Source organism: Callithrix jacchus, chromosome 11 (genome assembly GCF_049354715.1).
Source record: "Callithrix jacchus isolate 240 chromosome 11, calJac240_pri, whole genome shotgun sequence".
NCBI classification, from domain to species: Eukaryota; Metazoa; Chordata; class Mammalia; order Primates; family Cebidae; genus Callithrix; species Callithrix jacchus.
Genome location: NC_133512.1, coordinates 55,592,161 through 55,664,249, shown reverse-complemented (window position 1 = coordinate 55,664,249; position 72,089 = coordinate 55,592,161). Strand labels below are relative to the sequence as shown.

At 36.2% G+C, this 72,089-nt stretch overlaps 1 protein-coding gene across 5 annotated transcripts; it reads right to left on the bottom strand.

Annotated features, from left to right (window-relative positions):
- Positions 1-12,681: 12,681 nt before the first annotated feature.
- Positions 12,682-49,488, bottom strand: BET1 (Bet1 golgi vesicular membrane trafficking protein). Of its 5 annotated transcripts, XM_078342084.1 has the most exons (6): positions 49,276-49,456; positions 44,291-44,415; positions 41,752-41,808; positions 39,837-39,870; positions 34,033-34,045; positions 12,682-12,760 (listed from the first exon to the last, which is right to left on the bottom strand). In XM_078342084.1, exons 1-6 carry the CDS (start codon positions 49,292-49,294, stop codon positions 12,682-12,684), a joined length of 327 nt encoding a protein of 108 aa, XP_078198210.1. In that variant the 5' UTR covers positions 49,295-49,456. The 5 variants fall into 5 exon arrangements, with proteins under 5 accessions (XP_078198210.1, XP_035109752.2, XP_017830847.1 ...); XM_035253861.3 differs by lacking the exons at positions 12,682-12,760; positions 34,033-34,045 and adding an exon at positions 38,735-39,401 and having other exon boundaries at positions 49,383-49,488; XM_017975358.4 differs by lacking the exons at positions 12,682-12,760; positions 34,033-34,045 and adding an exon at positions 38,735-39,401.
- Positions 49,489-72,089: the final 22,601 nt, after the last annotated feature.

Genomic DNA, 72,089 nt, shown 5'->3' with positions numbered 1-72,089 from the left:
TAAGTCTTTACTGAAGGAAGGCATTTAACTGCTATATCTACAGAATATAGAACAATGATGGATACATGGCAGCCACTTAATAAATTTTTATTAAATTAATAAATAAACCAATCTTTAAGTTGTCTTCAATTTATTAAAGATATTTTTGTTAAGTTCCCTTCTGAATGGACAAGAAAAGGCACCTGAGCCCGGTAAGTTTTAATAATGACAAATTTCCTTTGGGACTTCTACTGTATTTGTTCCTGTTGCTCTGTCAAGAATTAGACTTAAAAAAATAGAAAAAAAGTGTATATATATTTGTACTTTAGGTCCTGGGGTAAATGTGCAGATCATGCAGGATTGTTGCATAGGTACATACATGGCAATATGGTTTGCTGCCTCCATCCCTCCGTCATCTATATCTGGCATTTCTCCCCATGTTATCCCTCCCCAACCTCCCTACCCCCTGCTGTCCCTCCCCTAGCTCCCTCTCACAGACCCCCCCAGTGTGTGATGCTCCCTTCCCTGTGCCCATGTGTTCTCATTGTTCAGCACCCGCCTATGAGTTGAGAACATGAGGTGCTCGATTTTCTGTTCTTGCTTCAGTTTGCTGAGAATGATGGTTTCCAGATTCATCCATGTCCCTGCAAAGAACACAAATCCATCATTTTTTATGGCTGCATAGTATTCCATGGTGTATATGTGCCACAAACAAGGACAAAAAAAAGTTTATACCAAAACATACTTTTGAAAAACAATTTCAAACTCCTGATCTCAGGTGATCTGCTGGCCTTGGCCTCCAACCAACATAGCAAAACCCCTTCTCTACTAAAAATACAAAACTTAGCTGGATATGGTGGTGCATGCCTGTAGCCCCAGCTACTCAGGAGACTGAGGCAGGAGAACTGCTTAAACCCTGGGAGCAGAGGCTGCAGTGAGCCAAGATCGTGCTACTTCACTCCAGCTTGGGCAACAGAGCAAGATTCTATCTCAAAAAACAAGTAAGTATAAATAAAAACAAATAAATAATAAAAAACATTTCAACTTTTATTTTGCATACAAGGGTTACATGTGCAGACTTGTTACATGGGTACATTGTATGATGCTGAGGTTTGGGGTATGAATTTCATCACCCAAATAGTGAGCATAGTACTCAATTGGTAGTTTTTCAACCCACATCTTCCTTCCTCCCTTCCCCCTTCTACAGTGCCTGTTGTTCTAATGTTCATGTCTATGTGTACTCAATGTTTAACTCCCACTTATAAGAACATGCAGTATTTGGTTTTCTGTTTCTGCATTAATTCTATTAGAAGTATGACCTCCACTGTATCCATGTTGCTGCAAAGGACACGATTTCATTCTTTTTTTATGGCTATGTAATATTCCATGGCAAATATGTACCACATTTTCTTTATTCAGTCCACGGTTGAAGAGCACCTCAGTTGATTCCATGTCTTTGTTATTGTGAATAGCACTGGGATGAACATATGAGTGCATGTAACTTCCAGAATCTATAAGGAACTTAAAGAGATAAGCAAAAACAAATAACCCCATTAAAAGGTGGATAAAGGATGTGAACAGATACTTCTCCAAAGAAGCCATTCAAGTGGACAACAAACACAAAAAAAGTGCTCATCATCACTAATAACTAAGCAAATGCAGAGCAGAACCACTACGAGATACCATAAAATTGCACACCAGTCAAAATAGCTATTATTAAAAAGTCAAAAAATAACAGATGCTGGCAAGGTTGCAGAGAAAAGACAACACTTATATACTGTTGGTAGGAATGTAATTTAATTTAGTTTAGCCTCTGTGGAAAGCAGTTTGGATATTTCTCAAAGAATTTAAAACACAACTACCACTCAGCCCAGCAATCCCATTACTATCTATCCTAAGGAAAGTAAATCATTCTACCAAAGAAAGTGAGCTTTGTAAAGAGTTTCTCATCTCTCCATCCTATTGGAGATCCTGTTAACATCCAGTGAATATAATAACACATGCCTGGAGCCACGCATGTTGGCTGGTTGACTGTCAGTTATAGTCATTTTTGCACTGCCTCCACCATTCATTCATTCCTGGACTCCAGAAGCCTAAATGTCGATCCATGTACTTTGAGGAATTACAGATTTGAAGATAAACTTCTGTAGTTTGTGAAGCATAGAAAAAGTGTAGCGCTAATTATATAACTTATTCTGGACTAGTTTCTTTTAGTAATTGAGGATAAGAGTTAGTAGTCACCATTTTGTGAATGCTAGTTCCCAAAGATAAAGATTCAAGTGATTTTAACAGTGGCAAAATTGAACAAGGATCAAGTTCTATTTCTTCATTTTTATAATGACATATAATATCATATGTCAATATATAATCTATACAACTTTATATATTTCTTCATCCATAATAAGGAAATGTTTGTATTTATTAATATAATATCATTGACAGGAATATATAGAGATAGAAGGGTTGGAAATACAATTTGTACACAAAGCTAGCTTGAAAACTTTGGAAACACCACAAACTTGAATAGAGTGTGTGTCCTGGAGTCTGTGGAGTCTGGGACTGATTGTCCAACTGGAAGTTCTCTGCATTAACTTCTGTGTAAAATACAATGTTTATGGAAGTATAAGTAATAAAAATATGCTAACCCGAAGCTTCAAATATATTACTGAAACTCAGCAGTAATCAAAGCAATGTAGAAATAAAACCAATAAATAATTTTTTTCTAAGAGAAGTACTTTATTACCAACATTTAAAATATCGGTGGTGGATAATAAGAAAAAAAGATAGACCTTTACTTCGTTTTCTTATTGCTTTTAAATTTTTTATACAGTGCATACTCTTAAGTCTGCACCTGGAGTAGACTGCTCTCACCACTCACACTTCCTAAGCCACCACTGAATAAGTACTTACCTTATGATTAACAAAAATGAAGCCATTTAAAAAAGTGAACAGGGTCAAAATAGCCAACAGGAAAATATTAATGGTGGTCACTGAGCTTAAGAAGTCACTTAGGCTATCTGTAATCACTAAAATCACTGATACAATTCTAATATTTATAAAGAATCTACTTCTCTCATATGGAAAATTGATTGATTGTTCCCAAGTAAAAGAAGCAGAGAGAATAGGATGCTTCTCGACTCTTCATATCATCCCTCTTCTCTTCCAAGAAGTGGTTGCTTTGAGTTTTTATTTATATTTAAGATTTAAAACAATGAAAGAATATAAACTAAGAGATATCATGAGTTTTTCTGAAAATGAAACTTTTGGTTCATACATGAAATAGTTTCAATGAACTTGAACAATATTTAAATAGAATTAAAACCTAGTCTGTATATATTGTTTCTATCAAAGAACCTTCCTTTACTTGCAGGGGGCAAATCTTTATTCTTTTAAGAAAATTAAGGTCCTGCCATTTCCTTTTCTAGTGCTCGTTTTAGAAATAAGCACATAATGCAATTCTAGCCAATGTCACTTGAAAGTTTGATGAAGGTACCAGAAAAAAATTCCTTATTTTGGTGAGAGATAGGGGAATAAACTGTCTTCTAGTCATTTAGTTCCTTTTGGGAATGTCATAACTAGTTTGTGGAGACTTCTTGAGGGTATAGCAGTATGACAAGGTTATCTGTATATCAACCCAAAGGATTGTCAGTTTGGTAATACGAAAAGAAAAAAAAGAATCTTTAGTAGCATCCTTGAACCACTGAATCAACCTTCCCTGGGACTTTTCTAGCTCTGGACTTTGGGTTATATTTGGACCATCTGGAGTTAGTTCTTCTATTTTAGTCTAAAGCATCCTAAATGATATGTTTCTTATGCTTCTAAATATACTCTTTTTAACCGTGTTCCATTTTGGTTGGACATTGTACGGGTAATACATACAGACTTACAAAGAATGTGCCTATGAATTAGGAAGCTTTAAGCAATGCAAATTATTTTTTATTCACTGTCATTCCACTATGGTAGCAATTCCTCTTATGGCAATTGTGTTTGTTACTTCTTAGTAATAGGAAGAATCATTCATACGATTGTGTAAGATACTTTTAATGAATACATATCTGTATTCTGAAACCATACAGCAATTTCTGGAATGCTTTAGATTTCCATCCCATCCTCATAATCTTTTAGAGTCTCCTTCACCTTACTCACTCAATGTTACAGTGAGTATTCATAAACTGGGAACACTTTTCTTCTAATTGATCCAATGTGGTTTGGTGGTCACAGTTATTTGTAACAGTGGTAGTCCTCATACTGCAAAAGTATACTATATTATATTTAACTACCTCACTATTGAGAAACTCTTAATATCGTACCATCAGCTTTAGTTGTGAAATTCCTGCATCATATATTACTGGCATCAATTCTCATAGGAAAAGATCTAAGAATTAATAAGACTGAAAGGAAACGCTTAGAATGTATAAAAGACAAGTTTTTTGACTTCATAATTGTTAAGAAACTAAAACTAGATTTCATATCTGTTTTGAAAGGCTGAAATGAGTTTTATATTATGAAGTCTATTAATAATTCAAAGTGTCTATTTAAAAATCTTTAGCAATTTCTAAAAATGTATCTTGTACTAGAAGATAAAACTGGCTCTGTTATTTATAGATGATTAAGTGCTGCATTTCGTACTTCAGGAAGTTAATTCCATATAATTTATCACATATACCTTCAGAATAATAGAATCCAGTTCTCTTTGTGACATTTCTGCAGTTATCACAGTGTATTTTGAAAACCCAAAGTAATAATGGGCATTTTCGTTGAGTGTTTATTTGCCCATAGAGGAAATGACCAAATTTACTTCTGGCAGAAACTCATTTGACACATTCTGACCAGAATATATAAAACCAATTATTTGTTTCATGTGGGATGTTAAAATGACATCCCGTTTTATCCTTCCATTTTCTTAATAATGTATAAATTCAATTCATAAGCATTTCAATTTGGTTATGAGCTCACTTCCGCCATACTACTCCTATCACCTCCCCTTCAGATTTAGCATAATCTCTCTCTTGATGATTTGTGTAATGTATAAACATTAACAAACATAACTAACCAAATATAATTTATTAATAAGCCTTCAATCATTTGTAGAAAAAATTGCAAAAGTGTTGGCATTGTCTTACAGGAATACACTTAATTTTAAAAGCAGATTTTTTTTCTAATTTATCAGACAAGAGCATCCAAACATCAAAAAGTATAAATATTTCAAAACCATACATACAGAAGTAATATTTAATTTGCAGTAACGTATCAAGGCAGGGAAGTTGTAACTTAATGTTCATTAAGTCATTTGACATTTTTGACAATGTGCAGAAAGTCATGCTTTGTGTGGAATTCAAAATAGATAACAAATGCCTTCTGTGAGAAAAATATGAGCATCAATGTGTCTAAAGGGCTATTTAATACATATTTTGGAAGCATCATTATTTATAGGCTTTATAATAATCCTCAGAGTTATGCCCATTTTATAGATGAAGAGACTGAGCGTCAAATGTACCTTAGCCAAGGACACAAATCTGGTAAGTTACAGAACTGGTATGTGCATCCCATTCTCTAATAATCTAAAGCCCACATGCTTTAGTCATGCTACACAGTCTTTCTTTTGCAATTTATAATCTATTATAAAGGAAGAAAGAACTAATATACATATAAAGTTCAGAGAAGATATATATATATAGACACATATATACATGTTTATATATATATATAAAGCTAAAAGAAGGTAAAGTGAGTACGGCATAGACAAATGTAATTGAAGTTTTTGATTCTTATGATTATTACACATATTTTAGAGGGTCTGTGTTCTTTTCAATATCTATGATTTTGACCATCTTTTCTTCTCACATTCTTCCATTCACCAGTTACTTTACCCTTCTGTGAAGGATGAGATAGAAAGGGTTACTTTTCTCTAAGAGCATGATTTATCTAATTGCTGTGATAGCAAAAGAATGAAAACTATTGGCCTGCAATAGGCAGATTAAGATTTGGAATACCTGTGTCACTCGTTGCCCAGTGACTTTGCCCTTGACTGGGTGAAAAGTGAGGAGTGAGAGGAGGAAGAATGAGAGACGCGTTTTTGGTCTTGGGACCAAGGAAATGCTGTAATCCAGTTTTAATGAAATTTCAGTTTTATCACCATCTGACATTCAAGTTTGTTTATCAATTTGTTAGTAACACAGACAGGAGAAATATGTGATTCTTTTGTAACAAGGTACTCCAACAATGAACAGCTTTGGGAAGGATCTGACTTTCCTTGGGAAAGTGTTGCTTCCTTAAAGAATGCTCCCCATCTATTAAATAATTGTAACTTGGTAGTCACTCTAAAACTATCAATTTAATGAGTAAACTCATACATTTTTCTACTGTATGCTGGTGGATATGAATGACCACGAAGAAGACATAGATGCTGGATTTTTCCCCTAGGAAAGAAAGATTCATTTATGACCTGCTTTGTTTGGAAAAGCAGAAGAAACCCAAATTATAATCCATAAGGCATTCACCTGCGCACATGCTGACTTCATGTAGTATTTTTCTACTTATTTCAGTTTAAAGCAGAGTGCAATTTACATAGCATATATTTCTATATTATTTATTTATGGCTATTTGAATTAGTCATATGTTTAATTTTTAGTCTCTATGTACTTGATTCTTAAAGATTCTGGAAATGACAATTTGTTTTGTTCTCACCTGGTTTATGATGATTTCCAATGCCCTACTTTGTCTCATTGAGTTTAGCTATAAATTTCAAAATTGAATTGCAGAAAATAATGTATATTATTTGAAATCAATCTTGGATGAGTTATAATTACACAAATATTTATTAATTTGATAAATTTCTGTATGACATTTGTCTTCATAGAGTATCAACTGCTAAACGTTTTTAGTCAGTGGCTCTTTGTAAATGAAATATCTAAATTCACAATACCTCATACAAAATGTGTTACATGTGAGTATTTGCATTAAATATATTTTACTTTGAAATAAAATTTCGTACAATCTAACATTCATGAAAGAGATAAATAAGTGGATTTTGCAAAGAATATTCACCAAGACCTTTGTTTAATAGAGGGAAGAAAATGAAATAATTAAATACTACCAGAAAACAGGGTTGCCTCTTTGGGAAATGTATTCATTCAGGCAGCCCTTGGAACATTAGGTATCTCCTTTTGTCTGGATAGGTAGCAGTGTGTGGAGAAGCTAATGAATGCAGGGCCAAATTGCACCTCTCTGCTTGGAGATTTTTCTCCATCTCTATTAGCTCTTGAGAATAAAACGCTTTTTTTGACCTTTTAAGTAGCTAGACTTCAAAATAATTTTAGAATTTGCACATTTTACACATTTTTTCTGAACCCTGAGCACATATAATACAAATATATATTCATCATTCTTACTCTGTTACCTTGTTCTAGATAATGAAAGTATTATAGTCAACTCTTTAAGACTATGCACATCTTACATTGACACCCCAACACTGGGAATAGTGCTCAATAGTAAATAGTTTAAAAATATTATTTGGATTATAAAATGAATGAATTATACAAGGATAAAAATGTGTTTACAAATGTAATTGGGAATAAATGTGTTAAAAATTATATAGAATTTGGTTTTAATACAAAAACAACTCAAACTTATTAATTGGATTTTTATTTTAACTCAACCATTTAGTTTTTTTTTCCTTTAACTCTTTCAGAGTCTTAGTAATATGCTAGCTGGAAGACGTAGCTAGGTGGTGAATTGTCAGAATGAACATAGGAATGTTGGAAAAAACAGACATAGATGGAATAAATATACCTTGCCTGGTCCCTGAATAGGGGGACATGCTATTATCAAATATTTTAAGTAGCTGTGAATTACTAATAATAACAAGTACTGAGGATTGTAATTTATGTTATGTTATTAAGCAAATTGCCTGACAGAAAAATTGCAGAATATTAAAACGACTTCTACTGCACCTAACATAAATCCAATAGATTAAAAATATACTGTAAATAACACGTAAGCAGAAATACCAAAAGAATATAATATATAAATAGGCACCTTTATTTCCCTTCACACTTCATTTGAAAGCACAGACATCCCTTTTAACAACATAGCTTGCTAAAAGCAATATGCCCTTTTTGGTAAAAGAGGTAACATATAATGAAGTTCAAATCTAATAGTGAAAACTTGACTTACTGTTTGTTAATGCATTAGCAAGCAATAAATCCAAGTCCATGCCATCAATGCAGGAATTCTGCCTTAAAATTTGAGGACAATTTTAGTGTACAGAGTTTTTCTTGGAATAACAGTTAATACGAAAATGAAAATTGCATGCAAATCTCCCAATTTAGGAGGAAAAGTAATCACAATATGCTTCTGCTGAATCTAAGCAGCCCTGCTTCCTTTCACTGTACCTTCTCATCAGTCCTCTTAGATGTCAGTAGTAGGCCTAGTAATCATTTTTTGCCCAAGACTGTCCCTATGTGGCCCCACTTATGCTCCCATTATGGCCTCAGGATAATAATTAATAAAGCCCATTTTCACTCTCTAAAGTGTCTCAGTCTACATAATAAATTACATCGTTATTATAATATAGGTTAAGGTAATACTTATGAAATTATATTAATATGGATTAATTACTAATGAGATTTAACAAAGAAAGTTTAGATTATATGGTAACTTTCTATGAAGTAATCTGACTTTTAAAGGAGCAAATAATTGGTTTATTAAATGAAATGCTTTTTGATACTGTGCATTTCTTTCCAGAAGCTGCAAGTGTTTTTTTAGCCATTGGATATGAAAAAAGAAGCATTTTTGAGAAAAGTCCCTAAGGAGAATTTGTTTTTTCTTTAAAAAGGGCTTTATTTGAGGTGTCAAGCTAAGATTGTGCTCCTTCTCACCTGGAGAATAACATTTGACACCAAATATTTGGCCAGAATTTTGCTATAGCATTAGCAAGTCATTCCATTTGTTTGTGATTGTATATGAAGTGTTAGCTCTAGAGTGTGAGCTGCCATCCATCAGAGAAAATGTTTGCTTCTCCTGTGTAACAATGTCACAACATTGTAAGTTCAATAACATTGCCCAAGTAGCCAGGCAATGAAACCAATGTGCACGAAAATTAAAAATATACTGTAAATAACACGTAAGCAGAAATACCAGTTGTTGTTGTTGGCTTAAAGGCAAAATATGTTGAACCATAGCCATTTTTCTGATTCAATTAACATTTATAGAAAACCTATTATGTGCCACACCATCTTGACACAAAATTTTTATTTGTTCCTAATAACAACCTTTGAGGGATGGTTACTTTCCAGATGAGGAAATAGAGAGCCAGAGAGATTATGTGACTTTTTAAAAAGTCATTTAGCTGATAATTGATCGAAGATTGATTTGAATCAAGGCTGATTGATTCAACACCTGAGCTCTTTCTGCCCCATTTCTGCTTACATCTCTAGCTCCAGACCGTGACGTCAGCCAAAAAGAGAGTTTTCAGAGTGGTAGAAAACTATTTGCTACTAATCTAAAATAAAAATCCGAGCATGGAGATAAAATTGAATATTTTTCCCTATTATTTTTGATAGAAAGCCATTTCTTACTAATCTAAAATAAGAATCCCTGCATGGAGTTAAAATTGAACATTATTTTGTTCTTATTACTTTTGAAACATCTTCAACACTTTCCTTAGGGAAAAAAAAGTGGATAGACGGTATCATTCTTATCTTTTTTTTCTCCTGCCATCTGCTCTTAACAATTCTATGAAGGAAACTGTGCATTTCAGTGTGAAGATTCCATTATTACATTACCTCAGGACAACCTTATCTTCTGCATGTCATTTATTTTTGAAGCTGTAAACTGTCTGAATTCCTTAGTCTTTACAACGTTAAAACTAGTATCAGAAATCCAAAAGAGAACAGGAAAATCTGAGATTCCTTTAATTTAAGATCAATGACTTATTTGGTTATACAGATACTTGAAGTATAGTTAACGGATATCAGAAAGAAGTCCAGGGCTGCATTCAGTAATGGATGCCACAGATGCAAAAATCTCAAATGTGATATGGAGAATTGTCTGCAGTATGGAACAAGAGAGTTTAGAGTTCTTTAAGGATTCTGGAGTCTTACTACTGAGCAAAAGCCTGACATTTTACATCTCCTATAGCTGTTGAGCAGAATTAAAGAGTCATTCTTGGATCATATTTATTACAGTGCTATCTGATGACTAATGTAAAGGCTCAAAACTTCAGCTGCATCTAGGAAGGTTTTGGGATCCTTGGTTCCCTGAACTTTTTGAACTACAAAGTGTATATTATTCCCATCCACCAGAATTTAGCTCTGGGGAAACAAACTCTGGAGAAGGAGTTTTAATGAAATAGATTTTTTGTGTTAATTACTTGAACTGTTGTATAAAGAACTCAGAAAAAATAATTGTGTATGCGTACAAACCATATATTTTAAAGACCTAGTGACTACTAATCATGGAGCAAGAACACAGAAAGAGAGATAAGACAGATCTATAAGCTTCCTACACATACCTCAACACCTGGTCTCTGGGCTCTGTGATAAGAAGGCTGAAACACAAGGGAATCTGAACAGGGACACTACATAAAAAGAATGAATTATATGCTAAGTAAAGGTTTTTAATGCACCAGACCTGGGAAGAACCCCAAATAGAATAGAAACCATAGCAAAGGAATCTAACTGTATTACAAATAACAGAACACTACAGGAGATGTAAAAGAAGAACTCGCCTAAGTTACTTTGGAAAGCGGTATTTTGATTGAATAGTATGAGGCTAAAGACAAAAAGAACTGCACAAAAAATGTACTTAGCAAATTTGTTCCAAAATGGGCACAGATTCATATTTCAGAAGTTATTTTCTTTGTATACTAGGGTTGAAAAAATATATGCCTATATTGAAGACAAATGAGAACCAGTTTTCTCTTTGTCTATAACACAAATAAGTTATATATAAGAAAAGGGATAGCTAGAATAAACCCTATAGTATTGAATTGGAATTGTAGGTATCAGTATGAATTCATGGTTTTTAAAGATAAATACAGACAAAAATGTAGACATATGTGTATACATGAGCCAGTATAATATACATATTCCAAAGCGATGTTCACTGACAGGTACTAAAAATAGTGACACTGTGTTAGTAGTAAGCACACCTACCACCCAGATTTTTGTTTCTAATACCATTATCTAATAAAAGGAACCACAGCTCCTTGGAGATACACTTGATCCCAGGACTGGCACAGAAAATATACAAGATAAGGTTTTAGCCTCATGCAGTAGCAGGGAAATAGTGCTCAGAACAGGGGGCACAGGAGCCAAATGGAAAAGATTCCAATGCCCAAAGCTAGAAAAAAAATTATGGAAGAAAAAATATAATTTGGTTATAATCCATAGGATAAAATAAATATCTGTGGTGCCATGGCGATGAAGATAAGTATTTGAGTAGATACATAAATGCAGAAGAGACAGCTCTTCTTTAGAAAAAGATTCCAATTAATAAGTAAAAAAGGAATAAGGGAAACAGTAATCACCATTAAAACACCATTAACGAATACTCAAATTATTAGGTAAAAGTTTGAGGAGAAATAATATTTGCATTTGAACGTAACTCTTACAAAATATTTATTAATTAAAAAGAAACATAGGAACTTTAGAATAGAGAAATCTAGGAGACACCACTTTTACAAAGTGATCCAGGTCAACATAACCAAAAATTAGATATATTGAGATCATACATGAAATACATGTATTGATGTAATACACTGAGAAGGGCATGTCACTTCTGTAGTATTCTTGCCAAATATGCATTATTTCAATCTAATCACGAGAAACATCAAATAGAACAAAATTGATGGAAATTCTATAAAATAGCTGACCAGGACTCTTCAGAAGTGTCCATTGCATCTGATATCATGGATCAGAGGAGACCATAAAGACATGACAACTAAATGAGATGTGAGCTCCTGAGTAGGACCCTGGCACAGAAAAATAACGTAATAGAAAAATTGGCAAAATTTGAATAATGTCTATAATTTGATTAATAGTATTGTACCAATGTTAACATCTTGGTTTTGGCCATTAAAGCAACTGTATTTTTCTATTTTTATAAGGGCAGGTGACCTTTTTTCCTTGATTCTGTTTTCCAAAATCCCTACAATGAACATGTAATATTTAGAAAATGCATTACTATTTTCATTTTTGTCCAGGAAATTCCTTATATATGGCTTTAGTTGTACAAAATTAACAAACTGTGTTTTAATTTTAAAAGATAATACAAAAATGTTTGTATGACATATTAGAAAGTGCCTATAAGCTTTAACTGCAAAGGAGATTCTACACCAGTTAGTGCTGTTTTTTGCATAGATACTGAACTTGTCATTGTCACCCTTTATGTTTTAATTACAAGCATACTGCTTACCATTTTTGAAAGCTGAGATGATCCCAGATATAATGGGTTTAAGTGGAAAATGCTACTTTCTTTTGAGTAATTGAAGAATGTCATGATGTTTTCTTTTAATATCATGGTCAATCACACCTACAAGATATGATTTTTAATTTTCAAAATATTATGAGACTATGAAATGTACTTGTTAAAAACTTCTTTCTTGGAAGGTTTGGAAAGCTTCAGAGTTGTTATTTTGACATGTTATTATATAATTTTGCAGCTGTGATAGATTGGACTGAAAATAAGCCTGCTTCTTTTTCAGCTACTGGACAAATGCTGAGGAACAGTCAAAATGAGAAGAAGTAGGCTTTCACTGCTACTGATAAAATCCTGGAAACTGAAGGATTCACTGTAAAAACAGGTGAATATCTTAGTTTCTAAATAGTTTGGAAAAAATTATTTAAAGCTGAAGTAAATATACTCTCAGAAGAGTTGCAAAAAAGCTGAGCAGGTATTCAGAGAATTAATAGAAGCCTTATGTGATAGAAAACTTTCTAAGTCATTGTTTTATCCTTACTTTCCTCTAACCCTTCACAACCAGAACTACTTTTCACAGGATACATTTTAAAGATATCTACTTATAGCATATATGTGTGTGTGTGCATGCGTGTGGATGTGTAAACATTCAGAATCTGCAAAGCAGAATAAAGCAAAACACAATAAAATGAAGTATATTGTACTCACTTAAAGTGGCACAATAACATTTTAAACATGAGAATGTTTGATACTGTCAATTTTATTTAAACTAGTCAAGCTTGAATACTGGCAGGATTTCTGAACAGTAGTTTTCAGGTAAATAAAAAATTTAATTTTATTGTTCTTTAAAAATAGCAATGAACATAGCACTACAGTCTGCTTTTTTGCATCATATTTCATCGCACCTCAACCACTTGTTGTTAATAAAATAGTATTTTTTAATTGCAATAGTTTTTGGAGAATAGATGGTGTTTGGTTATATGAATAAGTTCTTTAGTGGTGATTTCTGGGATTTTGGTGCACCTAACACCTGAGCAGTGTACACTGTACCAGTGTGTATTGTGTTATCCCTCATCCCCACTCCCACCCTTTCCTGTGAGTCCCCAAAGTCCATTATATCATTATTATGCCTTTGCGTCCTCCTGGCTTCACTCCCACTTTTGAGAACAGACAATATTCTGCTTAACATTCCCAGGTTACTTCACTTCCAATAATGGTCTCCAACTCTATCCAGGTTGCTGTGAATGCCATTATTTTGTTCCTTTTTGTGGTTGAGCTCCATCTATCTATCTATCTATCTATCTATCTATCTATCTATCTATCTATCTATCTATATCTATGTTGCCCAGACTGGTGTGCAATGCCACAATCTTGGCTTGCTGCAACCTCTGTCTCCTGGGTTCAAGTGATTCTGCCACCTCAGCTCCCGAGTAGCTGGGACTAAAGGGGCCTGTCACCTCGCCGGGCTAATTTTTTTGTTTGTTTGTATTTTTAGTAGATACAGGGTTTTGCCCTGTTGGCCAGGCTGGTCTCAAACTCCTGGCCTCAAATTATCCACCCACCTCAGCCTCCCAAAGTGCTGGGATTACAGGCATGAGCCACTGAGCCTTGTGTTTTTTAAAAAATGAAACCTTGTATGTCAACTCTACATTAAGCAAATCTATCAGTACCATTTTTTCCAACAGCTTATGCTCACTTTGCCTCTCTGTGTCATGTTTTGGTAATTCTGACAATATTTCCAACTTTTTCATTTTTACTATATGATAATGGTTACTTACAATCAGTGATCTTTGACATTACTATGGTAATTGTTTTGGCACACCATAAAACACACCAATATAAGATGGTAAATTTGATCAATACCTGTTGCGTGTGTTCTGGCGGATCCACTGAGCAGCCATTTCCCTACCTCTTTCCCTTTCCTAGGGTTTTCCTATTCACTGAGATACAATATTGAAACTACACCAGTTAATAACCCTACAATTGTCTTAAGTGTTCAAGTGAAAAGAAAAGTTACACATCTCTCATTTTAAGTCAGAAGCTAAAAATGATTAAGCTTAGAGAGGAAGACATGTCAAAAGTTGAGATAAAACAAAAGCTAGGTAGGCCTCTTGTGCCAAACAATTAGCCATGTTGTTAATGCAAAGGAAAAGTTCTTGAAGGAAATTATAAGTGCTACTCTAGTGGACACAAGAATGATAGGAAGTGAAACGGGCTTATTGCCAATACAGAGAAAGTTTGAGTGGTCTGGATAGATTAGCCACAACATTGCTTTAAACCAAAGCCTATTCCAAAGCTAGGTCACAATTTTCTTGAAGTCCGTGAGGGCTGAGAAAAGTGAGGAAGCTGCAAAAGCAAAGTTTGAAGCTAGCAGAAATTGATTTGTGAGGTTTAAGGATAGAAGGCATCTCCATAGCACAAAAGTGCAAGGTGAAGTGGCAAGTGCTGACATAGAAGATGCAGCAAGTTATCCAGAAGATCTGGCTAAGATCATTGATGGAAGTGGCCACACAAAACAACAGGTTTTAGTGTACATGAAACAATCTTCTATTGGAAGGAGATTCCAACTAGGATTTTCATAGCTAGAGAAGAGAAGTCAATGGCTGTTTCCAAAGCTTTAAATGACAGGTTGACTCTCCTGTTAGGGACTAATGCAGCTGGTGACTTTAAGTTGAAGCCATTTTTCACTTCCTATTGTGAAAATCCTCAGGACAAAAAAAAAGAAAAAAAAAAGGAAATCCTAAGGATGTTAGGAATTATTCTACACTCTATAAGTGGAATTATTATTCTGTGCTCTGTTAGTGGAATAACAAACCCTGGACAACAGCATATCTCTTTACAGCATGGTTAGCTGAATATTTTAAGCCCACTATTGATAACTAACGTCTAGGGAAGAAAAGATTTCTTTTAAAATTTTACTGCTCATTGACAATGCATCTGGTCACCCAAGAGCTCTGGATGGAAATGTGCAAGAATATTAATGTTTTCATTGCCACTCACACAACATCCGTTCTGCAGTCCATGGATCAAGGAGTAATTTTGATGTTCAAGTCCTATTATTTAAGAAAGGCATTCCATAAGGCTATAGCTGCCTTAGATAGTGATTCCTCTGATGGATCTGGGTAAAATAACTTGAAAACCTTCTGCAAAGTATTCACCACTCTAGAGGTCCTTAAGAGCATTTGTCATTTATGGGAGGAAGTTAAAATGTCAACATTAACAGGAGTTTAGAAGAGGTTGTTTCCAGCCTTTATGGATGACTTTGGGGGGCTCAAGACATAGTACAGGAAGTAACTGCAGATGTGGCAGAAGTAGCAGAAGAACTAGACCAGATGTGGAACCTGAAGATTTGCCTGAAATGCTGCAATCTCATGATCAAACTTATATGGAGGAGGAGTTGCATCTTAACGAATGAGCAGAGAAAGTGGTTTCTTGAGATGGACTCTACTCCTAGTGAAGATGCTGTGACAATTGTTGAAATGACAACAAAGGATTTAGAATATTGTGTAAACCTAGTTAATAAGACAGCAACAGGGTTTGAGAGGATTGACTTCTATTTCAAAAGAAGTGTCACTGTGAGTATAAAACAGTACAGCATGCTACAGAGAAATCTTTCTTGAAAGGAAGAGTCAATTGAAATGGCAAACTTCATTTTTGTCTTATTTTAAGAAATTGCCACAACCACCCCATCTTCAGCAACCACCACTCTGATCTGTCAATAGCAGTCATCATTGAGGCAAGACTCTCCATTAGCAGAAAGATTATGACTTACTAAAAGCTCACATTAAGTATTATCATTTTATCAATAAGGTTTTTTAAATTTGGGTATGTACTTTTTTAGACATAATGTTATTGCACTTAATAGATTATATATAGTATGTTGTAAATATAACTTTTATATGCGCTGGGAATCCAAGAATTAGTGTGGCACATTTTACTGTGAGAGTCACTTTATTGCAGTGGTCTGAAATCAACCCTGCAATATCTCTGAGGTATTCCTGTATATTGAGTCAGGAGACTAGTACTTAATGGAGGAACTTGATTAAAGTTTCACATGGAGCTCAGTGGTAGAACTCTGCTATTGCATGTTTGCAAGATGATTTTATAATGAGGTATGTAAAATATACAACACCTCAAGGGGCATCAAGCTAAAAACTTTTGTAAGCAAAATATTTGTTCAGTTCACCTGAATAATTTAGCAACTTTGGCAAATACTCTCCGAGATCAAGTAACTGAACTTGTATATTATTTGGACTAAAAGGATATATTGTTAAATTATTTATTTTAATAAAAAGTTAATATATGTATTTAACCTACTAATTACATGGTAGAAATGCAAATATCAGACTCATTTTTATTTTAATGTTTACGAATTGATGATATATATCTCAAGGGCACACATTCCAAGATAATTGTAGTCAAGAATTTTTTTCTCCTCTTTTAAAATGTCTTAGGCAACTGGGCTAAAATGTTTATATTGACACATATAATAAAATTCGCCAAAGGTTCTTATTGGTTGTTATTTTACTCATCGGATTGTACACCAGTAAAACCCACTACAGTTGTTAGCACATGACCAGGGAAGTGTTTGTCTGCAGGGGTTCTGCTGAGCACAAGTGTGTGAGTAGGTGAGAGTGAGTCCGTGAATGCGCTGGAAGTTCTGCAGGTGCTGCTGATGTGCCATCTCATCAAGCTGGCCTTCACACCATCACATTCCCTATTTCCTCAGCCTAGCTCAACTGCCCTAAGCTTTTTGCTTGGCCGGCTCATCTCCATCATCACAACCTCAGTTCCTCAGAGAGGCCTCTGTCTGCCCTGTCTAAAAGGGCCTCCCCAGTAACTCTCACTTTCATTACCTTGCTTATTTGTGTCTTTATCCAAATATGGTTATTTTTAAGTCTATGAATTTAGCTTATCTCTTGCCTGTTTTACACAGGCAATGTGCATGGTGCATAGAGTGGCTTACTAAATATTTTGTTTCGCCGGGCGCGGTGCCTCACGCCTGTAATCCCAGCACTTTGGGAGGCTGAGGCGGGTGGATCACGAGGTCAAGAGATCAAGACTATCCTGGTCAACATGGTGAAACCCTGTCTCTACGAAAAATACAAAAAATTAGCTGGGCATGGTGGCGTGTGCCTGTAATCCCAGCTACTCAGGAGGCTGAGGCAGGAGAATTGCCTGTTCCCAGGAGGAGGAAGTTGCGGTGAGCCGAGATCGCCCCATTGCACTCCAGCCTGGGTAACAAGAGCGAAATTCTGTCTCAAAAAAAAAACAAAAAAAACAAAAAACAACTATATATATATATATATATATATATATATATATATATATATATATATAGTTTCAAGGATGAATAAATAGCCCTCTCAAAAGTTGTGTGATATAGACAAAAGTATTCTCAGTCAGAGAAAAGGAAGCAGGGCCAAGGAGGTTATATGACTTGCCATACAGCCAAAAGTGGAAAAGCTAATATTCACACCTAAGTGTTTCTAACTCAAACTTTCTCCTGGCCCACCAAAGCTCGGGCTAGTTGGCTTTTTAAGAACCTTGGATAAATTTCATTCTTAAAATTGTCATAATACCATCAGTTTTCATGGTGGCAATTGTTCTCATATACTTAACCTTGTATAGGCTGTGTAACACCTGGAACAAAATGATTGTTTAAGTGAGTTAACGTAGCACTTACATGCTAAGCAATAAAGTGCAATTCTATGCAATTTCTTTGGCTTCTAACTTTCTTCCTCCTAAAAACTTACAGTGTTGTTAGTGATAGTCTTTATATTCCCACTCAGATGTTTAGACCTTCTATACACCTAGAGTAGTTCATTCTTTCTCAAGTTACTTCTTGACTTATGTGGTGGTTTTGCAATAAAACAGAAAAAAATACCCGTAGCATCATTCTCTGCACGGACTTCATTAATAAATTGGGCAAAACTAAATTAAGAGGAAAAGTAGCATTAGCTAATAAATTACCAGTATGTCTTTGAAGAAACTGAATCTTAATATCATAACAAATTTTTAGAATATAAATTTAAGTTCTAGTTTTTTGCTTTATATGTTCTCCACTAATAAATTCATTTATAATATTTCATGAAGCAGATAGGTACAATCAGATATCAAATTTCATTAGTTTTCTGTTTCTGGTAGCATTTTGACAGATAAGTGAATATTCATTATTCAATGAATATATAATGCAGTGAATATTTTTTCAGCAAATCTCAAAGGAATAGCTGATATATATATGACTACATTATGACTACTATATATACATATATATTTATATGTATATATGTATTTATGACTACTATATATACATATATAGTACCATACATATATAGTACATACATAGTACTATATATACATAAATACATATATACACATATATATGTGTGTGTGTGTATATATAGTAGTCATAGTATATATATATTAGTCATAAATACTGGTCACCAAATATTCAAACATTTCTCTTTCCTTCTAGTCATATGGTAACATTATCCTTCCCGTACCTCTTGAAGTTTGGGTGGCCATGAAATGGACTTAATAGTGAAACGTGAACAGAATGTCACAGGTCACTTCTGAACAAAAGTATAAAGCACTATTTGTGACATTCTGTTTTTCCTTCCTTAGTTATTATGAAGCTCAGAGGTAGAACCTCCCTCAACATAGATATTTAGGATAACATGGATCAGAGTTCCCTGGCCAACATATGATGGGCATGTAGACTGAGTAAGAAATAGATGTTGGTATTTTAAACCACTGAGAATTTTGTATGTTTTGTTACAGTTGCATAATCAAGCATTTCTTGCCTGATGCATATATTATAGATCCTTTAAAAAAATCTTGTTGTTAATTGTACTTCCTTCAAGCAACATTCATGTGTTTGAGAAGCAAAAGTGATTGAGAAGCAATCACAGTTGAGCTGGAAGCTAGGTAGTGATGTAGATAACAGCACTAAACTATAAGTTAACCAGCCCTAGTTTCAACTTTGCCATAACCCACTTGTGTGATTGGTCAACTCAATTCATATAACCTTTTTGTTTTTATTATTTTAAAAATAATAGTTTGGATTGCATTGCTCCTAAAATCTCTTCCATAACTATTAACATTTATTATAATAATTATTATTGCTATTATTGTTTTGCTGCTTCTTGTATTATTTGAAGAAGGTAGATGTCAAAAATTATAATTTAAAATTAACCACTTGATTTAATTCTTATAGAATAAAAATGTATTTGAGTTTCACTTTTATTCATGACATCTTTTGTGAAGTTTATGTAGTCACAGGTTTAGGAATTTTTAAATGTTGATAGTTTATTAAACATCTATCCTATGAGTTAAGAACCTAATCTCACATATATTTTACATATATATTCAGTCTCACATATATTTTATAGTTCTCAACTTTTAAGAAGCAATTTATCCAGATAATGAACTGCACTGTATATTATTGAGTTTGAAAAGATTCATCTGGTCATTTAAAACTATTTGATAAAAGCTACATTTCTCCTCTCTCCAAAACAGATCTTTAATGGTTATTTTTGTGTCAATTCTTATTTACTTAACTTCCCATTTAAAAATAGTTACATGTAAGTGACAAAATTGTTTCAAATAAATATACAAAGACAGTTGCATGAATAGAAAGTGTGTGGTTATTCAATACCTCCTGAATGATAATTAAGGGTAAGTCAAAGAAGGAGCCCATTTGTTCTTTAGATCAAGTTTTGGCACCAATGAACAATTAATTCTTCTTTTATTAAGGAAATTACATTCCCTTATCTTTCAAAAACTATAATCACAAATTAATAGGAATAACTTGAGAATCCACCAATAATAAGGCTTTCTTTAAAAAAAAAACCGGAAGTAAATGTCATTGTGTTTTATTATCCAGACTTGTGAAAAAGACCGTTGAGGGATAGCGCTGTGTCCTAGTCCCACCCCTCAAAAATAAACCTAATTATTTGTGGATTGACAGCCTTTTATAGGTCAAAAATTTTATTGTGTTGCCAAATTTAAATAATGATCAATATTTTTACATTTAGGCTCTTTGGAAAATAATCATTTGCTCTATTTAATCTTCCACCCACTTAGGTCTGGGGATTTTTTTTTATTGGTTTCATTATTAAAGTTTAAATTTATTTTCATATGAAGATTTTCCTGAATTAATGAGCAAAAGAAAATTTAAGTGTGATTGTAGGTATGTGTAGAGTCAGAAGATTTTATTTGGTAGTATATAAATATACTACTATTTAATGGGTACTATGTATCCATTTGGAATAACATCCAGTTTTCTTCCTCTGGAGCTATGACAATAAAATGAAACCTTTTAAATTACTTCAGCTTACACAAATTAGTCTGTTTTATGTGTATGTAGGTTGCAGAAAGATGTTGAAATGATGAATTAGCATCAGCATTTCCCTAATCAGCTGCTACTTATGACCCACAAGGGAAGCAGCATCAGTGGATAGACTAACAACATCATCAATATCATACTCCCAAAAGGTGAGTTATCTAGTTAAAAAATGAAACACACTTCTCTGTAATAAGGACACATTATCTGAAAGACAAAGTATATAATGCAGTGCAGTCAGATTTTGTACAGAATATAGTCATCTGCAGCTGTTATGATCTGCAGTCCTGTCTGCACAGATAATCATTTACGTATTGTAAATGATTGATGTAAGCATCAAGACAAATTAGAAATACTCTTTAAAAAATAATTAACTACACCCACAATTCATGGGACCTTTTTCTTCTCCAAGTTAAAGTGGCAAATATGTATAAGTAATACATATGTACTTATCATTTAATTCATTTACCCTAAGCATAAGCAACATTGCCACATCAGAATTATATTTTTATGATTTCTAATGAGGATAACTAAACAAAAAGCCCATTTCTCAGGAAATATGTTAATTACTATTTAAGATGATCTAATGAGGCTCTGTTACATAGAATATTTATAAGATGAATTTGGGGAAAAATAGACTAAAATATTAAGTGTGATCCTGACTCCTGCTGTAATATTTTTGGTTATTGTTTTGTTTGTTTTTTGGTTTCATCACTTTAGCAGTCCAGTATTATAGTAAAACTAAATTGCGCCGTCTGTAGTAATGCGGACATAATATTTCATCATTGTATAGTGACACAAATTTACTTAATCAACTCATTGAATATTTAATTTTTCATGTCATAAGACTATATATTGCTACTGCATTTTACAGTGGTTAGAAAAACCTAACATTAACAATTATTCACATAAATATATTTTCTAGGGAACTGTGGTATTTTCTAATTGTTTTTAGATTTTTAGGTGAAAGAAGTGATAAGATTTTACTATTTGTGTTCAATAATGGCTCCAGAAATTTCTGTATGGAAGGAGCTAAGGGGAAACCATCTGACTGGAAAGAGGGCTTGGGTGAGAACCTGAAGCTACATTTGCATAGCATTTTAAATGGAACCAAAGAAACACCAAGTGCGAAATTTAAAAATTGGCCTCTGATATTTGGAAAGCTTCTATAACTTGTACGTGGCTAAATTGCTACCTGGGCTCCATCCTTATAACTGTAAAACTTATGAACTTAGGTTCCTAGTAGGATGTAAAGGGGCCGGAGGAACCCCTTTCCCATGGTGTGTCCATAGGAGGGCTCAAAGGAGAGCTTCTCAGAGTCTGTTTAGAGCTGTATCCCCTGAGGAAAGGCCCCATGCCTTGATCAGGGATAGAGTTTCTCTTTACAAATCCCACAGTGGTGCTGGCGCCTACTAGAGTTGTGCTGTGCAACTGTGCTGCCTGCATTTTTGCCTAAATTGTAACTCTAGGATACGTGCTGCTTCTCTCTCCTCTCTCTCATCTCTTTATTTTCATACTGAATTTGAAAGCATATAATTGCTGAGATTTTTGCCCGCAAGTCTAAGTCATTATTTGGTCTTCATTGGCTTTGTTACAGAATGCATTCTAATTAGATAAACCACAACAGATGTTACAAATCACGGGTAATGGCTCTGTGTAAGTGCAACTAATTTGAGAAAAAGTCAAAAATTGGTTTGTAAATGAATCTTCCTGTTTTAAATTATTTACTTAGTATGATTTAGGGATTAGAATAAAAATCCAATATTTTGGTCATTTACTCACTTCCGTCTGGCACAATATTCAGACCTCAGCTCTCCATTTCTCTCTTTCTAGCTCTTATTCTTGGCAATGGGATCAATCCTCACGGGGGCACTCTATGCAGAAGCTTCCTTCCTCAATTGGACCTCCAACTTTGACCTCCTTTCTTTGTAAACAGAGCTAAAACTGAAATCTGCATATTGTCCCCGAAGCCAGATGTCTGTATGAGTCTTCCATTCTTCCAACTTGAAAACATCTCTGAAACTTTCTTCTTTACTGACCACCCCCATCAAATTTATTGACCGGTACCTATGGAGTCTTTCTTTGTGATAGTTTCATTGACTCCTTTACATAATTATGCCCCTTGCCCACTTAGGAGCCTTTAATTATCCTATGTGTACAGGCTTAAATTTAAGTTCCTTACTAGTATCTAAGGCCATAATCAAATGTTTCTTTTACTTAAACTCTCTGTCCTAGACTGGTGTTATCATCTCAAAATGTGGCATCTGCATCTTCCTTCCTTCCTTCCTTCTTTCCTTCCTTCCTTCCTTCCTTCCTTTCTTTCTTTCTTTCTTTCTTTCTTTCTTTCTTTCTTTCTTTCTTTCTTTCCTTTCTTTCTTTCTTTTTCTTTTCTTTCCAAACAGGATGTCACTCTGTTGCCTAGGCTACAGTGCAGTGGCATGACTGGCTCACTGCAGCCTCAACCTCTGAGGCTCAAGTGATCCTCCCATCTCTCAGCCTCCCCAGTAGCTGGGGCTAAAGTCATATCCCATGATGCCTGGATAATATTGTAGTTTTTTGTTGAGAGGGGTTTTGCTATGTCACCCAGGCTGGTCTGGAGCTCCTGGGCTCAAGCAGTAGCCCACCTTGGCTTCCCAAAGTGCTGGGTTTACAGGCATGAGCCACTGTGCCTGGCCTGCAATCTCATTTCTAAGTCTTTTCTCAGACCAGCACTTCCACTTGAAAAGATCTCTCTGGTTCTCTTCATCTATCTAATTCCTACATTTCCTATATAATACTGCCCATGTTTCACTTCACCCTTGACGCATTTCTCATTATACTATCATACATTGTTAGATTTCCTGAACTCTCTAAGAATTTGCCTTTACTAGTCTGTTGGCTTGTTTGACTATTTTCGTATGCTTTCATTTTCTATTTAATATCTTGTTTAGATTTTCAGTTTATAAATAACTTAAAGTAAAAATTCATGTGCCCATTTCCTGAGTTTTAGTAATTTAAAAAATATTATAGTATGTGAACTTACATCATGAAAATTAAAGGATATCAGTCAGAGTTTGATGTTAGAAAAAATGGCTTTGACAAACTTTAATAGAAAATGAATCTGTCTGAAAGGAGTCTACATCATCTTTCTGGAAGTTTGGAGATCAAGAATAGAAAATGGATAGGGATGGCCAAGCGCAGTGGCTCACACCTGTAATCCCAGCACTTTGGGAGGCTGAGGCTGGCAAATCACCTGAAGTCAGGAGTTTGAGACTAGCCTGACCAACATAAAGAAACCCTGTCTCTACTAAAAATACAAAATTAGCTGGGCATGGTGGTGCATGCCTGTAATCCCAGCTACTTGGGAGGCTAAGGCAGGAGAATTGCTTGAATCCTGGAGGTAGAGGTTGTGGTGAGCCGAGTTCGCATCATTGCACTCCAGCTTGGACAACAAGAGCAAAACTCCCTCTCAAAAAAAAAAAAAAAAATGAAAAAAGAAAATGGATAGGGACAAATGAAGGTTGGCCAAGAATAAAAGGTATAGCTGGTAATGACTCATGACCATACAATCACTGGAGCTGCCATTGGTAGACACTCAGGCTACTGTCTTCTCATCTCTGCCAGACTGTTCAGCATTAAATGCTCAAGGCTTCTGCCACTGGACACCACATCTATCCCTATAAAATAATTGATGCTGCTGCTTCTGCCATTGATAGTTTTTCAGATTCCTGCATCTTTGGAAGTCCAGTTGGTGGTGTCCAACTGGACAAGTCTGGATTCTGAACCTACGCCTGGCTTTCAGGAATACAAGAAGGGTATATCTTCAATCCCTTTGGCTTCTGGAGTGGGAAGGGACACACACACAACTAGGGAATGTCTCATAATAGGAAGGATTGCCTGGATACTGGATACATAAAAATTACCAATGTCTACCATACAAGCCTAACTGTGCCACTATTAAGTGCAATGGCAGGGACTTACAACCAACTTTAAAATGCTTTATACATACTTTTGTATGAAAGTATGTTTTTTTGCCAGGCGCAGTGGCTCACACCTGGAGTCCCAGCACTTTGGGAGGCCGAGGCAGGCAGATCACCTGAGGTCTGGAGTTCCTGACCAACATGGAAAAACCCCACCTCTACTAAAAATACAAAATTAGCCAGGTGTGGTGGCACATGCCTCTATTCCCAGCTACACTCAGGTGGCTGAGGCAGGAGAATCACTTGAACCTGGGAGGCAGATGTTGCAGTGAGCTGAGATCACGCCATTACACTCTAGCCTAGGCAACAAGAGAGAAACTCAGTCCCATAAGTGTCATATCATAAATCAGTGAATTTTAATTTAACATTCTATCCTAATTTCATAACCTCATCCTCCTTTAAACATGACTACAAGATGGGAATGGTAATGTCAGCAAGAACCTTCCTTCCCCCCATGACACACCAATTTAGCAACCACATATGAGCTAATTCTTTTTGTGAGAACTTCAGAAACTAATTGAGGGGCTCCTGCACTCCTGGCAAGCATGAGATCAGCACATTAAAGCCAGTAAGAAAATTTGACTCTCCTTCTCACCATAATCCTTAACCCCAGCATACTGCCACATGATTGGGAGGGTAGTTCCATCTCCCAGCTTTTCCCTGGGGAGGTAAGGAAAGGACTGGACCATACAACAGAAGAATGTTCTAATTCTTTTGAGAGTTGCTCAAGGAAATGGCTTCCATCTCATTGGTCTTAAGGTTCTGACCAGACCCAAAAGTACTCCTGATGCCTGGGAGCCATTGAGAAAGAACAATGTCTGTGATTTAGTGTAGCACACATGAACTTGCCATAGTTCATCCACCTGGTTCAGTGCAGAGCAAATGGTCAAAAAGCCCCAGATTCCAGCTTCTCTCTGGTGAGGGAAAGAGTTGGACCATGTGAGCAACATTCCAAATTTTCCTACCTACAAGAAATAGATAAATTTCTAGAAATATACAACCTACCAAGACTGAATCATTAAGAAATGAAAAATCTGAACAGATATATAACTTGTAAGGAGATTGAATCAAGAATCAAAAACTTCCCAACAAAGGACCAGATGGCTTCACTGCTGAACTCTACTAACATTTAAAGAATTAATGTCAATCCTTCTCAAACTCCCTCAAAAAACTAAATAGGAGGGAAGAATTCCAAATTCCTTTTTCAGGACCAGCATTATCCTGACACCAGAGCCAAAGGCACTGTTTTTGTAAAAAACAACTATAGGCCAATAATTCTGATAAACATAGATGTAAAATTCCTCAACAAAAAAACTAGCAAATTAAATTCAATAGCAGATTAAAAGAATCACACACCAAGATCAAGTGAAAATTATCCTTGGGATACAAGGATGGTTCAACATATGAAATCAACATATGAAAATCAATTAACATGATACAGAACATTACCAGGATGAAGGATAAAAATCACATGAGAAAAGCATTTGATCAAATTTAACACACTTCCATAAAAAGTATCAAAGAACTAGCAGTAGAAAGAAATTACTTCGACTAAAGGCGATACATGAAAAGCCCACAGCCAAAATTATATTCAATGGGAAAAGTTGAAATCTTTTCCTTTAGGACCCAGAACAAGGTCAGGATACCCACCATGGTTACTTCTACTCAGCATAGTACTGGAAGTCCTAGCAAGGGTGATAAGGTAAGGAAAAACTTAAATGCATCCAAATCAGAAAGAAAGAAGTAAAACTGTCTGTGTTTGCTGATGGTATGATCTTATATATGCTGGAATTCTCTTTTTACCATTTTTAAAATTTGAAGTGAAAGGCAAAGAAGTTTTTATTGTAAAGTGAAATTGTAATCATGAGAGTCACCGTTTATGTATCTTAATATCACTTTTCGTTTTCTGTTTTTTGTCTCTGGGCTTTATTTTAGATAGTTTCTTCAACTCTGCCACCTGGAGATTTCCCCTTCTTTCATTCATTCATATATAATTTTTTGGTTAATATTTGTAGTATTTTATCTGCCATTTCTATGTATTTGCTGTTGGGTGTTTCCACACAAATTCAGCCTACCTTTGTAAATTTCTCCTAACTGCTTTTCATAGTGACCAACTTTTCCTGGTTTGCCCAGGAAGAGTTTAGCAGTGAAAGTCTCGTCCTAGGAAATCCCTCAGTCCTCTACAATCAGGGATGATTGGTCATTGAATTGCTTTTTATCATTCCATATTATGAGAGAAGCATAAGATCATTAATTGTTTATATTACTTCAGTAGTGAGTTGTCTATGAAATCTTATAAATAGCAAAAAGTTGTCATGTTCTCCCTAGTAAAATATTTTTCAAGTACTGTTTTGGCCTACATTTCCTGGTAAATAGAGCCTGATTCAAAAGCTTATTGGGAAATAAATTTGGGAAAAACAGCAGCAAGGCAGATAAGGGAACCAAAATGCGAAGAGAACATACTACTAAGCTGTCCGCAGCCTCAGAGGAAACACAGCAGGTTGCTGGTTCTCGTACAAATTCTCCAGAAGAACAATTCCTGGAATTCAAGTAATGTATCAACTGGCTGCTGCCTGTCTTTCATTGGTTAAAGTCCTCCCAGGAGTCATTCAATCCAGTGTACTTCCAGGTAGCATTCCCAGGCAGCCACTGGAGAAATCTCTTGGCCCCATCTGGTGATGGAGCAGGCATTGCAGTCAGTAGTGCCAATAGGAACTGGTCCAAGGGTGTGCATGGAAGTTTCAGAAGTCACAGCATTAAAGTATAAGAACAGTGGGCAGTGACAAGGGTCCTTCCAGAGGGGAAGCAAGGAAAATAGAGGATTGTGGGAAGAGTGGATAGGTGTAGCTGAGTGGCTCTGGTATGACACAGAGTTTGGATCTGGTACAGATATTAAACTAAAACTACTCCCTCTTAAGCCCACCACACACCTATACACACTGCTTTATTGCTTAATTGTAGTTACAAATGTAAACATCTTTAGCTATATCATAACCTGCTAAAGGCAAGATTTTATATGTATTTTTCTATGATATCTAGTAGACTATTGGCAGAAGCTTAATAAATATTCTATGAAATAATGGCATGGTGCTTGAAATATGACTCTGTATAAATCAGGCTATAATTATGAAGCTCATTGTAATATGTGACTTTTTAGCAAATAGAAGCATAGTATAAGATGATATTTCCAATGGTCTTGGAAGCTAGGAATTAATTTTCTCTAACTCTGGAATCCCCTTATAATTGATAACTCTTCAGTCATAAACCAGTTTACTTGTCTGGGTGTCTGGAACTCTGTAATTTGGTGATTCTGGTTCAGCTGCCCCTTGCTTTATTAATTTATTTCTTCATTCAGTCCATTAAGTTTCTACTGTGTGCCAGATACTATGTCGGTCTTGGATAATAAAGATTAAATGTGTATATTTCCTGTCCCTGCCCTCAAGAGACTGAAAGTATAGTTGGGAATTTATTCTCCACATGGAATTCTTCGTGTCTTTGTGCCCATCAAATGTCCTTCTTCTTGTAAGGACATTGGTCGTTGGATTAGGGCTCACCCTATTCTGGTGTGGCTTCATCTTAACTAGATTACATCCTCAAAGACACTATTTCCAAATAAGGTCACACGTTGAGGTTCTGGGTACACAAGAAATGAATAAATGATACAGATTTTTTTCCCTTATCTCCAAGAGAGGGAATAGTTTTGCTTGTTCAAATTGTGCTTAATACTATCAACATCTGTACACATTTCAATAAGAATAGTTATATTTATTACTTCTGCTTGAGAAAAGAGTATGTATATTTCTCATAATATGAAGGTTCTGATGTTCTTTAGTGCTGATGTAATTGAGCCTACACTAGGCAGGGCAGATAAGGCATTTTTCAGACAATTCCCTCTTCTAGATCCAAAGTTGGTCCTGATGCCAAAAATCAGTACCAAAAGACCAGAGGTGGCCCAGGCCAGGAATTAGGAGAGTCATGGGGGAGTCACTATTTAGCATTCACTCAATGATTATGGCATGACCCATGGTTTGGTGATTATTTTTGATCTGTCATTGTCTGTTTTCTTATCACTGACAAAAAAAGTTATTCGGTGTAACATTATTCTTCCCAATTCTAGTTGCAACATATCCTCCCTTTGACTTCTTCATGGAGAACATCTCAATTATTTCTTCATGCCATGACAAGATTAACTAGTCTTTAAAACATTATTGCATTGATGGTTCACCTCAAAATACTGAATTCTCTAAAAAGACATGAGCTGGTCTCTGAATCATGGGAAGAATCTCTGAAACTTGCAATATTTTAGGGGTCTAAAATGTATAATAGTTCCTCCATGCTTAAAGGTATGTAACTTGATTTCTGCATTATTGGTAAAGTTTGAGATACATTCATGGAGCTAAAAAAAATTTTAAGACCCAATCAAGATGAGCCATGACTCTGTACAAAATTGAGTGGGAAAAGTGCTTACAGAATTATACTATATCAACTGGAAAGAGTTAGTGTCCTCTCAATACATTAGTGGCTCCTCATTTTAGAATCTTGTCCTCAATTTCAGCTTCCTTTCAGGTACTTGTTTTTACTAATCTGGTGCATTATTTACCTAATTCAATTCTTCAGTCATGCATTTCAAAAAGAAAAAAAAGGAAAAGAAATAGTCTTTTGAGCAAATGTTCTTTAGAATTTCCACAATGCTGACTGCATTGGCTTTAGTTGTCACTTAGGAGAATGTAGTAGCCAGAGCCCTGTATTTTGCTCTCCAGATGGTCATCCCAGGTATTCCTACCCAACCCCTGATGCTGCACTGCAATGACTAATGTCTTAGTTTTCTAGGGACTGTAACAAAATGATAGCTTAAAACAACAGAAATTGATTAACCAACAATTCAGGAGGTTAGAATTTCAAAATCAAGGTGTCAATTAAAGGCCATGCTCTTTCTGAAGGCTCATGGGTAAGATCCTTTCTTGCCTCCTCCTAGCTTCAGGTGGTTGCTAGCAATCCCTGATGTTGCTTGGCTTGTAGGCATATTGCTCAATCTTTGCTTCTGTCTCCACATGGCATTCTCTGTATCTCTGTGCCCATCAAATGTCCTTCTTTTAAGGACATTAGTCATTGTATCAGGGCTCACCCTAATCCAGTGTGGTATCATCTTACCTAGATTGTATCTGCAAAAACACTACTTCAAAATAAGATCATAATTTGAAGTTCTGGGTGCACATCAATCTTTAGAAGCCATTATTTAACTCAGAACATCTGAGAAGAGTTTGTGGACAATTATGTCAAATCTTTGAGTGCTGTTAAAATGGCATTCTTCCGAATAGGTGAACATTAATTGTAACTTATTTGAGATGAAATTCCTTCTACTGGAGAAGGCCACTTGCTTTCTTGGAAACTGGATGAATCATAAACAAAGATAAATGTTGTGGGTTAAAAAAATGTAGTGAAAGTGGCAAAACAGCACTGATTAGATTGTCATTCTTTCCTTTTGTGATCATTCCTTCAATATGTCTATTTGTATAATGAACTACAGAATAGCCTCCAGATTGTGTCTGTAAATGCTTGATGGAAATTTAAATCAGAGCACTATAAAGCATTGCACAATTAAAAAAAATCTTCCAAGAAAATTCAGTTATGAATATGGCTAAATGAATAAGTATTTCTTCCTAGAAAACTTAGTCATGTGGTAGGCTATATCGCTTCACAGGACAAAAGAAAATGTCAGTATCATGGAGTTACACAGATTTCTTTATCTCTAATACAGTCTCTAGCCAAATTCAGCTGCTGATTTTTACAAATCAAATTCGGAGGCTAGGAGGTTAAAATTATTTGTTTTTTCAGAAGGTGTGAAGAATGTATATTCCCACTCTACCTTTTGAAAATTTGGAATTTTTAATCAGGCTCAATTCCTAGCAAATAGTCTTACTATCCCATTCTCTCACCTCCATATCTCTGCCCTCCCCTACACTGTCTCTGCCACCTTCTCCAACCGTGCTCTCAACTCCAGAAAGTTAGAAATATGGCTCCTGTTGCTGGTCCTCTTCCAACTTGATAATCTACCTTGAGTCTGGGAAGACTTTCTAGAAAGTCTCATGCTGAGCTAAAGCACTGCTGTGTGTGATTAAGAATTCAGGCTTTGGAGACAAACTGCCTGAGTTCCAAACTTTATGTGACTTTGGGTTGTTTAATGGCTCTGGGCCAGAATGTTATGTGTAAAATAAGGCTATTGCTAATACTCACCTTAAGGATATTATGCGGGTTAAATGAGCTAGGTTACATAAAGCGTTCAGAACTGTCTCTGACCCAGTAAATGGTTATTAATATTATTAACCTGTATGATGCTGGTATATAACAGAATAATTCAAGCTAAATAATGCATTCACACTAAACTGTATTCAAACTAAATAATGGAGAGTTTATATTCAAAGTAAACTGTATTGTAATGCATTCAAACTATATTGTAATATATTCAAACTGTATTGTAATATATTCAAACTAAACTGCATTTAAACTAAATAATGGAGATTTTTAAATAAAAAACATCACCTCATATATTTAATATAAATATACTTTTAACAGAGCAATGATCCAGCTCTTATGAATGGTAGGTTGAGCTCAATGGAATAGGACCCAATGAATATGGCCACTCCAACTAGATTTCAGGTTCAATATTGTCCCACAATAAGACACAATCATTCAAACAATATCCTCCAAGATGATAAGCAATTAAGGGATCAAGGCAGAGACACACAGCCAAGGACCTAGGGCATCTTAGAGTTAGTGACTGTAAAGTTAGCCGTGGACCACAGTGGTCCTCCTGTGATATTGAGATTTAAATGTTTTTACCATTTTTCCTGCTCCCCTCACCCCATTCTTCTTTCCTTACCATTTGTGTTATCTTCCCAGCTTAAGTTAATGGTTAGAAATAATGAGAGTTAATGGTAGCCAGACCAGAAAAACAAATCTGTTCGATTTTTGTTATTCTACCTATGTGCATCCTCTTGATTCAGTTAGTCCTCAATTGTCTGTCGATTTTACCTGTGAATATGTGCAGGCCAGAAACTTGAATTTATAAAATCATATGTTTGAATTAAATAGTGTCTCATTTGCAATTCAAAATTCTATAATACAGTGAATAGACTAGAAAGTTTTAGTTCTGAAAATCCATGGTAGACTTAAAGAGCTGAGTTTCTAAGTTGCTAGCATTTATCACTTGCCTTTCACAAATGAGAATGGATTGCCTGTTCTGAAAACTTAAAAATAAAACTTTTCTTTCTGATTCCCTTATATCAGCATAACAAATGTGAAGAAAGCTGATGACTGCATCATCAGTGGCAGCAAAATGTGGACTGCCCGTGGATGCTAAGCTAACTAGGTGGGCCTAATTGCCAGTACCGGGGGTATGCCCCACCAGTCACTTGAATACACTCTTATGTGCCACTAAAATTTCCTGGTAAGATGTCACCACTTACATTGAAGGCTAAATGGATTACACATCTTGCTGCAAGGCTTTGAGTGAAATGCAGACTTCTTGACTAAGGTCAACAATGAACCACATATATGATGGTGGTGCCATAAGATTATAGGAGCTGAAAAATTCCTATCCCCTAGTGATGCTATAGTCATTGTAACATTGCAAAAATTCCTATAATCTAGTGATGTAGGCATTGTAACATCACAGTGCAATGCATTACCTTTTCTATGATTAGATGTGTTCAGATACACAAATACTTCTCACTGTGTTACAATTGCCTACACTATTCAGTATAGTACATACTGTACAGGTTTGTAGCCTGGAAGCAATGGGGTACACCTCATAGCCTAGGTGTACAGTAGAACATACCATGTAGGTTTGTGTATGCATACTCTCTGATGTTCTCAAAAGGATGAAATCAATCACCTAACAATGCATTTCTCAGAATGTATTTCTGTGGTTAAGTGACGCATGACTGTACTTAGAAATAGAAAAACAATGTGTGTGTGTTTTTTTAAATCGAGACTTTCGGGAATGAAATGCCTGACTCATCTGATCAGCTTGGGTCAGAGATATTGATAAACCTCTATGCCTTGAAATTGTAACCGAATGCAAGTTCAGCCACTTGCTGCTTGAGAAGCTGAATACACAAGAGGTAAGGTATAGTGGAAGGAAAGCAGTTTCATTATCAAATGCCAGCAGTTGAGGAAATGGCCGAGTTTATGCCTCTACAAAATCATTTCACATTTCTGGGCTGACTGGGGGATTAAAAAGAGAAACTTACAGTTGTGCAACGTGCAGGTCTGCGTGTCTTGTTTCAACAGCTATCTTGAATTATTATCCACGTGGACAGAATCCAAGCTGGCATCATCTTAACCGTGGCCAGGCTGTAGACTATCCCCCCTGAGGTAATTTCTATGGGAGAATTCTACAGCTGGGTCTCTACGTCTGGTTTGCTTCAAGAATAGCCCCAGGAACTTCTAAACAAGCATATCATTAAATAAGCATGCATGGTGCTAGGGAGTGTCTGGTGGGAAAGGGAGAGAAACAGAGTTTTAAAGTGCATTTCAAGGCTATATTCTGAATTTAGAGAAAAAAAGTTTTTAAATGCATTTTAAAGCTAACATACTTGATTACAAAATGTGAATTTTGATGGAAGAGGAGGAAGAATATTAAAAAGCTTTCCTCAGTTGTTCTTCTACTTGTGCCTGAGTAAGTGGCATCCATACTTGACGCTGTAGATGTGGCATTCATTTTTAACCCATCTTCCCTCAGCTTTACAATAGGGAAAATCGTAAGAATAATTTTAATTTGGCACCATTTTTTGGTCCCCAATTAACCTAATGGCTACAATGTAACCTCTTCTACTCAAAGAAGCTCAGCTAGTAAGTAAACTTGGTAGGTTATTAATCAAGCCATACGTTTTTTGTTTGTTTGTTTGTTTTTTTGAGACGGAATTTCGCTCTTGTTACCTAGCCTAGAGTGCAATGGCGCAATCTCGGCTCACCGCAACCTCCGCTTCCTGGGTTCAGGCAATTCTCCTGCCTCAGCCTCCCGAGTAGCTGGGATTACAGGCACACGCCACCATGCCCAGCTAATTTTTTTTAATATTTTTAGTAGAGACGGGGTTTCACCATGTTGACCAGATGGTCTCGATCTGCTGACCTCGTGATCCACCCGCCTCGGCCTTCCAAAGTGCTGGGATTACAGGCTTGAGCCACCGCGCCCGGCCAAGCCATACGTTTTTATTAAGGGCCTTTTATGGTCTCAGCACTGGAATTTTAGTGAGAGGTGATTAAAAATATATGTTCCTTAGTAGAAAAGATAAAAACGAAAACATCAATTTATTCAGCAAACACTCGTTGGGATCAACTACTGTGCCAAGTGCTTAATGGTAAACATGGGTGTTTAACATAGGTCCTTTATGTTGGTACACACCAAATGTGTCTTTCCTGAATGAATTAAACACGTATATTTTATTTTTGATAATGAACATTTCCTTTTCTACATATAATTTTCATGTTCTTTATTATCAGGAATTCATATCTCTAAAAGTATTTAAAAACTGTTTATGTGCATATGTCATCGAACACCACAGAGATATCTTTTGAAGACATCAACAGTTTAAAATTCTTCACTGGTGAAGAAAAACATGTTTTACATAGCAGATGTTACAGTTTAAGTTGGATGTGTGTGTACAACCTCTCTAGGGAAGTACTAGAACAAAAATGTAATAGTCACGAGTAAATACGCATGCTTGCATAAAAATAACCCATCTCGAGTTTAGCTGGCATGGATTAGTATCAGCAGGACTTGTTTAATCAGTAATTAATTACATTTCCTGAAAACATACATCATTCCATACTAGAAACAAGAGTAAAACTGTATGTTGAATAAAGCAACACTCACACACTTAATTAAAAAGCAAATTACTTAACATACAATATTTTTATACTGCCCATCTTCCCTTAGAAGGCCTACATCCTCCAAAAAAAAAAAGCTGAATATAATTTAGGTCAAAGACTATATTAAATACAAAAATGGCTGACATTTAACTTTTTCCTGTTTGTTTCTCCTTCCTCTCTTTTCATTTTTGCCCACACACATTTCACTTATATTAAACCTTATTCCATTAGAACGTCCTTGTGATAAATTCTAAGATACACAATGGTAGAAAGAACTTAAGCAAGTATATTAAAATCACTCTTAAGTTCAAATATTAGAATGCTGTTTTTTTATAAAACAGATTTGTAGTTTCTATTTTTAAAATAAATTTAAATTTTTTAAAGTTTAGAGAGGGAATTCTGAAAAACTGCCCTAGGGTGGTTTGCTAGCCATGCCCAAAAGGTAGATTCAGAGACACTGTGTATAAAAGAGCAAGTGAACTAAACTGCAATTTGTCTTGTCCCATCTGTTACAAACTTCACAGTAGGGAGCCTGGCATTGTCAGGTGCCTTGTGACTGGTTGTGAATGCAAACAAACTTTGTGTAACTTTTCTAGTTTTTTGCTTGAGTCAAAAATATATCATATTCTTGGTGTTTGTGGCAATTTTGAAGACAAAACAGTGTAATCAGTAAAAAGAATGTTTCCTATATCACCAGTGATATGGTTTTAAAAGCTCTCTGTGTGAATCTGAAAACTATTTAAGAAATAGTTTTAAATTAAACTTAAATTATTTAGCCATGAGAAATAAATTCACACAAAGAGTTTAAGGAGCTGACTAGCACATACCATTCAGAAATTTGCTTGTCTTTCAGGCAGTAACCTAGAAGACAATCCATTAATTATGAAAGGAATTTTAATCATGTAGTATGGATATCTTTAATAGACATCATCATAACATATTTGGACTCCTTGAAATTGTCTTGTGTGTGAACAAAATCCAACTTACCTTATACAGATATTAAATAATGTTTAAATAAGTTAAATATATATTAATGTAAAATTCAAATGTTAGGACCTTTGAAGACACTATGCATTAAATGTGTCTATAATCAGATTAAAGCATTTTATTCCAGTAAGTTTTCTGAAATACAAATTACCTCACATAAAACTCATGTTCCAGTTTCCTTAAAAATAAGTTTATCTTATGTGCTTTAAAGTAAATGGATTATTAAATAATACAAAAGCTTAATAAATTACCAGCTGGTTGAACTATTTATTAATTAATGAGATAAACCTGAGGAGAAAGCAATGCTTATAAATATTATTTTAAAATGTAAATTAACGACCTGACAAGGGTTTTCATGATATATTAATATCTGTTGCATGTAGACATTTTTATGCTATGTTTCATCTTTTTTGCTCATTTCTAAATTAATTACAGGCATTAGAGAAGCCATAAATGCTAATAAAGTTAGATTCAGCTGTCGGCTGTCAAGCGAATCACACCACAATCACACCACAGTCTTGTTCACACACAAGACGGTGTCAAGGAGTCCAATCATAGATCATAGATCTTTGAGAAAGCATAGTAGGAATAATTCTTTATGTAATTGTATAATTGTAACCCATGTTGAATTTAGCAAAGTTAAGTAATCAAAAGAAAACATTAAACAGTTTTTCTTTTCTAAGTGTCATAAAGACTTTGTAGAATACTTATAATGTATAATGTGGTTATATTTTCCATTATACTTTAGCTACAAAAGTTGTAATTGATTAAGCTTGAAGGAATTGAGTCTCACATCTAGTATATGCTTGATTTTTTTGGTCAAAAACATTTTATGTTTATTTCTTTCTCTTCATTTTGAAGATTAAGGAAAGATTAAGACTTGAACTTGGCACTTTGCATATCTCTTCGGTTTAAGCAATAGTCCTTCGAAGGCTTGTGGAAAATTCTTCTAAAAGGACAGGGTGAACTACTTGGCTACAATATAGATGCCAGTATAAATACAAAGAGAGCAAAGCTGTATGAAAGAAACAGAAGGATCCCGCTCTCCTGCTTGAACATTTAACCGAAGGAAAAAGCATGGAGAAAGCCAGGGTAACAATAACCTCATATATAATTTTTATACAGAATTTCAACTACCAGAAGATGGAAGGTCAATAAATGTAGGAAAAATTTATCCATACAAGTTGAGAAAAAGTTAACATATGCAAAAGGAGTAAATGATCTTCTAAGTGTCTATTGCCTTTGAAAAGTATCCTCAAATAAATTCACCAGTTAATTTCATGTCACCTGAGGTTTCTCTGTTAAAATTTAAGAGATTCTCATTTGGGAAACAAATAACTTCTAAATCTTCCAAAGAACGTTCATAAACATAACCAGGGTGTGCTGAATTTAGCTTGTACCAACTTATGAGAGCCAATTGTGCATGTATTTTCACAACTCTTGCGTTCCAGTGCTGTCACAATAGTGCTTGGAGTCAAGTGTGGTGGGAGGTTTTACACCACAGAAGTAAAACGTTACTATTTTAAAGTTAATAATTCAATCATCCATACCAGCCTGAGTGTATTTTTATATCTTTATACAATTCTTACTCCTGTTTTATAAATAGGGTAACTGAGATGGAGAGGTCATCAGCCCAAAGTCATAATGTGAATGATGGAGCCAGGATTTATGCTGAGGCTATGTACCTTCATAGCCTTTGGTCTTAGCCATGATGCTAGTCTGCTTCTCAGTAAATATTTAGTCAGTTTATTCAACAGTATGGACTGATGACATTATTTACTGGCTGCATAAACCCAAATTATCAAGCACTTTTTCAACATTCTCTCGAAGATATAAATTCAGTATATCTAACTTGAAATTTAGGAGCATTAAAAAATTAGGAAAACTATTTTATAGAACCAGAGCTTTTCATGGGGACAAGTGCTAGGGTTCTCTGCTCCAGAATTCTGATGCTTAAAACGTTGGATATTTGTTTTAAATGGAAAAAGAGGGTGCTGGCAGAAGGATCTCTGTGGTTGGTTAGGGACATGCCAGTGTGTCCAGAGGAGTTCCCTGCCTGCCAGGAATCTCAGCAGACACAGTGACATGAAGGGACAAGACAAAATGCCAGGTAGAGACCTACTTTACGTAGTTCTTAGAAATAAAATCATAAGAAGTGTTGAACCATGCAGTGATGAGAATTACTTTTATATCACCCAAACCCCTTTTCCTGAAATCTCTATCTGCTTGATGATGCTGTCCAAATTTAAAGTTTTTTAATATTTTACAAAGTACTTTCACAAAATAGCCAAACAATCCTGAAATCCATCCTTCTCTTGCCATCACTGGTTGTCCTAAGGCTCTGATATCCTCTACTTCCATTGTTGATTCTCCTGTTTTCATCTTTAAGTCTTTTTCTTTGGCCTCTGTTCTTCCTATTTTTCACAACTTGAATGATTAACAACGATTTCTGAGTCTCCCTTGAGCTCTGACGTCACATACTTGGCAAAGTAGTTAAAAATTTCTTGAATGAATGAGTCACTCTCCAATTGCCTTATGAAAATATGTACTTGGAGGTATTTCATTACCCCGAAGCCTGAAAACAACCTATTTTCTTGTCCTTAAAATAACTACCTTTTCTGAGAATTTTGTTAATGATACTGAGAACCAACATTTATCGAGGGACTATCACAGGCCAGGCACTTTATCTACTTCTCATAACTATCCTATGAAATAGATGATGTAATGAAAAAACCAAGGACAAAAGCACTGAGCAAGTGAAGGAACAAAGATGTGAACCTAGGTGATCTAACTCAAACCAGTGCCTCTCCCACACCTCAGGCTTATCTGTTTAAGTCACTTACCCACACTCAGTTCCAGTGGTTTTAACCTATCAGAGGCCCAAATAATGACAAATGCAGCCAGAAAAAAACATGACCCAAAATGACAGGTTATTAGGGATGAACAAAAAGAATTAAAACTCAGTAAAATCAAAGAAAATACATTCATAACCAAAAATATAAAGAAGGAGATTTTTGAAATAGCAGTCAAGATTTGCTTCTTTGTTTGAAGCAAGTTCCATTAATACAAATATTAACTTTGCTTGATTTGGGCTGGAATCTGAGTTTTCAGCCCCACTTCTCAGATTCTATTAAGAATGTAAAAGACACTTAAATAAAGAAGCAACACAGTCGACTAATATATTTTATTTAAAAATTTGTTTCTGGAGCCTATAAATGGATAAATTCCAAAACAGTAATACAGAGTATTTAACAATATTTTAATATTTTTTACTCAACAGACTGCCTTTGTGTTTTTCTTTCCATAAACAAATACGCTGGATTAAAACAACGGTACTCTTATCTTCAAGTTCAACGCCTGAGTTTCTTGCATACTATTTCCATTTACAGTTTAGTAATAACTTCACATTATTCTGTCACAAATGATAATCAAATGTCCTGCCTCATAGTAAAAAATCATAAAACTATTATAAGCTAAGTCAAAAGAATTTATAAAGTTAATATGAAACAATAACTATACTGATATACATGTACAATAGGCCCTATCACAAATATGCGAAAATACCAAGCTTTATTTAAAGAATGAGGTCTCGGGGCAGAAAGGAATGAGGGGTCATTATCATAAAAAATTATTAGAAAGATTGTAGGTAAAAAGAGATCAGCCTACAATTTTAATTGAGTAAAGGAGGAGAATGGAGTATATCATTACAGTTGATGCAGTTAGGAACATTCAATCAGCATTCTACCACACACTAGTTGACTACTTCAAGAGCTCAGAGTAGACTCTCCAGGCATTCTGTTACTCTCCCACTAAGTTTCCTTACGTGGGGCATAAACCTGCATTTATAAAAAAATATTATAATGCTATTTAATCCGACCATTGGCAAACAATAGAAAAAGAAACTGGAAAGTAGTGGAGCCATACCATCTCACTACCCCTGAAAATAGGGGCTAAAATGAGTCATTGAGGAACAGTATTCAAAGAGCACTGTATTAACTAATGTGATTTATAAAATAAGCAAACTTCAGCAATTTTCAATGGAAAATGCCATAGTATTTGAAAACTAGGAATGTTTTGGTGCTGATTTTTATCAAAGTGGTACTCTAAGCCATTAAGTTGGAACAAATTCCAAATTCACAATTACTTGCATCACCTCCGTTTAATAATCCAATAAATGACAAAAAAGACAAATAAAGAAAACAGCATCATATAACACAGTAGCCTTGTTTGGCTCCCTCTGGATAAAATCTTCAGTTTGCCCATAGTTTTACCTAGAAATCCAGTTGTGGAATCAAATTGTGAATCCTATCAGAGATAAAAGCAAAGAAAATATAACAGTTAGATTCTAATAGTCTACATATGCACATTCAAGAAATTGAATAACTGTTATCATAGTACATTTATAATGACAGTTTTGTGTTTAATCAATTCAGGATCCTGTTTTATCAACAGTTTTATCAACTACCTTGGGTAGTCAGTCTGATTACTCCATGCAAAATATAGTAATTCTCTCAATGATTAAAAAGCTCTTTCATCATCCAAAAACACTTCTTTCAGTCCCACAGAGTAATTAAAAAACTCAAAACTATTTAGATGTTATTCCAATTATATGGATAAAGAAACGATAACAATAAAAGTAATTACTTTGTGCATTATCACACAGATTTTTTTCCTCACTTTTGTTGTGCCATTGCTCTCCATGGTCAAATGGTTGATTTCTACCCAAGTAGAGGAATTCATTCAAAATGTAATATGGTTAGCAGTTAAATGTACCTTTACTTTTTTTTTTTTTTGAGATGGAGTCTTGCTCTGTTGCCCAGGCTAGAGTGCGGTAGCGTGATCCTGGCTCAGTGCAACCTCTGCCTCCCAAGTTCAAGCAATTCTCCTGCCTCAGCCTCCTGAGTAGCTGGGACTATAGGCACATGCCACCATGCCTGGCTAATATTTTTGTATTTTCAGTAGAGATGGGGTTTCACCATGTTGGCCAGGCTGGTCTTGAACTACTGACCACAGGTGATCCACCCACCTTGTCCTCCCAAAGTGCTGGGATTATAGGCGTAAGCCACCGCACCCAACCTTGAACCTTTACTTTTAATATCCCTTTGTTTAGACAGCTGACTTTGAAGTAAAGTGGAGTCTATTAAAAGTTAAGAAAATAACATATAGAGGTAGTAAAATGTGATAAGGACTATAAATATGGTTGGGGAAAAAAACTACCATATTAAAACACAGCTAGAAAATCCTAACAATGAGAGAGGGCTAGGTATGGACTAGAAATATTACACATAATTTCATAGAAATTTTAATATCCTGAGGTGTAAATGCCCGGACATAATAATATCCTTTGTATAGTTCAGTGTCTGTGTGGCTTATACACTTTAGATCTATGGTTCTTTACCATGACTATGCATCAGAATCACCTGAGATGCTTTTTTTCAAAATATTTATGTCTAGATACCTCCCCACAAAATTCTAAATCAGTATATTTAAAGACAGAATCAGGCATGTATATTTTTAAAGAGGTCCCCAGCAGATTATAGTGCACAGCTTAGTAAGAATATTGCTTTTGATGCCAAATTCATTTTTGAATAGTACAATTTTAAAAGCACATGGAACCAGAGAAGGTTCAGAGAAGCTTGACATTCAAGATAAATGTCAACAAATGGAAGGAGACGCTAACAAGAAAAGGTGTATGTTGTTAAAGATAAAAGGCTCCAGGCTGTTCAAATCTATAAGCACTTTTTTCAGAAGTGATCCTTAGGAAACCGAGCAAAAGAGTATACGTTTCCATTAAGTGAACAACATTTGGCTGGTTGAATATAAAGTGCTTTTTGATTGCTTGGTTAATAAATTACTAGTAGTCTCTACTATTGAGATTTCTAAGACTACTCAAAATAGTCATCTGTCTTGAGTCTTTAACAATCTTCCTAATTAAATTAAATTAAATCTAATTAAAGATATATTGGCTTCTACTTATTCCTCCCACTTACATGTGTGAGACAAGATGAAAAATGAAACAGTATGGCAAAAGTAAACCTTATAGTTATTCCAAACACATTAGATACAAATGAATGGGAATCAAGGACTTAGGATCTCTGTATCTATTTCAAAATGAATAAAAGTTGAAATTCTATTATTTGAGAATATTAGATCAAATTTCTTAAAGTTAAAATTATAACCACTTACCATTTCGGCTAATAAGTTATTCTGGGTTTTAACTTCATGGCCTATTTCAATGGAAAGCTATAAAGAAGAAAGTATACACACAATTACTCACATAAAAGTATTTAAGTGTTATAAAGTAAAAATAATGTCATTCTAAACATACACATTTTCTGAAATGAAACGGTCTTCTAAACACATAAACTCTCTTCTTCTGACACTTTTTCCACCAAGATTAATAAAAAATAAATTTGGAACTTCTACTCCTCCCAATTATGGACATTTTCTCTTTCCTCTTTATTATAATTTCGTATTAATATTCAAGTCCATCTTTTAATTTGGTATATACTACTTTTCTCTGATTCTCTTACACTTGGCATGCTTTCGTATCTTTATTATATTCCCACAAAAGCATTTATCTGTATATTTCCTCCTTATATTTATTTTTTTTAACTTTTATTTTAGGTTTGGAGGTACATGTGAAGGTTTGTTATGTAAGTAAACTCATGTCACATGGATTTGTTGTACAGATTATTTCATTTTCTAAGAATTAAGCCTAGTACCCAATCTTCTTACATTTTAAAAGATCTACAAGTACCCATATAATCAACTCAAATCTAGACAAAAGTATTCAATATTTTCCTAATGAAATGTTGCATTACTTTAAATATGTCTAAATTGACTATTTCCTTAGATTTTAAAGGTCTTTGCTTGAAAATAGGATAATAAATTGAAAAAAATACATATTAGTGTTATTTACATCTTAAAGCTCTGCAGAAAAGAGCCATAGCCTATAAAAAAACCATACTATAGGTAATTATAACAGCTATTGAAACCAAAACCTATCCAATACTTTATAGGACAAATTCATCAAAGGCTTTACTTCCAAGATACTTGAATAAATAGAATAATTTACTGAAAATCTTGGTAAGCCACTGTAAATATTGTTCTTCATCTGTGTGAAAGCATATGAGATAATATTTATATAAAACCATTCTAGAATTCTACAGATTGGAACATGAGCTTTTTTCCCAGATTTAACAACTCAGAGATAATAAGTACTATAAAGCTAGACTGCCCACATTACCCAACTTCTTTCTACCACTCTCATTCATGCCAAGAGAAGAAACTTCCAGGACATCACAACTTTCTTCTAACAAGTAATCTAAATTATCTACATTGGAGGGTTTTTAAAAGGCATTTAATTCTTAAGTCCTTCCAAGTGTTGCATTTTTAAAATTAACATTATACAATATTACTTAGTTCATAAATCAACTTCTTTCAGTTTCATATGATTTTGAAAACAATCCTGTCTCAAAATCTAACAGTCTCCAGATGGAATGTAATTCTATTTTTCAAAGACTACAATGAAATATCAAGTTTTAGCAACAGGGGCTTCTACTGAATGCTTTATAAGTGAACACCATGTTTATTATAATGCAGTATCAATCACATATATTAAAATCATCTTTGTATAATTCCTTTGTTCAATATAAATTTACTTAATACCACCGATAAGGAATTAGGCTAGGTACTACGCTGACTATAAAGTAAGCACAACAGAAAACCTGCATTCTGATAAATTCCTTTTACATACAAATAATGCCAATGCAAATCACTATGAATAAGTGCTACAGAAATGGCACAAATGGTTTTATGTTCATAAGAAGAAAAGTCACTTTTGGATGTGGTAATCAGGTAAAAGTTTGGAGGGAGGGGGTGCAATGAGGAGAGGGTGATCTAGATAAGCAGCACTTCAATTGATATAAGAAGTGGACACCCAAGGCAAAGGGATAGTGTGATATGGGGTGGGAAAGTGACAGCATACACAAGACACAAAGCATACTTTAATTTGTCTAGCAGAAAGCACATACACATTCTGGAAGTGTGGGAAACAAGATCAAAAGCTAAGATCAATTTTTGAAGGATCTATCTGATTTAATCCAGCTACAAAGCATGAACTGTGGAAGGACACTGAAGACTTCCGGGAGTGCAGGATGCAGTTTTTAAAAATATTCTAAACGAGGACTGTGGCAATGATTATGTAGCTCAGATAATGTGCAAAAAAACAGGAAGAAATAGGTTAAGAGGTTCTTCCAATTCAACTAAGAAAACCAGGGGATAATATTAGAAATAGAAAGGCAAAGATGGAAACATTAAAAAGACATTGTAAGACTCAGTGACTGAAATGAAGTACTAAGGTCGAAATAAGAAAGATCAAGATTTATAGCTTACAAGACTGCATAAAAAAAGTGGAAGAGCTACCTGGGGGTAGAAGACAAACAGCTCTGTTTGAGACATTATAGCAGACAGCATACAGTATATAAAACACAGCTGAAGATTTTTTTCAAGTATTAAAAAAACCTGTCTTTTGATGTGCCACATTTTCTAACTTCCTCAAAGCAGTCTAAATTTTGAATGTACTTTGACCTCACAAAACTAGTGTCTAAGTAAATGAATTCCTTAGGATAAGTTCAATAAGAATATATAGTTTATAACTATATAATACATATGTATAGAAATATGTGATTTAAAACACATATAACATTTGTTATATACTTACAGATTTTATAGCAGTTACTTTGCTTCTCAGACTTTCAGTGAGTCTCTCATTTTCTTCTTCACAGGCACTGTACCCACTATTAGCATAGCCATAGTTTCCATAGTTGCCAGGAGGTACTCCTTCACCTGCAAGGATCAGAGTCACAAAGGCAGTTGTAGAGAAGCCACTTTTGAAACATTGATAGTTAGGAAAGAACTGAAAAAGACCCCTGGAGGGCATTGCAGACCACATATGTCTCTAATATCCATATTCCACATGAATTTTAAAAATAAATAACAAAACAGAGATCAGACCAATTCTTTTCATTACCCTCCGTTAACCAAAGAATATTCAGTTCAGTTCATTTTGATACACATTCAAGGATTGCTTATTGATTGCCCAGAAGATACAAAAATGGGTCCTAATACACAAGGATATTCAGGATACATTCCCTCCTCAATAGAAACATGTATTTTAATAAAAGTTCTAAAAGAAGTAATATCATTTACCCACTGAAGACATGTGGCTATAAAAAGGAAGGGAAAAAGTGGTTAATACAGCAGGAGGGGAGCTTATAGCAGTGAGGGTCCTTTACTAGCATCTCTTTCTTTTAAACAGACAGCTAGACAGGGAAGAGCCAAAGTGGGGAAGGGGCAAGCTGAAGCTCTAGGAAAGAGACAGAATAACTTATGCAGAATGTTAGCTGAGAGTCAAAAGGGAGATTCATTTATTCTTCAACATATATTTGAAGAATGACCATGTATCAGATGCATCATTCTTTCTAGGTGCTACTATATGGAACTCTAAGGGACAAGAGTGGCCATCACCCTGCCTAATACAGTCCTTGATAGTCATCAGGCTATCAAACAACAGATGGAGTGAGTCTTAGACAGTGAATACACATAAATATGTTGGCTGATTCTAAGGAAACAGGATAGTTCAGGATGTTAGTTAACTACACTTTTTTTTTTAACCTAAGTGTTGCCATCATTTTTCTCAGTAAAGGAAGAAAACAGGCTATCTGCTGAAGAATGGGTGATCACTCAGAATATACAGTAAGAGAAATGATGGAGAAAAGTGACTGGGACCGCAAAGGATTACTAAAGATAAAACAAACTGTTTGAGGCAATATACTATAGAGGCTTCGACCCTCCCAGGTGTGTGATCTTTTTTCTACAGACATGTGCCCTAAGTTAGTCCAGCAGAAGCTGGATAGTTGGACTAATCTAGAGTTGCAAGTTTACAGTACTGGGATTGCAGAAAAACAGAGCCCCAAGAGGTTGAGACTGTTTGCCAAAAGAGTGGTTGAAGATTTGGATTACAGGGATTAGATTGGACAGATATTGAAGTACAGCAGTGGCTTGAGAATGTGGGGAAAGGGATATCAAAACTAGAGGTTGCAGAACCAGCTACTCGGGAAGCTGAGCCAGGCAGGATCAACTGAGGCCGGATTTGAGACCAGTCTGGGTAACACAGGTCTCCATAAGCTCAAAGAGCAGATGTAGCAGCAGTGACAGGACATTAACAGCACTGATCACTGAAGGACAGTCATGGTGTGAATAGGAAGTTCTTTCAAGGCACAATACAAATTTCATTTTCCCTATGAAGCAAAACTCTCACTGATTTCTTACAGCTCTAATTGTATGTAACATTAATATTGTGCTCTGTACAGTACTATAAGGGCAGAGACTAAGTTTGGTTGACTCATCACTGTATGTTCCTCCATAAACATACAAACACATACACACTGTAAGGCACATTTGATGAACATATGATGTGAACTAATTAATGGAAAGAATCTGATTTCATTGTTATTGAACTTTGAATGTGCATATCTTTGTCAAAAATGGAATCATATGCTTCTCTGAGGGCAGACAGTATCTCATGCTCCTATATCCTCCCTGTACCTACTAAGTACTTTACATGCAGCAGATACCTAGGCAATATCCAACACCACAAAAAACACAACAAAATATTGAAGAAGTATTTTCCAAACATAAGAGAGTTGTACTATCTGAATTTTCCTGCTGACACACTATCTATGAAATGCTCCACATGTGTTATTATAAAAGAACTCAAGGAGTGTGCATATTTTTCCCCTCAGTCAATTAAAATCACCATTTAAAACTGCATTCTCCCTCTATTAATCAATAATACTCTGTGCAAACTCTAGTTTAATATGGGCCAAGATACTTAAAGAAAGAATAATGTCTTCTTATTTTGTGTGGCTGAGGTTCTGAGTATATAACATAACATTTACCCAATAAGTACTGACTGGTTGAATTCAATCATTTGACAACGTCACCAAGAAATTCATTCTAAATTAATAGCTATTTTTCCTTTCCTTTGTTTAGTTGCTTTTGCCTATCTTAATTTTAGAGTGCTTCCATGCTGTTCTATTTATTCAAAGTGAAATTCTTGTTTATTGTACAAAAATATGTTAATGCACATTTCTCCTATTAAAGAGTTGATGTTCTCTCAAATTATGAGCCACCCCAAATACAATGGACAAAAAAACAAAAACAAATAAAATGCTAGAATTGCTATTCTGAACAGAGCCACTTCTCTTCTGGCGGTATACTGCTATGAAAGGTGTAAAAAAGCTAGCGGGTACTGAAGATCATACACAGCCTTTGTTAGTTTAGAAAAATGATTCTTCTTTTGGATAGGTTCTATCAGTAAGCTAACAGAACCATTTAGAGACACATATGAATGTGACAGCTTCTGCCTATGAATATCTATCAGATTCACTACAATCCCAAATTTAAAATTTCAGATCAATATACATTGATACTTAAAAACATGAAAAGAAGTGCAGGCGCAGTGGCTCATGTCTGTAAACCCAGCACTTTGGGAGGCCAATGTGGGTGGATCACCTGAGGTCAGGAGTTCGAGACCAGCCTGACCAACATGGCGAAACCCCGTCTACTAAAAAATACAAAAATTAATCAGGTGTGGTCGTGCACACCTGTAATCCCAAGTACTTGAGAGGCTGAGGCAGGAGAATTGCTTGAACCTGGGAGGTGGAGACTGCAGTGAGCTGCGATTGCAACACTGCACTCCAGCCTGGGCAACAGAGGGAGACTCTGTCTCAAAAAGAAGAAAGAAAAGAAAAAAAAGATAGAAAAGAAGGAAGGGAGGGAGGGAGGAAGAGAGGGAGGGAGGGAGGGAGGGAGGGAAAAGAAAAGAAAAAAATGTGTAAAAAAAGCCTTTGTCACTTCACATCAATATAAATTATAGCAATAGCAGTTACCTAAGTAATCACCTCTCCTCTCAATCACAGGAGAGCGCTTTAAAAAAAAAAAGGAGTATGGGGTAGTGGGCTCTAAATTAGTGAGATTCTAATTTAACTGGCTGAGCTGAGGTCCAGGTAACAATAAGTTTAAAACTTCCCGGGGCTGAGAACCATTTCTCAAGTCATTTTCCTGCAATTTAACATGGCATACTACAACAGAAAAATACTCCAAAGGGCCTAGAGGCCTACTGATGAAATCCAAACTCTTTGGCCATGAAATCCACTCTTCAGCCTCACATGCAAAGATCTCCACAGTGTGATCCTTCATCCCCTACTTCAACCAAACTGGCTTAGTCATAATCCCTTACTTTTTTGAGTTCCCATTTGGAACTCACTTCCCCCACTCTCCATTATTCAAGGTCTACTTCAAATTCCTAAGTCTCCACAAGATACACAAGGATCTTCTCCACAAAGTATACAGTGATCTATATCTGAAGCCTCTGAGACCATCACTTATATGCAGAACTTATCTGGTATTTGGATATATAGCAACTACTTTGTACTATAAGTTATCTTTGCACATATTCCTACTCCACACCTAGACTGGAAGCTTTGGGGAGCACAAAGAGGGCAGCAAACAACTGTAAACCTAGAGCTTACTCAGGCACACAATAAATCCTTTTTTATCATTAATGATGATGAACAAGAAAAACATTTAGGTATATAAAACTAAACTTGCTGAAAATTATTTTTTTTTCTCTTCAATGTACCTGGCCCTACATTCTTTCTATGATCCAAGTAGTCATAAAAACTTCATTAAAAAAAACTTTCTCATACTACAATTTATTAATCGATAACAAGTCTATAGTTATTGGCAACTTTCATTGACTTTAAATATCTGACACTTTTTGGAATTTTTTTTTTTTAAATCTTATAATGACTGAGATAGATAACATTATCTTTTTGCAAATGTTTCATTTATTTTCTGAAGTATACAGCACTCTAATGTAGCAGTCTTATTAGAAAAAAAAATACTGTCCTAAGAGAAAGCTTCAGAACCAGAAAACGCTGCTCTAATAGCTGTATGTTACTATAGAGGACCATTAAAATTCCTTGTGCCTAACTTATTCTTGCTGGTGAGCCAGCTTCCTAAACCCCAAGGTCAAGATCAAATGTTAAGATACCAAACCTTACTACATTCTACTGCCTTAATCATGGCACAAGGTTCAGATAAGAAATCGCCTTTCACCCAGATGTTACAGTTCCAGGACCTTTAACAGTAATGACACGTACATTTACCTTTGTAACTCACTGTTACCAGATTAACGACCATTATCAGTGTGCTTTGCGTGCAACTACCCACTCTTCAAATTCCGCTTCTGAAGAAACAAAGATCCAGGGCCAGTAGAGAAACAGAAACCGAAGTCGGGCTTTGTAAAACACACCAGTGTCCATAACCAAGCTCAGTCAATAACACTAAAACACTCGACCACTGAGATGTCACCTGTACACACCCACCCCAGTCCAATGCTTTCTCTAGCCTACCATCCAAACTTGAATCTGACTCAAACTTAAGGAAACTCCTAGGATCTGGGACAAATGGTGTGTTTCCACTCGACAAGGCCCAAAAGATACCCTCTAAAGATCCTGCTTTTTGGACCAAATGCCAAGAACAAAAGATAGCTCCGATTTGCTCCCGCGCCCCCGCGCTCCCGCGCCCAGCATGGCCGGTTCTAGGGCCCCGAACTTCGAACCTCGGCCCTCTTCTTACCCAGGCCTGCGCGCCTCATCCTGCCAGAGGAGAGAGGAAAAAGGCGGGCGCGGGGGGTTAGGTGGGTAGGAAAGAGCTAGGGGTGACCCGAACCGCGTCTTCAGTACCAGGGCCCCGCGGAACACCAACTTCTTCCAGCAAAGCGCCACGACAGCTGTAGATTCTAAACACCGAGCCGACTGATGGCGTCACTAGGGCGCTCATTGGAGCCCTGGGAAGAAGCCTGAATGGCATTCTGGGAAATGTAGTTCACTGACGCAGAACGTGTCGCAGGTGGCGTGGTGTGAACCCGGTTCCAGGAGCGGACGGGGCTCCGGAAAAGGGGGCGGCTTCGGCTGCGGCTCTAACTCTGGGTTTCTTATCCAACATCCCCGCTGCTTGTCTCGCGGCCCTCCGGGTCGCTGCTTTCAGTTTATTGACCACCAAGTTTAACTTAACAGATCTCCTCCTCCGGGCCCACAAGAGGTTGATTGGGATAACTTTCCTGATTGAGCCTTGTACTCTCTCTTACCTCCAGAGGTAGTGCAGGGAAAGTTAGAGAAGACTTTGTCCACGTTTCTCAGTTTACAAACAAGTAATCCAACATCCACAGAAGTAACAGATTTTGTACCTCATGTATCCAGTAAAGGAGAGAAAACCAGGTTCCTTGGAGTAAGACTCCTGCTCAGATGGGAGCAGCCCAGGAAAAGCGTGGGGTCTCATAGGAGACACTGAATAGTTCCGTTACTGTTACTGCATCTGTTGTATTTGAGGAACCAAGACTTTTAGTTGTTATAGGGAACAAAGGACCCCTAAATTCCCTCCCACTTAACTTTTTTTTTTTTTTAACTTACGCAAATGTTATTGAAATACTGCTTACACAAGGCATTGAGCCAGTTTGGGGGTTTAAAAGCTTGTTGGCGAGTGAAGATGTTGCTGGTATCAGGGTTAATCCTAGAATTTCATTTTGTCTCACCGGATTATTTATCATGAGAATACGGTAATCATGGTTTTCGGAGAAAGAAAAATCTGATACACAGTAGGTAATCAAAATCCACTGGGTATCTCCAGTTTTGTTGTTGCTGCCATATGTATGGTAGTGGAATCGTCTCCACTCCACAAATACGTGATCTCTGATCATTTAGTATTTTCTCATAGTTTCCCAAGACATTATTAACCTTGACCATAATAGTGGCACAAGTCTCTGCATTAAGTTGTTTTTGTATAAAACACATGAAAACTACTTTTAATGAGAGTTATTAACCTGAGAAGGAAGACTTATTCAATAAGGTTTCCATAGGAAAAAAAATCTTCGTTAAAATTAAAACGCCATTTTCTAAAAGCAATGGAATTAAATGAGGATAAAATCAGGGACAATTACAAATAAAAGATGGAGATTCAGTAATAGATGATAGCTAGATATCCCATTACAACTTTTAATCTATGTCCTTTGTTTGATTAAAAAATGCATGTTTTATAATGAAACATGTTTAAAAATTGTCCTAATGAAGGCTTGCTGATAGAAAATGTAGAAATTGTCATTTTTGAAAATCAGTTAATATTTACCAAAACTAATCATTTGAATTACCTAAAATATATTCTTCCTTTACATGGTAGGAAGACATAAGAATGAAATGTAGTTAAAAGGAAAAAATATATGTAATGTACTAAGAATATAACTGAAGTAAGGCAAAGCTAGTTCATATTGAGCTTGTTACCTAAAAAAATCCAAATTATTGTTTTTAGCTACCATTGCCAGTATCAAATTAGAGATAATGTCATTTGAAAAAAAAATACACTGAAAAGATGAGGCAGGAAAGATGAATTTAATGTGCAGAAAATGAATTATTAAATGTGACCATAGTCGACATTAGCGATCAGAGGGAATCATTTTCACTTTTCTCATTGTGCTTGTGCAGCTAAAGGTATTCAGATATAAAACTTTTATTTCTTCTGTAATCTCTCTACCATCCTTCCTCCCCTTCCCACACCAAATCGTCATGGTGTTTTTACTTGCTATTTAATATTGTTCTGTGTAAAGAAAAAAAAATTATTAGCATTAATTTTACCCTTGATCTTTATATTGTGCAATGACAGTTTTAAATGCAAACATAAGAGCACATTACTCATGAAATTACTAAAATTACACAATTTGTATTTTGTACCTTGATATGGTTTAAATATCTGTCCCAACTACACCTCATGTCGAAATGTAATCCCCAGTGTTGGAAGTAAGTCCTGGTAGGAAATGTTTGGATCATGGAGGCAGATCCCACATGAATAGCTTAGCACCATCCTGCTGAGTGAATTCACACAAGATGTAGATGTCTAAAAGTATGTGCACCACCTCCTGTCTCTCTTGCTCCCACTCTCACCATGTTTCCTACCCTCTCCCACTTCACCTTCTGCTGTGAGTAAGAGCTCCTTGAGATCTACCAGAAGCTGAGCAGATGCTGGCACTATGCTTCCTGTACCATCTGCAGAATCATGAGTCAATTAAACCACTTTTCCTTATATATTAGCCAGTCTCAGGTATGTGTTTATAGCAATGCAGGCCTAATATATAACTCACACATGAATCTGTATTTCATTCTTACCACAGTGGAGCAGAAACACTGCATCAAAACACTGCATCAAAACTAAGTCAACTATATTTTATGTCTTGATATGCACATATTCTACCAACATTCTACCTCAGCCTAATGACAAGTTAGGAGGGACTTAAAAGGAAGATAGTAAGGAGTTGCCTTAACTATTCTTTTCCTTCTATGCCATGTTTTTAATACAATTGGTTAATACAACAATGTAAGATTTAAAAAGCAAGTGATAGGGTTCCTCGGTCATTTTCTTCTTTCTGTGGAAGAAGTTCTGGTTCAAGCAGAACATGTGGCCTTTTGAGGCTGTCAATGTCCATACTTATTTTGACACAAACCTAACACACCTTATACTCTCTTTGAGTCTTGCTGAATTCCCATGCATCACGAGTCCACTGATATTCTGTGTTCCTGCGGCACTACAAATGTGCTATTCAAATGAGGTGGCAAAGAACAATGAAAATGCATGTTGCATATATCACCTCCAATCATGGGCATGCTGTCTTGTTCCATAAGACTTTATTTACAAAACATGAAGTCAAAGGTAAAATTATTAAGAATTTCAAGATGGTGACGACAGAGCATTAAACCAAGTATGGAGGCCTTCCGATCAAGGAATCTTGTGCAACTGCAAAAGTTGCAGGCCCCTAATCCTGGCCCTGGTCTTCAGAAATAAATTTTTAAAGGTAATAGGGCCATAATTGGTAGAGAAAAAAGAGGGAATAAGTGAATACAGAGGACATATATATCAACAGATAGAATTAAAGTGAAACATTTAAATTGAGCAGTGAAATTCACAGGGAAGCAAGAGAGTAGAGTATACAGGTACTGCCCCAAGAGAAATAAAAGAAGAAAGTGAAGAAGTGATAAGCTGCATACTTCTCTCAAACCACCGACCAAGCCAGTTTGTGTCTCAAGTAAGTTATTATTGTGTTTGATGAGCCATAGATGAGTAAAACTCAAGTGTGTATGAGCAGTAAGAAAAACTGTCCTCAAGGTGGGTATGATGCCAGCAAACCTGAGTGATGGGGCATCATTTCAGGGATGAGGCTTTTTCTGTGTTTCATGCCAAGATATTTCACTCTTCCAGCAATTCTAATGTATTACAAAGTTGTCATTCTGGGAAATGATTCCTTCCTTAATATCAGTTAATCAGTAGCTGTGATTTTTTTTTTTCAGAATATCTGGCCCCACAGCAGAACATTAATGTAAAGCTAAATTTTAAAATGAGTACTTTGCATAGGCTGCCCTTTTAATATTCCAATTTTGAAGACATCTTTGACATTTCTAAAACATTATTTTAGATTAAAGAAGATAGGTTTAATTTTCATTGCCGGTGTTATATGTTTTAAAATGTTCTGCATTACCTATCATTCAAGACTAAATTAGTCAAGTTGATAGTAATTTTATTTTAATAACATTTATTATTCAAGAAGTATATTAAATTATCATATTGGTACATTTAAACTGCAAAAGGAAAAATGAAGTATACAGCTTAGTTTTATTCCTATGGCACCATTAGTCACTTTGACAGACATGTTATTACTCCACTACTGGCTTGTTTTTTTTTTTGTTCCCAGTGGTGATTAGTAGTGTTTATATCATAGACAAAACACTTCAATGCGTTGTTCAGATATTAAAATACACTATCCATTTTTATGTAGTATCCATTTTTATGTAGACATTCATTTCACCTAATTTTTCTGTTTTACTAAAGGTAATGGTCTTATGACTTCTGATTCCCAGAATTAGGCCAAGACTGTGTCACAGTGTATGCAACTCATCTCATTTCAATTTGCTTTGGCTATTGACACAGAAGCATTTCTTAGAACCAAAATGATCCAATTTTCTCACCTTATCTGTTATTAACCATAATCCCACACTTAGCTGAAATGGTCAAATTTTTATATCTTTAATGCTTTGGGTTTTTTTTTCTTATAGGTTGAATTTAACTGCTTCAGAATGTCAGATAGTATTAAAATGATTTAATTATTGTACCAAGAATCATTATTATTTGACATCCACATTCCAGGAGGATGGAATCTGGTATATCCTTTAAAACAGATTTGTGCTTGAGTAAAGTTTTCCTGTAACTAACTAATTTGTACTGACTTTCTCTTCTTGATTTACTTGTCATACATCTATATCAGCATATATAGATTGCACTACTTTGTATATTATACGCTCGCCTGGCTTCTATAAATGATACTGGGGTATGATGAAGGAAAGGTAATTGAATATTCACATAAAAAAGAATAACAACCCCTACCTCTTCCTTACACAAAATTAATTTGATATGAATGATAACCTAAAGGCAAAACATAAGAAACGATAGATACCTTTGAGATAGAAAAATTTCTTAAACATGATGTGGAAATTATTAACCAAAAAGGGAAATGTGGATAAATTTTACTATATTGAAAGTAAGAACTCTTATGCACAAAATACCATTAAAACAGGAAAAGAAAAGTCACAATATTTGCAATACATGTGTCTGGCAAAGGATTTATTTGGAGGATAAACAAAGAACTCTTACAAATGAAAAATGAAACAACAGTTAACTCAATAGAAAAATGGGCAAAAACCTGAAAGTCTCTTACAAATGAGAACATCCAAATGGCTAATATATGTTTGAAATGTTGTTCAACGTAATTAGTGTTAGAAGAATGCAAATAAAAAATTACTTTGAAATGACACTACACCACCTCCAAGATGTATGTACTTAGAATATACATATATCTGTATCTATCTACATAGATATATTTATACATACAGAGACACTCACACATAATACACATATATATGAGAAATGCTAAGTGTTAATAGAGGTGTAGAGCAACTAGAACTCTCTGATTCTGGTGGATATGTAAATTGGTACAACCACCTTGGATAACTTGATATGAATGATAACCTATCATTCATATCAAGCTTCAACTTTAGTTGGTATATGTGTGTATGCTTCAACTTTCAACTAAATTTCACACATACTCCCTAGGCATATACCAACAGAAAAGTAAACATATTTAAAACAAAAGAGTGATCACAATTTTACTAGTTATAATAGCTACAAACCAGAAACACCACAGTTGTCCATCAACAGAAGAAATGGCTAAATAATTATGGCAAATGCATACATGAGAGATACATACAAGAAGAATGAAAAAATCCATGCAACATACAACAACATAGATAAATCTCACAGACAGTATTCATTGAAAGAAAATACCGGAAACAAGTATGTTAATAATGCATGATTCCATTGACATGAAGTTCAGAAATAGGCACAACTACCCGATGGTATTAGAAATCTGGAAATAGGTGACTTTTAGAGTGACTCTGAAGGGGAAGGGGGCTCTAGAACACTGGTAATATACTACATAATTTACTTTGGGTACTTTACATAGAATATTAACCTTGTGAAAAGTCATTAAGCTGTACAATTTGTATGTGTGCTAGCTACAAAATTTTACCAAAAAGAAATCCAGAATTAAGCTTTTGGAAGAATCAATATGGAATATGTAATAAACAATGCAAAAATTTAAGGAAAAAGAAGAAAAATTAGCAAGGCCTTACCAGACCAATTCAATTAGCCTAGGGACAAAACAGCACCATGATTCTCTTGAGGAAATCTTAGCAGGATTGTACCAGATGACATGCTGGTTTTAAGCTGTGTAGTGGTGGTTCACCTTTAAAATGAAAGTCTTCAAGTTGTAAATTGAAAGATTGTGCTCCACCCATTATTACTTTCATAATTAAAACTATGTTATGTCCGGGCACAGTGCCTCATACCTGTAATCCCAGCATTTTCGGAGGCCGAGGCAGGTGGATCATGAGGTCAAGAGATGAAGACCATCCTGGTCAACATGGTGGAAACCCAGTCTCTACTAAAAATACAAAAATTAGCTGGGTGTGGTGGTGTGCACCTATATTCTCAGCTACTCGGGAAGCTGAGGCAGGAGAATTGCTTGAACCCGGGAGGCAGAGGTTCAAGAAAGCTTTCTCTTTCTTTTGTGCCACTGCATTCCAGCTTGGTGACAGAGCGAGATTGTGCCTCAAAAAACAAACAAAGAATGTTAATTTTTAGCTTCCCCCAATCTGCTCTACAACAGATGTCAAATGATCTTTCCTTTTGTTACTTAACTCCTGTTAAGGAAGCCAACTCTGAGATGGAGGTAAGCATGCAGGAAGTTCATGGGGCAGTGCTCTCAGGATTCACTACTGGAGGGAGAGGAGGAAGCTGACCTGGGCAGAGACAGAAAGGTGTGCTGTGGTATAGCTGCCCCAGGGATACAGTAACCTCTGAAACTGAAATGACCCTTTAAAGATGTCCCAAATTGTGGCAACTTTGTACCTCCTACTTACCAGTAATTGGATATGGGCTGCCTTGGGAAGTCGGTGTGACCTCAGGTTAGGCCACTCTGCTGAGAAAGGCAGTTCCCCTAGAGGACTGACAGCAGAGGGCTGAGAACATGCAGCACTCCCAGCTGCTGGTGGAGTAAGTCATCCAGTCCTGAAGCAGCATGGCATCACCACAGCCTTCCCTCTATGGGAGAGGCAGCCCCAGGACAAAAATGATATCTGTGCCTTTTCCTACACAGGGTTGCCTTTCTTGTTTTCCTGCTTGCTTGCTTGTTTGCTTTCTCCTTCTCTTTCTTTCTTTCTTTCTTTCTTTCTTTCTTTCTTTCTTTCTTTCTTTCTTTCTTTCTCTTTCTTTCTTTCTTTCTTTCGTTCTTTCTTTCTTTCTTTTCTTTCCTTCCTTCTTTCTTTCTCCTTCCTTCCTTTCTTCCTTTCTTTCCCTCCTTCCTTCCTTCCTTCCTTCCTTCCTTCCTTCCTTCCTTCCTTCCTTCCTTCCTTCCTTCTTTCTCCTTCCTTCCTTCCTTTCTTTCTCTCTCTCTCTTTTCTTTCTTTCTTTCTCTCTCCTCACTCTTCTTTCTCTTTCTTTCTTTTCTCTCTCTCTCTCTGTCCCTCTCTTTCTTCTTTCTTTTGGAAACACTTTAATTCAACTTGAAGAACCACAATGGAACAATTATCCCAGAAGAAAACATTACAATTAATTAAATAAGAATATTTTCCTCAAACTTGATACAAAGAAATTATTTGTTTTCATGAAGAAGGAAGACTAAGGAGTCCATAACTGAGATACACTTGGTCTACAGTATTTCCTCCCCAGAATATGAGAACATGATTATAATACAATTTCAAGAGAGACAAATATATGTGTGTGTGTGGTGTGCATGAGAATCCACAAAGGAAAGAAGGTGTAAGATAGGAGATTTGTGTGTGTGTATGTGTTTGTTTTGTTTTTTGAGACAGAGTCTCGCTCTGTCACCCAGGCTAGAGTACAGTGGTGTGAACTCGGCTCACGGCAACCTCCGCCTCCTGAGTTCAAGTGATTCTCCTGCCTCAACCTCCTGAGCAGCTGGGACTACAGGCACGTGCCACCACGTCCGGCCAATTTTTTGTATTTTTAGTAAAGATGGGGTTTCACCATGTTAGCCAGGATGTCTCAGTCTCCTGACTTCATGATCTGCCTGCCTCAGCCTCCCAAAGTGCTGGGATTACATGCGTGAGTCACCACGCCCACCCTGTTTGTTTTTAAATGTAAGATGAACATGTACAATTTGGAAGGTATGAACAGTAAGGAGAGCTTATTTAGGTATATAGGTCTATGGCAATTGTCTAAGCTTATTAATCTTTATCATATCTAGTGAAACAGGCCTAAATTTTATTTATCTTAACTCTCCCTTTTGGGAGGAGTGACTTATTCTCTCAGATATAGTGTTCAAGTTGTAGTCCAGGACCCACTGCTTTTGGGCAAAAAAAATTCAAGAATCAGCAACATTTCTGATGTTGCTGTGAACAATTTTTTGGAAACATGTCCAATCAAATATCTGGAGACCTGGGAGACACTTTCAATATTAGCTTACTCAACTTTCTAGTGTCAAAGAGAGGGAAATCTATGATTAGGTCAAGTGATTTACTCAAGTTCTGTAGCTAACATGAGGTAGAAATGGGTGCTACAGTCCAGACATCCTTTCAGGTCCAGCGTTCTGCGTGTGAAACTTTCAGGGAAGATTCCAGACTGTCATAGCTATGCCCTAGAGTCCTTTGCTTTTGGAGGCCATTCCATCTCAAAAGTATTAAAATTTACCCCTATTTCACATTAAACATTGCTTTGTGTATAAAACTTTTAAAGGGATTTAGTAATTTGTAACTAACATTTTATTATTTGTAATTTATTATTTATAATTACATTCATAATTAACATTTTAACATGAATAACTTAGGCTAGAAGTTACCATGTAATTGATTATGATGGACTGACAATCATTCCTGCTCAGAAATACTTTGGAGATCAGCACACCCAACCTAGCAATTGCTCTCAAAGGTAATTTTAAAAGAAACACTGAAGTTAACAGTGAGTAAAGTTGGCATGTTATATTTTGCAGGGCTTCTTATGTGTTTCTGCATTTTGGACCAGCTATATAGATAGATAGATAGATATGAAGATTTGAGTGAGATAGAGCATTTCAAGACAGACGTTATGAAACCCAATTGCACAAAATAGAACCAGGCTTTGTGGAAAGTCCTTTTGCAGCTAGTCTGTCTGTTTTTGTCCCTGTGGAGCTATGTGGAGTCTCTGCTCCTCTATTTTACTTGTGTCTCTGAAGACAGAATTCCCATGGTTGCCCAAATGGAAAGGCTTAGCTGCATGTCTCTCTAATCTCTGCAGTAATCTCTCTCAGTTTCCCAGTCTTGGTTTCCTGGAAGATAAAATCTAATTGGTCAAATGTAGGTAAGTTATCCATCCCTTGTCCGTCCAATTAGCTGATATTGGCAGTAGATGAGTAGGTAGGGTCTTCAAAACTGGGGAGATCAGATTCTCAAAGAGGATGCCTTCAAGGAAAAAACATGCTATTCACTAGTACTTTAGAGCATGTGTGCGGTTTGGAGCATTTGCATAAAAACTCTTGATCTCCTTTCTAAGCCATAAACATATTTTATGGAATAGTTCAGAAAAGTAAAGAATATGTGTTCACTGACATCCCTGAGGCCCTTATCACTCTCATAAACTGGCTGTAAAAGTTATGGTTTGTTAGTAAGAGCAATGATTTGTATTCTTAGCCCGGGTGCAGTTGGCCGTGTAACTTCACTTAGGTTTATTTTCTTTTGTTGAATTTTCTTTATTGGTGTTAGAAGACTATCTTCTCTCTGAAGGCAAGGATACAGAACTAAACTTGTTTGAAGCACACAGAGTTCTCTGAAGCTCACTGTAGTGGTGGTAGAGCCCCAAGTTGTGACTTCCATGCAGTTTACAGGAACTGTTGACAGAGTCTGCATTCCCTCTATCTCTGTAGTAGCTCATTCATTATGGGCAGGAACTGAAATCAGATACATGCTTCACATTTTAATAAAATAGAGCATTTTATTAATTAAAAATTCTTCTCTAGCAAGGTTTTTCTTTTCCATAGGGTCACCATTTCTGATGACACAAAACTTGAGATGTAAGGTACAATCTTTGCAGTTATAAAATAAATGCCATCTGTGTTTTATGGTTTACTCACCTGTAAAAGCTATTTATTGCCAAATAGGAGACACTATGAATCTAATTTCTCCTCTTGCTGATGTGCTTTTCCCACCTAAAAATCTCTATTAATAAGGCCCCAAGATCAAAAAGGTAGTTTGATCACTGTTAGCAAGAAGTTATGTGGAAATAAGAATTGTTACTGAGAGTATTAGAAAACTGATTTTGTTAGAGCAGAGCAGAGAAGAGAGAATTTACCACCATTGCTCTGGCTGCTCAAACTTTATTCAAGTATTAATATGGCACTTCTGGGCACTTAGCTTGGTTGCCTCATTCTAGGCCAGTGTGAATTTTATGGCACAGTTAGAAAACTTCACAAAGAGAAAAAAAAAGTTTTTAAATGACAATGTATGATATTAATATTCATGCTTATACAATCCTATGAAATCTGGATTTCTTTCTTCTTTCTCTTTCTTTCTTTCTTTCTTCCTTTCTTTCTTTTTTTTCTTTTTCTGATTGCAGGTGTCATCATTAGAATATTTATCTAGTGCCTTAACTCTGTACTATAAAAAATCAAAAAGAGAGTTGCAGAGTCTTTTCTTACCTACCAGATCATAAATGTCCACCCTTGTCCCACGTGAAGGTTAAGATTGGTTGTCAAGTATGTCATCATAGCACTCTACTATTTTAGTAGATGAGGGTTAACTTTACTGATAAAAGAAAAGGCCTGACAGACTCTAATGCTAGTGAAATAATGAAGTAGCTTGTCAGAGTGTATTGAGACATCTCTTTTTCCAGAAGACCTTAAGACAAGTTTAGTTCAATTTTGCTCAATATTCTGTTTGACTTAAGAGTTACTCACAGGCATGCCTCAGCAGAAGTTGTCAGTCTCTATTAATATCAATCCTTGTCCCTTCTCCTTCATTCCAAAACCAGCTTAGTGAGTGACCTGCTGAGCAGTTGGCACCACGATTGTAATGCAATAAATGGATGCAGGAGAAATGAGACAGACAGTGAGTAGCCATGTGTCATTTATCTGTAGATGCTACTGACATCCTGTTTATCACTCTAGACCTGCTTCCTTTCTTCATTTCCAATAACTTATTTTTACCATTCCTTTCAACATTCCTGTTTAGATATGTCACCATAATCTCAAACTCAATAATTTTCACTCCTAAACCAGCTTGCCTTCATGGGTGGGTTTTTTTTTTTTTTTTTTTTTTTTTTTTTTTGTCCCTGTTAAAATACCATTAAGGCCCAAAGCCTCTGGGTTGTTTGGATTTTTTTTTTCTATTTTGCCTACTACAACAACCCATCTGCCAAGCCCTATTGAGACTCCATTTGAAATATCATTTTTGTCCCCTTGCTTTCCATTCCAAAACTAGCAGTATTAATACAACTTTCAAATATCTCAAATCTTGCCAGAGTTTCTTAACTTCCTTGTTCTCAAGTCCATTTTCCCCAAGCACACCAGAGTAAAATTTCCTGAAATTTAATCTCATCTCACTACTATTTAAAGGCATTTAATGAATTCTCTATGACCTGTGTGGGGAAGTGTGAAGACGTATATTTCAGTTTCTTTGAAGATACCATAGATGTGGTGGTTGTGTTGTATACAGACTGTAGACTGAAAGTTGGGCAGGGAGAGCCTCCTATAGGGGATCCTGCAGGTTCCCTGTTAGGGACCCCTAAGAGGCCAAAGGAGGCACAGAAGGTAGAAGCAATTGGCTTAGAAGCCCATGTCTATACCTTTCCATTTGATCAGGATCCTCTGCATAGAATCACGGTTCTGTAGGGTGCAGTCAACCACTCTCTTTCACAAGCTTTCCCCAGTTTCTAACTTATAAGGATCCTACACTCTTTAATTTAGACATATTAATCTACATATTGTTTCTTGCACATTTCAAAGAGGATACCAGTAGGTTAGCAGTGCAAAAGGACACAAAAGTTTCTTTCCTCTATTTTTTTTTTTCGGTGATCATTACTCTTTCCCTTACAGCACTTATTCCCTTCACTTTTTCCTTTTTTCTTCTTGCTCTTCCCCTCACAAATCTCCATGTCTCATCATCTACAAAAAGCCCCTAAGTCTTTACCATGTGATCATTTCAATTCAAAGATATCAAACCACTAGAGAGTGTTCTTAAATTTCTTTAGACTTTACTGTAGATGCTGTCTATAGCAATGACCTGAAAAATATTAATACATTATGAATGATTTCTCCTTTTTTTATTCTAAATATTTCTTTTTTTTTTTTTTTTTTTTGAAATGGAGTTTCGCTCTTGTTACCCAGGCTGGAGTGCAATGGCGCGATCTCGGCTCACCGCAACCTCCGCCTCCTAGGTTCAGGCAATTCTCCTGCCTCAGCCCCCTGAGTAGCTGGGATTACAGGCATGCGCCACCATGCCCAGCTAATTTTTGTATTCTTAGTAGAGACGGGGTTTCACCATGTTGACCAGGTTGGTCTCGATCTCTCGACCTCGTGATCCACCCGCCTCGGCCTCCCAAAGTGCTGGGATTACAGGCTTGAGCCACTGTGCCCGGCCCATTCTAAATATTTCTTAATTCCCATATCCTTATTTAACTTTGTACTAAATAAGAAGTTTATCTTGCTCTTCCAATTATAGTCATTGAAGGCCTGTCACCTTCTTTAACTTCTACAGACGTTAACTGTAGAAGTTGAAGGTGAGCAATAAACATCTGTTGATTGGCTATTCACAAATCAAGTCTCCTCCTTGTGAGTTGTTGATATTGTCACTCCTCCATGAGTAAGCACATGTTTCTCTCTTAATATATTTTTAGTGAGGTAAGTACATGGAATTTACTTAGGTCTTAGAGAGGCAAATCTATGATCACTGAGCTAGAAGCTAGAGAGAGGGAGATAGATTTGTAACAAAAAGGCAACTATAAAAATGGAAAGAGACTGAAGTAGCTTAAAGATTAAAAAACAATAATGAATACAAGGGTACAGACCAAAAAAAAAAAAAAAAAAAAGAAGGGAAACAAATACAGAAAGGCTTTATCTAGGAGAAAGTGAAAGAAAGTGCAGAAGAACGGTTGGTATAGACCTTAAATCAAAATATTTTGTTTCCTGTCACGGAACCATTGTGTTTGGTCTTCTACTAGTTTATAGGTGCAAGATGGGAGTTTAGTATTCTTTGTTTTGAAAATGTCCTTGAGGCCCAGTTGTGGGAAAAGTAAATTTGAGACAGCAGAGTTACTGTAGACCTTGAGTTGGACTTTTGAAATGATCTTGTCTCCTCCACTCTAGACCTTAAGTGAGCAGCCTGAACAGCCATTCTTGTTTTTCATACGTTCTCACATTGGTGCAAAATGCTCTATTATGAAATGTTGTACAAGGACCATGCTCTAAGTTGTCTTTGTTTTACAATATTTTTCATCAGTTAATTTTGAAATTATTCTTCCTTTTTTTATTACTTCAAAACCATTTTTTTAGATGGAGTTTCTTGTTACCCAGGTCACTGCAACCTCCACCTCCCAGGTTCAAGTGCTTCTCTTGCTTCAGCCTCCCGAGTACTGGGATTACAGGTGCCTGCCACCACACCTAATTTTTGTATTTTCAGTAGAGACAGGTTTTGCCATGTTGGCCAGGCTGGTCTTGAACTTCTGATCTCAGGTGATCCAGCCACCTCAGCCTCCCAAAGCGCTGGGATTACAGGTGTGAGCCACCATGCCCAGCCCAAAGCCAAATTTCTATTAACCTATTAATAGGTAAATAAAATGTGGCATTTTCACACAATGTCAACCTGCTGATAATGAGGATCTAATGCTAGTCTTATTTTGTCATGCCAGAGAAATCATTGGGAATTTTCCCTTCAATTTTGGAAACATGAGTATGATCTTTACTTGTCACATTTTCAAGGAACCAAGGAATATACATCTGAATCTCTTCAGTGCTCTCTTTAATTTCAGAGCTAGGCTCCTCATTTCATGTGCCCCTTACTGGATTGTCAATCAAGTCACTCCATTTATGTCCTATCTACAGAAAATACCCATAAACTTAGCACAGTGATTGCTGTAAAGCATGAGCACATATCACAAGCAAGTCCAGAGATCTTCCATAAGAGTGCTGTATGGACACTGAAACAGTCCATTTATTTCTTTTATCTCACAAGCTGTAAAGGTAAAATCTGAGGACTGCTAGAAGACATTTTTCCTAATTCAAGAAGAAAAGGTATCTACAGTAGGATAGAATGAGGCCAACCCAGAGAAGCCTTGACCCACAGAACTGACACACAGAGAGGCCTTGACACACAGAACCAAATATGATTGAGATAAAAACAGAGATGGAGATGGAGATGAAAATAGAGAAATGAGACAGAGGACTATAATGATATTGTTTGGACTCTGAATCCAGCCATGCATAACCTCAGATTTGCACTAAGTTATTTGTCAGTAAAGTGCTATAGCTTTGTTTTGTTTTTGCTTCAGTTGCCATTAAATTGGAATTTTAACACTTAAAACCAAAAGAGTGGTTAATATTCAATCAGGTTGAGGAAATTTTACTGATAGTACTTGTTTCTAGGGGTTTATTCACCCTAAGTATAATTTCCTGATTGTTGGCCCAAAAAATCATTTTTTTTAGTTCATGGATAAAATAAACATGACATGGAAGGATACATGGTCATGGATAGTTTAATATATAAGAATGAGGTAATAGGCTGGAATTTAAAGTTGATTCTTGAGAAGTAAAAGGCTACTCCCATATCTAATGCATCAATTCTGACATTTAAAACAAAAACTATTAAGTAATGCAATGAAGGACATTTTTGCAGTCATCATTTGAAATAATTCTTAAGGACAAAGGATAAAAGATAAAATATGCTAGAAAAAATTATTTTTTGTGCATACAATCCACCATTTTCCTTCTTACAGAAAATTATTTCCTGTGACTCTTTATTTCAGAAGAAATTATTACTTCCATTTTAAAACGAATTATACACACAGGAAAAATTTACTTGCCCCAAACATAGTCAGATACATAATATAAACAATATAACTTGGGAAAGAGTTGTATTTAATTTTTTTATTAACTACATGGAATAATATGTTTCCTAATGTTTATTCAATATGCACATTGATCATAATAATATTCTCCAGCTAGAAGTGACTGATAAACATGTATCTTTACTTTTCAATTCGAAAGAACTTCTTCCTGAACTCTTAAAAGTAGCCATAATTGCCCTGTAAGGCTCAGATAACATTGCCTTTTTCCCATAGAATTTATCTTTATCCCTGTAAATAAGAGTAATCAATTCTTCTCTAAACTTCTAGCCACTTTAGACATATACAAGAAGCATTTACTAAATTTCTCCTATAAGTTATCATTCTGGTGGATACAAAGAAATGTAAGCCATGGTTCCTACTATTGAAGATTTTACAAACCTATTAGTGTGATTAAGAGTCCATATACAGACAGTTAAGTATTATCCAAGAGACTAATGCAATCATGTATTGCAAGGTGATTGATAACCTTCAAGTTCCAAAGTAAGTTCACATGAATGTGAAATCCTACAGCATGTATCTGAAACTGAGTTGTATGCTTATTTACTCAGGGTAACAATGAATTGTAAAACCAGAGTATAGTTGGATCATGCAAATTATACCTCTTGAAATATACTTCAGGGGAGGGAGGACTCAAGATGGCGCTGTGAGAACAACCCAGGATTGAAGCTTTCGCTGGATGCGTGGAGAGGGTGAGTCGGGGACGCATTTCCAGACGGATCTTAGTTGCCCACAGAACGGGGAAATTCCCAGGTATAAAAGAGACGCGGAATGCCAGGCAGAGGTCTTGGCTGGTGTAGCCGGCAGCCGGTGTGGCTGCGGCCCGCGCTGGAGCGCAGAAGCGCTCCACAGCGCTCCATACAAAAGAGCGCTGTTACGGGTGCCCTGTTGAACCGGCAAAGTGAGACCTGAGAGGGCTGAACTTGAGACTGAACAGGACTTGGACAGTGAGCCAGCCCAGGAAACCCCGGGGACACAGCGTTTGGGGTAGCGCAGTGCGACAAACAAAATGGTGATTCCAAACACTCCCGGTGAGGAGGTTTTCTTAAAGCGCAGCTCCGTGGGGGAGGGGTGTCTGCCATTACCAAGACAATAAGCCCCTACTGAGGTACACGCCCATTGCTGATGCAGCCTGCCATTGCCGAGGCAACCCGGTACAACAGAAAGACTCCACCACAGGGCGTAGCCCGTGGCAACAGGGCAAAGACTGCAGCAGCAGGGCAGAGCCTGAAGCATCAGGGTGAACCTCACAACAGCAGGGCGGAGCCTTGGTAGGCAAATAGTGACTAGACTGCCTCCTAGCTGGGCAGGACAGCAAGGCGGACACTCACAAGGAAAGCCCCAACCCCCCACCACCAGACAGATCATCTGAGAAAAAAGGTTTTTTTTATGAGTTATGTTGCAGCAGAATTAAACATAGCAGCCTAACAGCCCTGAATGAACAACAGAGCTCACAGCCCAGCACTTCAGCTCCTACAAAGTACAGACTGTCTCCTCAAGCAGCTCCCTGACCCCTCTATATCCAAAAGACTGACATTTGGCAGGCATCATTCTGGGACAAAGATAGCAGAAAAAGAAACTGGTAGCATCCCTCGCTGTTCCACAGTGGCTATAGGTGCACCCCAGACAAGCAGGGCCTGGAGTGGACCTCAGCAGTCATACAGCGAAGGGGCTAGACTGGTAGAAGGAAAACCAAATAACAGAAATACTTCATCATCAACAATCTGGGTGTCCAATGAGAGACCCAATCAAAAAGTCAGCAACTACACAAACGACAGGTGGATAAATCCACAAAGATGGGAAGAAACCAGCGCAAAAAGGAGGAAAACACCCGAAACCAGAACACCTCGCCTCCTAGAAAGGATCAAAACTCCTCACCAGCAAGGGAACAAAGCTGGACGGAGAATGACTGTGACGAAATTACAAAATTAGACTTCAGAAGGTGGATAATGAGAAACTTTTGTGAGCTAAAAGAACATGTTTTAAATCAATACAAAGAAACTAAGAACCTTGAAGAAAGATTTGAGGAAATGATAACAAGAATGGATACCTTAGAGAGGAATATGAATGAATTAAAGGAGCTGAAAAACACAATACGAGAACTTCACGAAGCATGCCCAAGTTTCAACAGCCAAATTGACCAAGCAGAAGAAAGAATATCAGAAGTCGAAGATCAACTCAATGAAATAAAACAAGAAACCAAGATCAGAGAAAAAAGCACAAAAAGGAATGAACGAAGTCTCCAAGAAATGTGGGACTATGTGAAGAGACCTAACCTACGTTTGATAGGCGTACCAGAATGTGACGAAGAGAATGAATCCAAGCTGGAAAATACTCTTCAGGACATTATCCAGGAAAACTTCCCCCAGCTAGCAAGACAGGCCAACACTCAAATGCAGGAAATACAAAGAACACCACAAAGATATTCCGCAAGAAGAGCAACCCCAAGGCACATAATTGTCAGATTCAACAAGGTTGAAATGAAGGAGAAAATACTAAGGGCAGCCAGAGAGAAAGGTCGGGTCACCCACAAAGGGAAGCCCATCAGACTCACAGCAGATCGCTCGGCAGAAACTCTACAAGCCAGAAGAGAGTGGGGGCCAATATTCAACATCCTTAAAGAAAAGAACTTTCAACCCAGAATTTCATATCCAGCCAAACTGATCTTCAGAAGTGAAGGAAAAATAAAATCCTTTGTGAACAAGCAAGTACTCAGAGATTTTGTCACTGCCAGGCCTGCTTTACAAGAGCTCGTGAAAGAGGCACTACACATAGAAGGAATAACCAGTACCAGCCATTCCAAAATCACACTAAACGCTAAAGAGCATCAACATAATGAAGAATCTACAACAACTAACGGGCAAAACAGCCAGCTAGCATCAAAATGGCAGTATCAAATTCACACATAACAATATTAACCCTCAATGTAAATGGACTAAATGCACCAATCAAAAGACACAGACTGGCAAATTGGATAAAAAGCCAAAACCCATCAGTGTGCTGTATCCAGGAAACCCATCTCACATGCAAGGATACACAAAGGCTCAAAATAAAGGGATGGAGGAAGATTTACCAAGCAAATGGACAGCAAAAAAAAGCAGGAGTTGCAATTCCCATCTCTGATAAAATAGACTTTAAAGCAACAAAGATCAAAAGAGACAAAGAAGGCCATTACATAATGGTAAAAGGATCAATACAACAAGAAGAGCTAAGGATCCTAAACATATATGGACCCAATACAGGAGCACCCACATACATAAGGCAAGTTCTTAACAACTTACAAAGAGACTTAGACTCCCACACAATAATAGTGGGAGACTTTAACACTCCACTGTCAATATTAGACAGATCAACCAGACAGAAAATCAACAAGGATATCTGGGGCTTGAACTCAGACCTGGAGCAAAGAAACCTGATAGACATTTACAGAACTCTCCACCCCAAATCCACAGAATATACATTCTTCTCAGCACCGCATTACACCTACTCTAAAATTGACCACATAATTGGAAGTAAAGCACTGCTCAGCAAATGCAAAACAACTGAAATCATAACAAACAGCCTCTCAGACCATAGTGCAATCAAGTTAGAACTCAGAATTCAGAAACCGACCCAGAACCGCACAGCTTCATGGAAACTGAAAAACTGGCTCTTGAATGTTGACTGGATAAACAATGAAATGAAGGCAGAAATATAGAAGTTCTTTGAAACCAATGAGAACGAAGACACAACATGCCAGAATCTCTGGGACACATTTAAAGCAGTCGCTAGAGGAAAGTATATAGCAATAAGTGCCCATATGAGAAGAATGGAGAGATCCAAATTTGACACCCTATTGTCAAAATTGAAAGAGCTAGAGGAGCAAGATCAAAAAAACTCACAACCCAGCAGAAGACAAGAAATAACTAAGATCAGAGCTGAACTGAAGGAGATTGAGACATGAAAAACCCTTCAAAAAATCAATAAATCCAAGAGCTGGTTTTTTGAAAAGATCAACAAAATAGACCACTAGCCAGATTGATTAAAAAGAAAAGAGAGAACAACCAAATAGATGCAATAAAAAATGATAAAGGGGAAATCACCACAGATTCCGCAGAAATTCAAACCATCATCAGAGAATATTACAAACAACTCTATGCACATAAACTAGTAAACCTGGAAGAAATGGATAAATTCCTGGACTCCTGTGTCCTCCCAAGCCTAAACCAGGAGGAAGCTGAAACTATGAATAGACCAATAACAAGGGCAGAAGTCGAGGCAGCAATTAAGAGCCTACCACACAAAAAAAGCCCAGGTCCAGACGGGTTCACAGCCGAATTCTACCAGACACACAAAGAGGAGCTGGTACCATTTCTTCTGAAACTATTCCAAATAATCCAAAAAGAAGGAATCCTTCCCAAATCATTCTATGAGACCAATATCATCCTGATACCAAAACCCGGCAGAGACCCAACAAGAAAAGAAAACTTCAGGCCAATATCCATGATGAACATAGATGCAAAAATCTTCAATAAAATATTGGCAAGCCGATTGCAACAGCAAATCAAAAAACTTATTCATCATGATCAAGTAGGATTCATCCCAGGGATGCAAGGCTGGTTCAACATTCGCAAGTCTATAAACGTAATTCACCACATAAACAGAATCAAAAACAAAAACCACATGATTATCTCAATTGATGCAGAGAAGGCATTTGACAAAATTCAACAGCACTTTATGCTAAAAACCCTCAATAAACTCGGTATTGATGGAACGTATCTCAAAGTAATAAAAGCTATTTATGACAAACCAACCGACAATATCATACTGAATGGGCAAAAACTGGAAGCATTCCCTTTGAAATCCGGCACTAGACAAGGATTCCCTCTTTCACCACTCCTATTCAATATAGTACTGGAAGTTCTAGCCACAGCAATCAGGCAAGAAAAAGAAATAAAGGGTATTCAAATAGGAAAGGTGGAAGCCAAATTGTCTCTATTTGCAGACGACATGATAGTATACCTACAAGACCCCATCGCCTCAGCCCAAAAACTCCTGAAACTGATAAGCAACTTCAGCAAAGTCTCAGGAAATAAAATCAATGTGCAAAAATCACAAGCCTTCCTCTACACCAATAACAGACTTTAAAAAAGCCAAATCAAAAACGAACTGCCATTCACAATTGCTACAAAAAGAATAAAATACCTTGGAATACAACTCACAAGGAACGTAAGGGACCTCTTCAAGGAAAACTATAAACCACTGCTCAACGAAATAAGAGAGGACACAAACAGATGGAGAAACATACCATGTTCATGGTTAGGAAGAATTAATATTGTAAAAATGGCTATACTGCCCAAAGTAATTTACAGAATCAATGCTATACCCATCAAGCTACCATTGACCTTCTTCACAGAACTGGAAAAAACCACCATGAACTTCATATGGAACCAAAAGAGAGCCTGCATAGCCAAGTCAATTCTAAACAAAAAGTACAAAGCGGGGGGCATCACACTACTGGATTTCAAACTATACTACAAGGCTACAGTAATCAAAACAGCATGGTACTAGTACCAAAACAGCAATATAGACCAATGGAACAGAACAGAGGCATCAGAGGCAACACAACATATCTGCAACCATACAATCTTTGATAAACCCAACAAAAACAAGCAAGGGGGAAAGGATTCCCTGTTCAACAAATGGTGCTGGGAAAACTGGCTAGCCATGTGCAGAAAGCAGAAACTGGACCCCTTCCTGACACCTTACACTAAAATTAACTCCAGATGGATTAAAGACTTAAACATAAGACCTGGCACGATAAAAACCCTAGAAGGAAATCTAGGCAAAACCATCCAGGACATAGGAGTAGGCAAGGACTTCATGAACAAAACACCAAAAGCATTGGCAACAAAAACCAAAATAGACAAATGGGACCTAATCAAACTCCACAGCTTCTGCACAGCAAAAGAAACAGTCTCTAGAGTGAATCAGCAACCAACAGAATGGGAAAAAATTTTTGCAGTTTACCCATCTGACAAAGGGCTGATATCCAGAATTTACAAAGAACTCAAACAGATTTACAGGAAAAAAACAAACAAGCCCATTCAAAAGTGGTCAAAGGATATGAACAGACACTTTACGAAAGAAGACATATATGAGGCCAACAAACATATGAAAAAATGCTCATCGTCACTGGTCATCAGAGAGATGCAAATCAAAACCACATTGAGATACCATCTCACGCCAGTCAGAATGGCGATCATTAAAAAATCTGGAGACAACAGATGCTGGAGAGGATGTGGAGAAAAAGGAACACTTCTACACTGCCAGTGGGAGTGTAAATTAGTTCAACCATTGTGGAAGACGGTGTGGCCATTCCTCAAGGCCTTAGAAATAGAAATTCCATTTGACCCAGCAGTCCATTACTGGGTATATATCCAAAGAACTATAAATCGTTCTACTATAAGGTCACATGCACACGAATGTTCATTGCAGCACTGTTTATAATAGCAAAGACCTGGAATCAACCCAAATGCCCATTGATGATAGACTGGATTGGGAAAATGTGGCACATATACACCATGGAATATTATGCAGCAATCAGAAATGATGAGTTCGTGTTGTTTGTAGGGACATGGATGAATCTGGAGAACATCATTCTCAGCAAACTGACACAAGAACAGAAAATGAAACACCGCATATTCTCACTCATAGGCGGGTGATGAAAAATGAGAACACATGGACACAGAGAGGGGAGTACTAAACACTGGGGTCTATTGGGGGGAAAAGGGGAGGGCCAGTGCGAGGGGGATGTGGGGAGGGATAGCCTGGGGAGAAATGCCAAATGTGGGTGAAGGGGAGAAAGCAAACAAAACACACTGCCATGTGTGTACCTATGCAACTGTATTACATGCTCTGCACATGTACCCCAAAATCTAAAATGCAATAAAAAATTAAAAAAAGAAATATACTTCAAACATTTTCAGAAAAAGAAAGAACATGAAAATCAACAGAGTTTATACTTTATCAATGTATGTAGTAGGAAACTAGAAATAAAGCAATGTGCATCATTAATTTAAAAAGCTAAATAAATTATATCATCTTCATACTACTGAATATATAAACAAATTAAATAGAATATATGCCTATATGAGTTGATTTGGAGGGATTTATACACTGTATTTTAAGAAAAAAATGATGCCTAAATGTAATATTGTCACAGTTTTATAAAATAACTTCTGTGTACAGACATCAAAATTGCCAATTATGAGAATCAGGACAATTTGGCTGTCAATTTAAGTCATTAAATTTTGGGACAACTATAAGAAAATGGTAACTTATAACAGGTTTTTATCAGAAAAACTATTTTACTTTTATACAAGTGTCTCAGAAAGATTTCCACAAATAGATTAATATAATTTTCAGAAAATACATAGATGAGTTAAATAACTGTCACAAGCAAAACTAAAAAAGTTATAGGAATTTACTTAATGGTGAAAAATGAAGTCCCATCCCTTTTTCATATGATACTAAATCAGTTTGTATAAATTCATTATTGTAAAATACTACACACCTAGAGAATGCATGTAACTCAGATATACAGCATAGCAAATTCTTATAAAGCAAATTTCTGGATAATTGAAAAAAAAACAGAATATTATCAACATCCCTTGTGGTGCTCTCATGTTAGAACTTTTACTTGCCCCTTTTAA

Coding starts and splice junctions, on each gene's coding strand:
- BET1 (XM_035253860.3), bottom strand. CDS start 49,479: ATGAGCGCCCTAGTGACGCCATCAGTCGGCTCGGTGTTTAGAATCTAC. Junction 41,809..44,290: donor AAGTAACTGCTATAAAATCT/GTAAGTATATAA, acceptor TCTTCTTTATAG/CTTTCCATTGAAATAGGCCA. Junction 39,871..41,751: donor ATAACTTATTAGCCGAAATG/GTAAGTGGTTAT, acceptor TATCTCTGATAG/GATTCACAATTTGATTCCAC.